At 38.2% G+C, this 72,089-nt stretch overlaps 2 protein-coding genes across 6 annotated transcripts; one reads left to right on the plus strand and one right to left on the minus strand.

Annotated features, from left to right (window-relative positions):
- The first annotated feature begins 19,159 nt into the window (after positions 1-19,159).
- On the plus strand, positions 19,160-37,939 carry Iap (inhibitor of apoptosis protein). Of its 5 annotated transcripts, none has more exons than XM_028300972.1 (4): positions 19,160-19,229; positions 28,569-28,598; positions 29,303-29,412; positions 34,712-37,939. In XM_028300972.1, the coding sequence occupies exons 3-4, from the start codon at positions 29,349-29,351 to the stop codon at positions 35,722-35,724; spliced, it is 1,077 nt and encodes a 358-aa protein (XP_028156773.1). In that variant the 5' UTR covers positions 19,160-19,229; positions 28,569-28,598; positions 29,303-29,348; the 3' UTR covers positions 35,725-37,939. The 5 variants fall into 5 exon arrangements, with proteins under 5 accessions (XP_028156773.1, XP_028156779.1, XP_028156769.1 ...); XM_028300978.1 differs by lacking the exon at positions 19,160-19,229 and adding an exon at positions 23,043-23,137; XM_028300968.1 differs by lacking the exons at positions 19,160-19,229; positions 28,569-28,598 and adding an exon at positions 28,896-28,989.
- Positions 37,940-39,853: 1,914 nt separating this feature from the next.
- Positions 39,854-55,714, minus strand: spel1 (DNA mismatch repair protein spel1). The gene is made up of 15 exons (XM_028300955.1): positions 55,611-55,714; positions 53,488-53,679; positions 52,597-52,749; positions 51,604-51,839; positions 51,153-51,311; positions 50,415-50,622; positions 48,691-48,850; positions 48,580-48,627; positions 47,000-47,207; positions 46,543-46,727; positions 45,664-45,882; positions 43,524-43,756; positions 41,443-41,534; positions 40,858-41,083; positions 39,854-40,126 (listed from the first exon to the last, which is right to left on the minus strand). Exons 1-15 carry the CDS (start codon positions 55,689-55,691, stop codon positions 39,896-39,898), a joined length of 2,631 nt encoding a protein of 876 aa, XP_028156756.1. The 5' UTR covers positions 55,692-55,714; the 3' UTR covers positions 39,854-39,895.
- Positions 55,715-72,089: the final 16,375 nt, after the last annotated feature.

Here is a 72,089-nt window from a genome sequence, read left to right on the forward strand (position 1 = left end):
TAAACATTTAAACCAATTAAAGATTTATGAATATCGTAATCAGCATCAGAAATAATGAGCATGGTAATATGGAAAACCCAACATTGTCTCGAGATATGCCAAATTAGACCCGCATTAAAACAAACTGGTGGGATTTGATAATATAATTTATTTCCCAACAGAGGTTATTCCTCCTTCCAAACAAAGCCCTGAGTCAGCGTTGGCTGCGTAAATATTTTTATTTCGGCCGCGTTTTGCCTCTTTGTTTTGCAAATGACTTGCTTCCAAGTGTTTGTACACTGAAGAAGTGTTTTGAGCAAGCCCATGTGCTCCTTTGCTTTGACAAGCTGCATATCATTGTCCGCTTCAACCAACGCATAACTTACCGATGAGCAACCGCAATCGGCGACTGAAAATACTCTGCCAAGTCGATTCATCAAGATAATTCTGAAAATATAAAAAGAGCAAGACCTTGCTTAGACCTTTTTGGAGAAAGAGTCAAGCAATTTAACGATTACAATATTAATCGGTCTCAATAGTGACAATAATGATTGTTTCGGGACCAGTAGTAAATAAATCAGTGCCGTATTATTCCCGGTTTATTTATAACTGTGATCGTGGAATGCTAATTGATTCATGGGTAAATTGAGGTTTCATAGGACGCCCACCTTACAAAAAGCAGCATTCCTCCGTCGCCATTAGGTAAGCAACATCAGCTGGTGGCGGGCTTGGCCGGCCCTATAAACTTTTTGTAGATCTTCACCGATGCATAACAACGTAATTTAAATCAATTAATGTTAACATCAAAGCTGGTGGAGCGGAGATGGATAGTTGTCATCTATCAATCAATAAAGAAACCGGTTCTTTATCTTTAAAACGACAGAAATTTTATTTTCGAAACAGTGCAACTTTATGGGCTTTTTTCGTCAAAATACTTTCCGTTTATTGCTTTCTAGGGAATTCTTGAACTTAAATTACCTACTTATTCTGAGACTTTGAATGAAACTTAAAATCGTTTTTAGCTGGTTGGTGGTCAAACACAAACATTTTGCTTTTAACTGGCATTCACAAGTATCCCTTTCTGCTCAACGAGCATTAAAATTCAGAATATGAATTGCATGAGCACGTTCGACCTTTTGTCCGTAGTTCATGCGTTTAAGCAACTACGAATGCGTACACGCATATTTGCGAGAAACATAATTTTGCCTTTCATTGCGGTCGTTTTGCCAAATTCTCCGACCAGTTCGCAGAACAGAAAGTGCAGTTTGTGCATAATTCTGAAATAAGTGTGGACGTCGAATATGGATGAAGTACAAGACTTCTGTCTGGAAGGTGTACATTTTTAAGAGGAAAATACCGAAAGCTTATTAGCGGTACGTGCAGAACATGTTACCGCGGTCGTTATCGCGGATTTAGCATAAAAACTGTAATATAAAGAGCCGCCGAGCGGTGATCCCGCGCGATTGGGACAAGGGCCACATGCAATAAGTACTTATTTGTGGATCGGAGACCGCTGGGGATGACGCACAAGTGTTTACCACCCGGGCCGGGAGAGGAGATACTTATAAAGCATCACACGCGAGGCTATCGTAGCGAACTGCAGCTCAACGGTCAACGTTCCAGTCGATATTTGTACTCACAATGCAATAGTTTGTTTGATAACAAACTATTGTTCTAGCGTCCTCGTACTTATATCAACAAAGGCAGCCACATATCTAATACTCGTTACTTGCAAGATATCGACCTTATCAAAATACTAGGTTTAATTGCTTGATAACCGCACATAGCTGGACGCTGACTTTTGCATTGTTTCTTTGTAAAATAATTTTCAATTATTCTTAGAATTTTGTAATTCCACTTATTTGTTGGACATTACATGGAAAACAGGATTTTCCTGTAGTGACAGCGACATAACGCTGAGAAATAAAACAAAATTATGGTGATGAACGAGCATGACCGAGTGTCGCGCTCACAGACCCTCGCTTCTTTGACTTAAGAAGGGCAATAAATTGGTGCCATTATGTACGTTACACTAGTTAAGTTTTATACCATAAAAGGCTCAAAGCATTCATATTTTGAAAAACTAAGGTTCTTCGAAATCCTGCTTGAATTGGAACACGCTGCTAATTCTCCTATTAAATTAATTAATAAAGTTCGTGTAGTTTCCATTGGTTTAATAGTATTTGCACTACTTATTTTAAACTTCTTTGTTACACTCGTGACTTCAAAATCTAGCGTGGTCACGAAATAATCAGCAATGTGTGCTAACAATGGAGGTTACTGAGTATCGCTAGTGATGAAGAAAAGTAGGACATCTTAAATTATACTGAGTGCCGATGTTTATTTGGATCTTAACTCAGATAGAGTGTATCCTAATTTTATTAAATTCATGTTTAAAAGAGTTTAAACTATACCTACTTCAGCGAGTAGTGCTTCGGTTAATAAAAAAAGTTTAAAGATTACCTTCTTGAAATATTATTTGTATTCTGTTGGCAACACTATAAGGTAGGTCCTACATCTCCAGTCTGCACACATCATTTCGCGTTTTGTTGATTACAACATGTGTTTACTCTCGCATCGCGAACGACCTCTCTTGATGGATTGATGAAAGCATCTTTGAAATGGAAGGATGACTCAACCATTCGTACGAACCACTAATCAGAATCTATAACTATAAGTACGGCTGCGAAGGTACCTAGTAGCTCTACAGCATCACTGTAACTAACTACATCTTGGATTGTTTACTGTTTACTCTTGCTAAATCTGTACAGAATCGATTGGCCGCATTTTATCACGCGCAGCTCAATTTCAACCCGTTACTATTTAACACAATGTGTACATAAATACTGTTATGTTTATGGCGTAGGCTATTTCCTATAAATGCCGTCGATAGCTGGTTGAAACCGCAGGCTTTGAAAAAGGCGATTTGTTTTATGTATGCAGATTTAAAATCTGCGAGATGGTTATGGTTGGTCGCTGCCATGGTAAAATATTTGATCATGGGACCGTTAGACGGTTGTGGCACGGCCGCCATTCTGATCTGTCGGCCTATCGTCGGCACCTTTGTGCATTGACCCGTACATGGCTTCGAGCACCAAAGACTTCCTGCTCGCTTGCACTATAATACAGGGTCATTCGCAAAAACTAATAGCGAGATCCATGCTTCTTAGTTGAAAACTGACGGAAATCCGTCGGAAAAATTGCCAAAATCTGAAACGAATAGAATACAAGACATAAAAATATTCAAAACCTATCACAATCACCTATTGTGATTGTGATAGGTATGTCATTGTTAGCTTAACGTCTGTATTTGCAAAGGAGGTACGGGTAGAAAACTAAGTCCGATAAAATAATCGGGAACTTGTTAGTGAGGCTTATGTTGCACATTCAGAAGCTGAAGAAAGATAACTAATAGGTCATTTATTTTCTTTTCCGATGTAGTATAAGACTAGAATGAAAGCAAATTCAGCAGAACATTGCTTTCAAATCACCGTACAAGTTGCTAACATCCTGTATATTGCATCTATTTACTTTGAGTCTAGTTGAACGCTTGCCGGAGGCGGTTGGCATCTCTATGACTCAGATTTGCGGATGCAATAATAATTATGTAAATTAATTAGCAACTTCTGTCGCCATTTTAAATCGTGACGTACCTAAGTATTTAAGCTGAATTTCAGTAGTAACTATATAGAAGAGTTTTTTAATCGTATTGGTTATCTTTAAATTTTACAAGTACCTAAGTCATAATATTTAGAATTTAGACTTATAACAAAATTCCATTTTAATGTTTTATGCCGAGGACTATCAAACGAAATTCCTGGTCGTGTATACCGCTTAGGAATGCGGTTGGTTGGCAAGGATGTGCTATAGACTCATACTTCATGATGGTCTAAGTTACGAGGGATTTACTGGGTTTTAATTATTAACAGTCCGATTTTGGCGCCAAAAAGTTTCCAGAATGTTATCGATTTAAAATGAATCGAGAAGTTTACTCCACAAAAGTCTCTTTATCACATGGTTATCAATCAAGTAACTGATGACCAATTGACAATGCTACAAATACAAAACCTACCAAAGTCACCCAAAAGTTGCAGCATGCACTAAAACCAAAGACGAAAAATAAATGTAAAAATGGTTTTAAGGAAAATTCTTACTAATTGCATTTATTCGTAAGCCTGGCTGTGCTTTGACGCTCTTGTTTAAATGATATGCAAATATAACACGTCTGTTGGCAACTGCCCGTAATGATTGCAGGGCTCAATTTGGTCAAGTTGGCACTCGGCAGTTGGCAGTAGTTGCACTTGCCGCGTGCCTTTGCGATCGTCCTGGCCTTAATAAGACCATAAACGGTGAAGCGTAGGGCTGATTCCTATAGCCGCAACCGCAACCCATAAAAGATGATGATTGTGATAGTCGTTTTTAGCAGCATTATGCATGAATTTTCGTCGCATAATGGTCATGTGGGTTTTCCATTCTAACAGTCATTAAGCAAGAATTTAGTTACCTACATAGGTACGAAAATAATGCCCAGCATGGAGCTTATAAATCCCTCTATNCCTCTAAAAAAGAAAAGAAAAACTGCAAAACTGGCATTTGTATATAGTCTTCTTAGCAGGAAAACAGAAGAGAAATAAAACTGTAAGCACAAGAAATTAATTAAGCGTTAAACTTCTCATTTCAACCATCGCGGTTCCCAGAAGTTCCAATTCCACTCAAGATTTTGAATGTCATTCGCGGTGAATGGTCCATGCAGTGACTCACGAGGCTTAATGTTACAGGTGGCGGCCTAAACAGGCTATTATTAGACAAGCTAAAGTATTTATAGTATCCGCCGCACATAATATTCCACGGATCTGCTAGTATACTAGAATTAAAGTAAGTTATCTGCGCGTACCAGGCATTAAAAGGTTATTAAGATTGCTGTCACAACTTCTGCTTTAAGCTCTATTTACTGTACTAGCGGGTGGAAATTCAGTACCATTTAAAAATGGTGCCTTTTATATTTTATCAGATTGAAATTCACTTTTTAGTATGTACATGGCTCATTCACAAGCTTTCACTTCCATAAAAGGTATCATCTTAAAAAGGAATTTTTCAACCTCAGCATTTACGTAAATTACGCAAACAACATCGTCTTTAGTTAAGTTTAGTTAATGTTGAAGAAAGAGTTTTATTACTAACTAGCTTTCCGCCCGCGGCTTCGCCCGCGTGGAATTTTGTCTGTCACAGAAAAACTTTATCGCGCGCGTCCCTGTTTCAAAAACCGGGATAAAAACTATCCTATGTTCTTTCCCGGGACTCAAACTATCTCTATGCCAAATTTCATCAAAATCGGTTGCGAGGTTTAAGCGGGAAAGCGTAACAGACAGACAGACAGACAGAGTTACTTTCGCATTTATAATATTAATACTAGTTGGGATAAAGCCTGCAAATAATTTCTGCCTAGTTAGCTGCAGAACATTTCAACAGATGAATCCAGCACACGTCACTATCAACGTCTCTAAAATTCAATTTCCCTAATTTTCCTATCTTGACTTTCACGTCGCGTTAACTTACTCCGATGCACCTGTTGCTGCACCTAAAAGAATCAAGTGACGAAATATTAATTATGTCATCAATTATGTATTTTTTTTGTCATAATCTTAGTTATTCCCGTCTAGATAAATGGACAGCCCTGCAGGATCAGTTTAGCCGCATCGCTGGCACTGGGAACGCTCCGCTCTCACGATTCGCACAGGCCTCAAAAGGGAACTCCGGTTTTTCTCAGCATTCTATAGGGCCAGCTGGCAGACCTAAGATGATCACTTTCTTGAAAACACTCTTTGGACGTCTATTAACAGATCTTGCGTAGCCACCTGTTAGTTTAAATTCCGTTAAATCATACCTTTTCATAACTATGACGTAATGTTCATTTGTGTATAAATATTTCTGACTAAGTTGTAGATGATTTTTGATTTGTTTTTCGTCATTATTATTCATGCTAGTTCTAGCTAGCATTCCAAAAATAGTTCTCATTGACTTTTAAAAACATTTATTGTTTCCCAACTATTCACCTGTGATAAAGGACGACAATTGCAATTAGCATTCCAAGCATGTTTCTTGATAAGTTGGGCGAGATAAGAAACAAGATATAATTTTTAACATTGTGTATTACCTACACACACAGCCGACGGCTGGCCTGTCAGTCGTGTTCTTTGTTTGCCAAATGTTTGTATGTGGACAGCTATTTGAAATTCAACACTTAACGGTCAGGCAGCGCTGAGTATGCAGGGGCAATCACCTAATAAAGGCGTTCAGCATTGGAGATGATGCGTCGAATCTCGTCAAATAGTGTTTTTGACCACGAGCCAGCACAAGTGCCGGTGATTTGTCACTGAAACGGTTTGGAGGCTTTCGCGAGCGGCCCGCTCAGTTCGGTCCCGTTATCAGTGCGGAATGGGAACGTCCGCTCCATCGGTACATCACTAGCATCGACTAAGCACGTTCGCATCGATTTGGCCATAACTGTAATCGATATTTATCGAAACATTGCAGCATTGCCGTACAGTATAAGCAATAAGAAGTTTTTGAAATCGGAAACTATGGTGAAGTGATTAACGCAACAGAAACGGATCAAAGAAAAAAAAGTACCTAAGAGATTTTATGTAAATCCTTGACCAGTTTCTTACAATGAGTTAAGAACGAAATTGAACGAACAATGGAAAAGAAGTACTTAATAAATAAAATAGAGATCGATAAAAATTATCAAGGTATTGAAAAGACTGAAGTTAGCAGCTAATTGCTAACAGTATAAGTAGCAAGAGTTACTTAACCATGGCCGGAATCAATCATGCTGAACGTGAAAAGAATATAAACACTCGTCTATAAAAACAATAAGAATAGGGCTACTCACAGATACAAAAGAAGTTAAATAAGAATTTATAATATGTTGTAACAGGTTAATTAATATTTCAAGAAATGAGCTGTGAAGTCACGCAAGCAAAACAATGGCTAGCCATGGGTGACAATGGATCGGTCGTGCTCACGCGCATGCTAGCATGCGGCCTGAGCATGCGGCGCATCTATCAACCAGCCCTCATTAATAGCTTATAATTAATGTGCATACACGAAGAGTATAAGAAGAGAGCTATCGATATTATTATTGTTTAAATATTTTACTTGTTAACTTGGAAGTTGTTTTGGAGATTAATTATACAATTTAAGATGAGCATTCGTTTAAAAAGCAGCGTCAATAAATTTACAATTTGTATTCAAAAGTCATTTATTTTATTTACACACCCGTTTCATGACGCAAGTACTTTTATAATTTCGTACTTATTCTTATTCACAACGAGATTTTACAAAAGGGTGATCCAGATTTTTTACAGTTTTCAACAACCATTCGCACCGAGTTATTATTCAAATTTCTCAATTCAGAGGCCATCTGCGTAGCTGTTGCTCTAAAAAGGGCTCTTACAAATACATTGAATTAAATATGAAAGAAAACTGGTCCGAATACATTAATACTTAATTCGGTACGGGCCCAACATTAGGGTAAATTATAATGGGTGGCAAAATTGTAAATTGGGTTACGATCCCCTCTTATTGCACAATGATAGAGAAACTTGTAGCGACAAGATGGAGACTTATCAAAAGGAATAAGAATATTTTCACCATTCAGATCAAAAGACCAACCCGTTATAAATGTCCTTGGAAATACAGACTTTGGTACATCAGGGTAAAAAAGGGACCTTATGTAGCTGAATAACTAGTTACGATTTTCTAAAAACAGTGATAGATGGATGTGTTGGCGTTGTACATAAAGTAGGTACATACTCATAAAGTATAAAAGCAGCATTGGGTTGTTAGTTACAGATCTTTTACGGTCCAGACACCATAACCTTGACTTAGCCGGGGGTCGAACCCACATGCGCGGAACAATTTATTACTCAGACGTTATTACCATTAAACAACTTAGGAGACCGCAAGCCAGTGGTTATAAAAATATTATCCCACAGAAACAATAAAACGTACTAGGCTAAAACAATGGTTACAGAAAAAATAAAACAAAAAACGTCGAAAACCTTTGTCTGAAGAAGACTGTGTACTAGTCCTTATTTTATAGGATTGTAAAATTTCTTTGCAGAAATGAAAAAAATAAGGGATCACCTTCAATCTGATGCGTTTAGGTGACTTCGAGTAGGTGTAACAGTCAACGTATTAATTAGTATTTAGTAGACCTTTACAATTCAGTATTTTTCGCATATTCTTATAGGATCTCAAAGAAATAAATCAGAACCTTATAAGAACTTTAAAAAAAAGTTTTTAAACAAGTTGTGAGCGATGACTAACATTATTCCATCATTTATGTCTCAGTTGCTATTTTTAGGTCATGTTTTGCTACTAATTCAAAACAAATGGATTCTCATCCTCTAATAAGATAATATTACGATGACGTCCATAGAGTTCTTGAAACTCGTTCAAGACGTAAAAAATCCGCGGTTGCGGTCTAATGATCTCACGTGCGGTTCTCTTGTCCTTCGGTCTTGGATTACTTGGATCTACCTGTGCCTTCAATAAAACCTTTTCGTAATCTTCTCATGCTGGGTTTGGGACAATCGTAAGGCCCTCCATCAGTGTCAATATTTCCTTTTTTAATGCGGCCTGTACACAATAATGAGAACTGGTGATCTCATGGCTCGTCACTCAGTGGAGTCATACGACGAAAATAGCCAGAACCGTTGCTGCACCCTGATCGGGCGCAGTCCCGAGTGGGTAGAATATAGGCCATCGAGTAATAGCTGTTTGGGAACAAATATGGTCGAATGTGGGTTAATCGGCTGAGCTAAGTAATTGTTTTCACAGAAATTGGCCTCGACATTCATAGTCACACTGCTTTCGCATATCAAATTTTGGTCATAGTCATGAAATGGGGTAAACACTATTAACGACATCCTTTAGCAGTTTAGTCAATTCAAAATGTGAAGGTAGACGTAAAATTATGAACTCGTTTTCCTCAATTGGATTAGAAACTATCAAAAGCCAAACCAGGAACTTATGAGTCACATCGTCTATGCTTTCATAGTTTCACGACCATTTTGAAGGTTACTGACCGCTATAGAGAGTTGGTTGTGAATCTTTTTGGCATGACTTCGGACGTCGAAGGAGGACACCCCGTTACATTACACTGCTCTAACCACTTGGCACAGTTTTGTTTTTATAGGTGGCAAACAAGATCAATAGAAAGCAAAGTCAAAGGAGATAGATAATTCACATATTGAGAACAAATGAATTGAGGCACAAACGGTTTTTTGTAAAATGAAATTTTGAGGTTAATTGCTTAATGTAACAAAGGGCACAAAATGGCAGCATAATATTCCGTTAATTTGTAAACTGTTATCATCAGAAGCATGAGGGTGGTCGTTCCACCACATGCCATATTCCGTTACCACCGTGATAGTGCTTGTCCGATAACAAGCGATTGTGTGACAAAAATATTCCATTAGCACCACATGGTAACTAACTGTATTTAATTTATTTGGTGTATGGTTTTGTTTATTATGAAAACTCCATTCAAAATCATTGAAACATTCCTATAGATGGCACTAAGTTAAACTGAATTAGAGGCAGACAAAAAACCTGAATAAACATTAATAACTGACTCCTCTAAGAAACAACAACAGAATTGTCAGGAGACTCTTACTTAACGATTAACGACGAACTTAGAATAGAAATCGACGTAGAAGTCGAACCCAAAACTTCACATAAAGTTCATTGATTCCATTTTATACTTATCTCTGAAGGGAATTAAGACAATGATCAGAGTTATAGATGGTTGCCAGAAACACGTGGGCGGGGATCAAGGATCGCGCTCTGACTCACGTCACGTACCTAATACTAAAGTTGGTATTCTGGCACTCTACATTTAAGATGTAGCATCATGTTGAAACAAAATAGACATTACGTTAGTTGTCGATGTGATGCGTATTCTCTAAAGTCCTGCAAAAGATTTAGTCTTAGATGAAAGACCAAAATTAACGGAAGTAATTTAACCTCCAATTTATTAGGCGTCCTGTGTTAAAAATTGACATTTCTTCAAAGTGTAACCGCTTCCAGTTTTCGAAGTATAAGGGTACTAAAGATGTCGGACAAAATATTATTAATCTTTCTAATGGACTACTCAGCTACAGGATGTTTCATTCCAGATGGTTAGTTTTTTACAGTCGTAGCCAGTTTGATTTCTCGTTATGATAAAACAAGGTAAAGTACTCCAACTGGAACTTCAAGATGAGGTCGTCATCATGATATGCAAAACCAGTAACATTCATAAAAAGTGGTTTCAGATGGAAATACGGACTTGGTACCTGAGCCTGAGTGCCACCGAGTAATGCACTCTCTTCCTCGTTTAGCCAGTAATTGTAAACTTAATTTACTCGTAGGAAATCTCGAAGTAGCCACCTTTATGATTTCCTGTTATTATTGTAGTCGACGGCAATTCAATTAAAGGAACAAAGAAACGTTCGCTGCTCGCAACACGGGGAAGTAATATGTTTTATGATATAATAAAGTACATTGGTTTAGAAGCAGCTTCTTTTTCTACGATTATAATCACTATTGACGTCAGCAAACTTCTTAAAAGTCATTTTATCTTGTATCAAATTGTATAATAGTACATGACATTACGTTCTTGCTTACTCTACAAAATTGCTTTGTCACGCTTATGATTTTAAATAGCTTACAAACGTTTGTTAACCTCTCACAACCCACAGTAGCCCGTTCTTTGTGACTTGGAACTTAATCTCCAAGGTCCTTGCTTCCAATTGAATTACTTCAAGGCGAGGACAGAGTAAAAACTGGATCTTCTTGAGTACAGTACACCGGCGCGCGCGCTCCAAAAAGTCGGTGCATTGTTGATTGGAATCAAGTTGCGGTCGCGTCCAATGGGAAAAGTCTCACAGCGAGTGGAGGTGAAACGGTGCAAATTCACATGGAGTCGACATCATAATAATATAGCTATACACCATTCGAAATTCGTTGCCAAATTAATCGTAGTACCAACAATAATGTAACAAGACATCAAGTCTTAGTAGAGTCCCACCCAATGGCAAAATTTTATCTGTTGCTTTTCACAGGTTCAGGGTGAGTATTGGTCACATTGATCCTTTGATCCTACGATCGAACAATTTCCTTTAGATTGATGATGTCCAGTTTATTCGTCCAAGTGTCCAGTTCTTCTTGTTAAAGTGAAGCACACTATCACTTCAACTTAAACTATCTGTGGTTGAACTTGCAACTTATTTATTTGAAGATATCAACCATGTCCACTGATAGTTGGCTGTATGTGCGGCGGTAGTCGCGACCCAGTGCGGCGGCGTGTTCCCGTGAGAACTTGCGCGGGCGCAGCGCCTCGCTCCACCGCGCCTAGTGTTGCCAAGCGGTCGGGATAAACCTGGACATGGTACGTTTCCTAAACCAGTAGTAGTATTATTTCTAGGGAAGCATCGAATATTGAGCAGGTAACTATTTGAATTTGAAGAACCTGACAGTCTGCGCAGTGTTGCCACCAGGCTCGGATAAACCTGGCCTAGTTTTTCGAAAGGCTTAGACCGGGCCACGCAAGCAGGTACTAATGCCCGTTTTCACCATCAATCCCTAATTTTTAAGAGACCCCTATGAAAACAAAATTCCTGTTATGTGTTACCATAGGGGTCACTTAAAAATTAGGGATTGATAGTGAAAACAGGCTTAGTTTCTTATGTCTGCGGAAATCAATTGAAATGTGATAATCACAATTTTGAACTTCTTGTTGAATAAGTCAACGCAATTCGAAAAATGCTTAAAAAGCTTGATTTTACAGCTTTAGGAGTAAAAATTATGTAAAATCAAGCTTTTAAGTCAACCCAAAGCAATCTGTAGGTACGCTTTTAAGCCTGATTTTACAGCTATAAGCTTGTCCGACTTTAGACTTATATGCCTGGTGACCCTACACCATGCTCGGAGAAAGGTCATACCGCGATACTTTGCGGAACGTGACATTTCGCCTAATTATACACATTAAAATACACTTTGAAGTTTAATTAACACCCACCGCATACCTTAAAACAGGACTGAGCCAAACAAATGAACTTAGCCGATAACTTTTACAAGTACCGTTGTATTCCAAAATCATGTAAAAATAATCGCAAACAAAATTCCGTAAATGAAACCACTATCTCGGTTTAATGCTTGTTTCTTCATAAACCCAAAATTTTATTTTTAGTAAGTTGGTCTTTATTTAGCTCTGACGCGCCCCCGTATTATGAAACTTTTAAAGAGTTTAGGCTTTGATATGAATCACCAACTAAGTAACTGCAGCAATAACCTTTAGTGGCCATTCGTGTGGGTTGTTTCATTACAAACAAATTAACATTGGCTATCGGTTCTAATTAACGTATATTCCTAAATGGTTCTCTAATTTGATGACGTAGGACATACCCTAGTTAATACCAATCAGGTTAAACCGGTTTTTTATCACGTACATGTTATCCTTTTTATATGCACCTAATCAGTAATTCCCCTTGAATGGATATCGATAGCGACCACGTTTCGGATCCATATGTCAACACTGGCAACACACACTGCTCGATAATTTAATTTTAATCCTGTTATAATTATCACTAAATTTTTCCCGCGATAGCTGCAGTGTATGGAGTTGTCAGAAGTCGAAAACTAGGTAAGTGGCACTAAAAATAGATGATGACAGCTGATATCATTACCTTCGTGCCAGACTGTTTGCCGCCATCTTATGTAGTTCACCCGAAATCCCTCCTCCCTCAAAGCACGATCGTTCGTTCCAGCCAAATGACGTCCACTGCTGGTCAAAGGCCTCCCCCAAGGATTTTCACGATCCTGCGCTAATCGTATCCAGCTATTTCCCGCAACCTTCACCAGGTCGTTGGTCCAAGTGGGGCCTGCCCACACTACGTCTTGCAGCTAGTGGTCGCCACTCGAATTTGTGAATTTCCTGAACAGTTGCGATATTTCCAGAATTATTGTAATACGAGTAAACAAACACACAAACAATTATTAAGTAACAGATAATGAATAAGTGCATTGTTTATCAATGATAATAATATATCAGTAAGGTTCATATCCAATAATTATTTGAATAATGAGATATTTATTTTAAGATTATCTCTAGATCTATTTATGGATTTACTTATTTATTTCTTTTGTTTATTTATGAAAAGGTGTACTATGTCTTAGGTCTAAAATTCATCTTTGGTTCAGCTCAGCTGCTTAGGAGGCGTGAAAATGTGACGAACATGATTTTTCATTTGTTTTTTTAGTAGATGAACGAAGGTTTGAACTAAAACCTATCAATAGTAGGTATTATTTAGTGCAGTGGAATGTTTTGCAACCCGGCCGGCTTGCTCATCAATTAACTAATTTACCTCTAATGAGGTTGAACGCGTAAGGTAATTTAGGACGAGTCTTTGTCCCTTAATCGCTTGAAGGACGGCGGGTCCACATTCCGTTCCCGGTTTAAAGAATTAACCTCTTTTTGAAAAATAAATGATTGCTAGCTGGTAACAAGAACCCCGACTTTTAACAAAGACAAGTTTTGTAATGTTATAGTAAAGCACCCCTAAAGTTCATACTTTGGGACTCTTTTTCATTTAACTAAAAAAAATTATAGCTACCATTATCCTAAAACTTTTTTTATGGTTACTAATACCACAGAATAATAATAAGTACTACGTACAGAAGTTTTACTTCGCGAAGGTATTTTAAAAAATGTATGCTCAATGTCATTAACAATATCGTGTAATTGGCACTGCGCCGAAGCTATAGGGCTGACTTCGGTAAAATGATGTGACGTGAGGTGCCAAACTGCGGAACATGGCGGAGAAAATACATGATTTAGCATGAATTATCATGAATAATATTTACCTCTCAGTGTCTTGAGGCAACTTAAAAAAGTACATTCTGTGTTTTTATTATTATTTAGGCAGTTAAATACTGCACAGTATTTAGTACACCATTTTCTTTAATTTCTTCCATCATACACAAGAATACGCGTGCGTGAGTCAATGTTCGCTCGTATGTGAGGCCTTGTCGAATAGTATCCTGTAGGTGGGCCATCGTGCGTGTTTTGTTTTCGATGTAAACTCGCGGAGATGAACAGGCCTGCTAATACCACAGAATAATAATAAGTACTACGCTAATACTTATAATGATTACTTTTCTTCAAACTTTTTTTTATGGTAAGCCCGGTCCGTGAGCACGTAGAATTTTGTCCAATGACCCCTAGCTACCCATCCTTATCGCTCGTGCGTAATTATATTGCTGTCGCGACTGTGCGACGGACACCCGCAGTGAGTGTGCGAGCGCGATAGCAACATAATTAAACGCGCGAGCGATAAGGATGAGTAGCTTGGGGTCATTGGACAAAATTCTACGTGCTCACGGACCAGACTATAATACTGATTACTTTTTCCTTGTTTTACGTGTAGGTAGACCCAATCGTACTACCAATAAGTACCTACCTAGTAATTTTCCTTCTTGCTATATTTTCATGATTCTAGGTCTATTGGAAGACATTTCACCTACAGGGCAAACTTAAAGTTTTAATTTTTCGTTTTTAATGGAAGCAATAAATTATATTGAAGTGTTTTCTAACTTATGTTGATTTAGAAGCTCGATTTTACAACTTCAAGGAATTAAATATTTTTATGGTTACTGATACTGAAACTTCTGGTTAACTACTTATTGATGGTTTTAAAGAAAAACTGATTTTAACTCATTATAAAACAAAATCCTTTGTCTTTATTTCTATTTAATTAAAGGCAACTGCAACGTGTCTCTAAGAGTACCTAAGTAATGGTAATTCTTGTGAAAACATCGTTTCTTGCACAATTCCCAGCAACACCGTGTGAAAACAGTAAACAATAAAGAAGACACGGTTTTCAAAGAAGTGCTTCATTGAAGACTAATCTGTAACCAACTAAGAAGACCCTTGCTTCTTAACAAAGAAGATTAAAACGTGCTCAGTCGTGGTATTATCAGAGGTCTCGATTTTCTGGTCGAGCCACATACTGCATCCATTGAAGTCCCTTCACACGGTGTGACAAAAACTAATACAAAAACCGTTATGCCCCCGAAAAAAATGTTCCCATAACCCATGAATGTGTCTCATTGAGAAATCTGCTCTACATGTGTGTGGCGGGACGGGTTGATAAACATTTTGGTTGATAATGGAACATACTCATTTTAAAATAACGAGTCTGTACTTTGGAATCAGTTTATCTTATTTTTTTTTCATAAATAGGTAGGTAATACCTAATAACAAATGGCCAATCACATTCGCCAGTATTTTTATTCTTCTCTCTGTAGTATTTTTTTTTGACATTTTAGCAAATAATAAAACTAATTTACAACGAAATAAAAAACTTCTTAGAAGAAGTAGTCTTCTAAATAAGATAACTGGAATATCTTATCTAAACAGTAAAAACTTAGCGATATCATAGAAAACGACACATGTTGTGCATATGCACTGCGTGGGACCATTCACTGAATGGACCAGAGACCATGGGATCGGAGCCCATCACCATTCTCACGGTTCGTGGATATGTAAAAAAACACTAATAACAACTAAAAGTACAAAATTGACTAACTTCTTGACTTGCTATTCTAAATAAGTAGGATAATGAAAATAATATAGAAAAAGATTAGGTAAGTATGATTATGCAATGAGTAATATAAATATTTCTCTTATTGCAATAGATAAAAGTATGATTAATACTTACTGTGTATCACCACATGGGTAGTTCTTTGAAACCAGAATGAATACTTTATTATTGCCTTTTTATGATGAAAGTACCTAAGATATTACTTAATATACCTAATGAGTAGAGATTGCAAAATCCGGATTTTTCTTAAATCCGGTTTTCCGGATTTGTGTTACGTACAAATCCGGATTATCCGGATTTTTCGAATATTGGGTAAATGTTTTAAACCATCAATTTAATTTTAATAAAACGTAGTTTTTTTTCAAAAAGATGTAAGTATTGGAAGAAAAGCGTTTTATTTTATTATCGCGCATGGAATTTATTCCTCTTATTTTAGGTTTGCGCTACAAATTTCGAAATTATTTGAACCTTGCATTATTTTTTTTCGTTTTAGTACAACTGCATTTCAGAATAAAAACTTGCTTGTACCTATAAAATATTTTTTTATTCTTTTTCTTGTCGTATCGATAAAAAACCTATACAGCGACCAGCCCAAAACTCCGCCACAAGAGTGGCGTTGTCAGTAGCCTTCATTAAATCTTCCTGCTTGCAGTTGTTTGGGCAGGCAGGGTACGACATCATGTGCTTCGTCGACTGGGGAACAAAACCACACTTGCACTCCAAGTTGAACAGATTGTCCTTACTACGGCAGACCTGTCCGAAGTCTATAAAGATTTCCAGGTAGGCCAGGGGAGCTAATTTTTTTATTATAATTTTATTTTACACTTTTAAGTTGTATTTCAATCTCAGGGCCCTGGTCATTATTTACGACCAAAGTGCTCGGGAAGACGAATCCAACGAACTCAAACTCTATAAGTTTCTGCCGTTTCGGTTAGGAGTTCCTATGGCCACCTCCTGACTTCATCATCAGGACCCTGAACATCATCTAGCACTTTTGCTTGAAAAGACAAATCCAACAAACCCAAATTTGATGAGTTTCCACCGTTTCGTTTANTTTGGGGTAAAAATATTCGAAAAAACCGGATTTCAAAGTCAAAATCCGGATTTTTTTATAGGCTCAAAATCCGGATTTTTCAGATATTTTCGAATTTCGAATAATCCGGATTGCAATCTCTACTAATGAGTCATTTAGTAAATCTTTCCCAGTTTCTAAGATAAATAATACTCAGTATAAGTGATTGTTTGTTATGAAGAAACCAACTTATCTTAAAGATGAACTCATTAATTAACTAGGGCCATTCTGCATATCTTGTTCGTAAACATAATTATTTATTTACAGTCTACAAATACAAATGATCTTACAATTATTATTACTTGTTGATGTTATCCTTATTTAGTTATTTTTTGTATTTTCAAGGGCATGGAAGAATGTTTTTTTCCAAAGTGATTTAATTTGCGAGATTCGAATCTACGACCAGAATCTGATTTATTACGCGAGTCTTCAATCGGTGCACAAAATCAGTTAATATTACGAGCTACATTTAGGTACCTATTTATTAGAATAGTTTATAATTTTTACAATTATTTGTCAGAAAAGAATTAGTATATGACAGCTGGTAGAGATGTAGCTGCTGGTATCATATTGTATATACGAGTTATAACACTGTGTGAGCAATTGAGCACCGGACACCATAATTTTCCTCCAGAAGTCCTCCAGATCGTCCTCGAGGTTTTTTCTCGAGAGCGTAACAGTAGAACAGCCTTGGTTATCTCGCTAGGAATGTGGATTGTGGGTTCGACCAATGGCTGGGTGCTATCAGCCTGTCTGGGCGGCATTCCTGCGCCCGCGCCACGTCCGGCCGAGGAATGTCTGTCCAGCCAGCAACCCGAGCGCGGAAGGAGCTGCGGAAGCGGTCCATGAATTTACGACACACCAAAACGCCTCCAGACTCACCCTATTCAAAACCCAAACTAAACCTTACCACCAATCAATAAAAACCATTTTCGAAACCATCTGCAGCGGACTTATGCATAACTACGTCGACGTGAAACTGTATATCTGTTGCAACGCAAACGTCGCAAGTCGAGAATAATCCAGAAAATTGAGACGACTCTATTTCAGGGGTGTAAAGTCTAAAATCGGAAAGGGATGTCGATGTTCCACATCGCAAACGTTCGCGGGTGTTCCAAGCTGTAGCGCGCAACCGTCGCGGTCGACTGCTGTAGCGTACATCCTGTACATGGTATAATTTTCCAAGTATTTTACTCCATCGACAAAACCCTTTAATTCGCAGCCAACGCCATAGTGGTACGGCTTGTCGATACAACACAAGATAAAATACCAAACAACAATCCCTCTATCACAGATCTATATTTCATAGCGTTGCCTTTGTCATCTCAGTAGGTAGGGTTCTAGGGTTTATCAGGACTTGTCTGATGGCTGATGTCATTTGAACTACGAGTATGACTAAATAGAGTAATAACTAAAAAGTATGTCACAATAACGTGTAACTGGTTTTTTTGTTACCAGAACTTCCCTATCCTACAGTAAGATAGGGATTAGGGTAGAGAACAATCTGTTTGATCTCAAAATGAACAGTTAGCAGTAACATAAGATGTTCAATTTTTTTTTAAACCGGGCCCAATTCAACCCAATAGTTTTCAATTAAAATTTTCAATTGTCTTTAAATTTCTCGAACAATTTACTGAAGGAAAGTTAAAATACCAGTGTGCGTATAAAATTTTCGACACAGGGTTTTGTCAGAGACCTCCCGTGGGGACATTCTCATGGTAGTTCGTCTTTATTTGTAAACTGATGATGGCGTCACAAATTGTCTGCTTATTGATCAAACAATTGAACGGCCCGCATGCCGTGTCAATTGTAAACTGTTATTGGAAATCAATTGACACTGAGTAAATTGACTTGCGAGTTCCATGAATGATGCAGCTCACAGTCTTGCATAAATATTTGTTCAGGCGGGCTGTTTGCCATTACGTCAGTTTCAGCCAAGACGCCTACCGAGTACCGACACAATGATTTACTTACATCAGTTTTTATCATACTACATACCTATTTAGGCATTAGAATTTACAACAATTTGTAATAGCGGGATAGGCATAAAATATTTTGCGTAATTTATTTTATTAAATAACAAAAAAAAGTCCATAAATCCAAAATAATTTTGAGGTAAGCAATATAAGTTTGATGTTAAAACAGATTTTGAACCAAGTGCTTAAATCTATTAAGGTTGGGATTACTTTTATCAGCAGACAAAATGATGCAATTTCATCCACACGCAAAGCTATGTACACTATGTTACATGAAAAATATTTGTACAAGGTTTAGTGAGTAAGTGGAAAATTTGCGTCCCACCAATGTACACAACGGTTGATTCATTCTATTTACAACCATACTGCGTTCAGTTAAGGTGGAGCTGAACTATTTAGCGTGGTTCATACAGGCACTGCGAACTAAGTAGTTAGTGAAAGTGAGGTTGGCGCTTTCTATCCGTCCATTCGCCAAACGCTTCGAAAGTTGCTGCGAAACGCTACCCACTGCATGAATCGATCCCCACTTGTGACAACCCAGCCTTGTTTAAGGTAGGTAACTCACGCATAGATAATGTAACTATTTGTCTAACACGGTACATTATAAGAATCGTATTTAGTAAAGGAAAGCTACGCAGGAACTACTTTGTAAATTAATTTTCAAACATTGTCTTTTAAATTCTTACTGTTCATAATAATATCTGCGGCAGAGTAAGAAGCAAGAGTTGCTTGCTCTCTTATTCTTGGGAATTAAGTTTCAAAACTTCAAGTCTCCTATCACCATTGGTCATTGAGAGCTGGTCCACTATGTTACAGTATATAGTAATCCTTTTACAGCGTTATCGTTTGGTGAAACATCAACAAAATTACAGTCATGTCCCGCCTGCTGTTGTGACGCATTGTAAAGTAATACTTTGGTCTGACTCTGGATAGTTTTATTAGTCATTTTTTATGTATTTTCCATTTGATAAACCGGACAATAATACATTTGTTGGTAACCTTTCACCTTTGGTAACTATCTACATATCTAGTCTAGTCACTCCGTCAGTCTTTCACAACTCGTAAATTCTCATGAAGTAGATAAGTATTAATTCCTTTTACAGTCTTAAAGGAAGGCATCCATTAACTATTTATATTACAAGGATATGGGTAAGTTAGCAATCTAGTAGGTAACTTGATCTAGATGGCTATGACTAAACGACATCATAAAATTAGGCATCATAATTATTAATTATAGCAATGAGTGACCATTTATTCTCTAAAATGAATATCCGTGGCAGTATAGCTTTAATAATATTCTTTGTCATTTTATCCCTGGCCTCATTGGCACCCCCTATCTATGTAACTTTCTTTACCGAAGACCTACGTTGTGAAGAAAACACGCTTTCCCACTTCTATTCGTTTGACGGGAACGGTTCGAAATTGTTAAAGGACGATCTTCTGAATCCTCCTTTTAGTTAAAAGAAATGTGCAGAATAACATACAGGGATCAAAACGATGGTGTGTAAATGGAATTGGGCAAAATTAAATACTTTAAAAAATCCAATGTTTTTCCACGAGCAATGGCAATGATGATTGAACTAGGCTGAGTCTATAAATCTAGATCGTGAAGAATTACTACTACTCTTGATGGTACGTTTACCCCAGTAACTCTAGCTTTCAAAGAACATCATTCATCAGCGGAGCACCACAATAAAAACCTCAGTATCATAATGTATGTACCGTATACAGACTTGCGAAGCCATTCTTCGACAGACAATGTCCATTGTGCACTCCAGAAGGGACGTGTAACAAAATCCTTGCGCGTCGTGTCGTTTGCTAATGCTATGCGTGAGTTGATCCTGCGCAGAAACACGCCTACATTCTCGCACAAAGTGTGGTTTAAAAACCCGTAGATCTACTAAAAGACTAGAAAAATTAAGAAATAGTTGACAAGCGTTTTGCAAACGACAGTACAAGCGATCGGAGAAACTTGATACCGCGAGTGATTGGACAAACAGAAAACGAGGTTGTCGGTCTGCCTGCAGATCACATGGCCAGGCAATTTACGAAACGTGCTGCAAACAATAATGCAGAAGCCATATAAATAGGATGTTATTGTACGAAAAGCACTGCCTTGGAGCTTGGAAGAATCTTATCCTGTAGTTACAAGGAAAATATAATTAAGTAGGTATATAGGTACCTACTTCATACGAAATTGTAAGCCTACCTACGTTATGAAACGACCTTTGCAGAACCGTTGTCAGTCACCGTTTGTTAATAACAACTTCAGTACCTATAAATTACACATTTGACCGAATTCCTTGGCAAATAAGAAACTTTGAAATTTTTAAGTGATATTTTACATTTAAGTAAAATATGGGGGAGGCATAGCAGCTATGTTCGGCAGTGGACGTCCTATGGCTGAAAATGATGATTATGAAGTAAAATATGACCAGTTAAGTCGAGAATTTCAAGAATCGGAACTTGAAGACAACCAAATCTTCATTGCTTGATAAGAGAATTTACGAATTAATTATGTACATAAATGTTTTGTAAATAGACATTCATAACATTGTTTTTTCAAAGAGGACTGCATTAAATAAATTAAACATTGGAAACTTTACGACGCTATTATTGTAGTAGCTCAGAAGAAACCTTATATTCAAAGGGTAAGTAAACCAAGGAGTTCTTTGTCTTACGTTTAAGGAGACGTCAGCGATGCGAACAAACGAGACGTGACCGTTTTTGTCTGCTGTTTCTTATTAGTTTCTAACGTCGTCTCGTCATCGCATCGTTACGAACAAAGACGTGATCTNGAGTCGTTTCCCCAATTGCTTTATCTGAAGCAGCTGTGTATTGTACAGAAGCACATCAAATTGAAGATTGAGGTATCTTATGTCCTTTTAATAGCGGCGCTTTTTCAACATAAATGTGCTGTATTTTGTACTTGTAAATTGTAATAATAAGCATGACGTCACCACGAAATTTGGCAATGGCGGCGCGATGACCTCCAGTCCCCCAATTGCGTAGCGTGACTTCTCGCTGAAACTGCGCAGTCGGATTAACAAAAGTATAGCGCCATAGATGGACCACGTGGACGGTTCAAGAATTCGGACAAAAGCTTTTCAATTGGGGTGAATTTAACGTTAGGTATGTTTTTATGGGGTTTAGCATTGAGTAGCGTTTTAGTTTCACTGTTATGGTTTGCATCTTCTCGTATCTATTCATGAAAATTCATTACGAGTATTCTAGTAATACCAAAGTACAGAATCTACTCTGTAGAATAACCAAGGCTAGAACAATTAAGGCTATCTAACAAAAACAGTGGTGAGCGTGGGAGAAGTATTGTTATGCTAATTAAATATCTATCCGTGTGAAGAACTACAAGTGGGTAGGTACTTCTAGGACGCACTAAGTACAATAGAATGATAGTCCTACAACCTACTCGTACCTAGGAGTATCTTCTAGCTCACGCAATCTTAAAAGACTAAGCATGACAAGCTATTTTATTTTCATAATAATATTAGAGAATCTTCTATACAATTTTAGATTAGAAGTTCATCTATTGTACGAACTGATTACTTTAATGCCACTAACACTCCTCTCAGATTAGTCCGGAATCCGGCTAGTATACGAGTTAGGTTAGGTTAGGTTACAATTAAAAATATTTCTTTATTGCACGCAAATCCCTTGCGCAGTTTTATTATAAAATTAATTATGGAATTTTTATCATAATTTTATTTTTGTTTTTATTTCTTTCAAAAATATGAACTTCTTTAACTTCATCAATCATACTGTATGGTAATGAAACTCTAGTCCCAAACTAAGATTAGTGCAGTGAAGATAGAAGTGCCTATACAAAGGTACTACAGACTCAGTTGCAGGATCTACTTATTGAACTCAATTATCCGCTCACATCCGCGTGTCGGACTTTATCGTGATAATCTACCTCCAACTTATAGGGAAGGGATCGTTGAGTCAGAGCCATGCCCCACATACCATAGCACCATCCGTTCGATTCTGACGTTTACACCAAAATAGACCCAAACTCTGGGTGATAGACACCCAATTCGAATGTCGGAAATCTTCCAAAGAGCCGTTGTTTCATAGTTCTCGCGATCTGTAATGTCTAGCAGATGCTTTATGGTTCTTGCAATAGTTAAAATTGGTGATGGTTGCATCAAATATTTTGGAAATGAGGGTAGACGCAACAAAAATTGGCAGTAGGTATGCGTTGCTATGTTCAGACGGCTTCTGTCATCTGTCACAGTTTTATCTTGTCGTGTCGTTGTCATAAATGAAATTGTCATATTTATGTGTAATTTTTGCAACGTAAAGAAAAGCTGTTTTGATAATTTTGAGATTTATGAGATACAGTCTAATCTTTTTAAGTTATAACTAGTGCTTTAGAGCATTTCCTGATGAATCTGTGAGTCGTCATGAAACTGATTATAACCCTTCACACGGTGAATACAGAAGTAAGTACCAATAGAACAACTTTATCACTACAATGGATTTGCGGGGAGAATTCAAGTAAGCCTAGGCGCAGACCACCGAATTTTAGTTGGCCGATAAATTATTGGACCCGATTCTAATTTGTGTGAAGAATCTGTCGATACCAAATCGGTGTAATATGCACACTTTCATACATCCCCATATTGGTCAACAGCCCGACCCAACTATCGGTCAACTAAAAGTCGGTGGTAATGCGCCTAGACTAAAGGCCACCATCTACAGTTGTTACGGCGTAATAAAATAAATGAAATTGCTGTCTGGAAACTTTTCTTGTTGCCATGCAGCATGCTTGCAGTACAAAATGTGGAATGTTTGTAAAGGGCGCCAACGACACAATGGGTGTTATTAGACGCGACCTTCAGGGCCCAGGAATCTTCTGTTGTTTCAAAAGTGCTATTTTCTAAGAATCGTGCTGCACGCGTGCACCACGCACTTTTTTTTATAAAATGATGAAGCAGATACGAATCCGTATCAAACTGTTTGATACTTTAACCAATTTTATTGTGGATCTTTATCGTCTAGAAATGAATGTGGCATAAAATATGTAGGTAATTTAAGTTTATTATAACAGTAGTCAGCACGCACAAAATTTACACAATTTAAATTCAATAGTTTATGAAGTTCTGAAGGTTCCTCTACGTACAGGATTTTCTTTAAACACGCCTAGTTTGCTAAAATAAATAAGAAAAATTAGGTTTAGATGCTTTCATAATTTTAATAACTTCATAACAAACAAATGTATCACTCAAAAAAGACATATTGTTTAGTTCGTAGTTCGTAGTTACTACACTACGGTAGGTACATTGCGCTCGTAGTACTTAGACTACGAAATACTAATACTACCTACGCTACGCCATTGAATTTACATTTTATTTTAATTTTACTATTTTTATTTTTAAGTTTAAAAAAATATAACAACGTTCAAATATCAATTCCAAACCGTCGCACTATAAATTCCAATGCCTTCTTAGCGCCAGCCTACCTGGGTGTAAAAAAACCATTCTGGCTGTAGGCCCGAGTCGGCTCTTTTGAGATAATTTATAAGGCTGTACCTTTCTTAGAATTACGAAATCTCGCCGAGATATTCCGAGCCCAACTCGCAGCTTCAGGGAATGGAATGTAACGGATTTGGATAGGAAAAAATAGTGCATTGTGTCTTGTACTATTGTGATACGTTTTCGTAACGTTTTCTAATTTAAAAATGAATAAATTCCATGACACGCATGCGACGGTATTCTCAGTTACTTAATTGAACAGATGACTGTTGGGAAATTAGACTACTAAAATATTTTATTTGAAATAAGTACTTATTATGAGTTAGTTATTGCACCCATCTGCACCGCCCTAATAACGTCTGTTGAAGTAATGTTAGTACAATAAATCTACTTTAAAATAATTTTAAATGGATATGTGATAAGAAAATTAAAATAACCTAATTGCAATAAGATTACCTACTGAGTAAATTATTTAGGGTTCGGACAGAAAGTTGAAAAACATAAATGATTTTATCATACTTTACAGCAGTTCATGTAGGTACCTATCTACCAGACCCAGACCGGTTGGCCGGCGATTGACCTTTGAAAATATTTTTCCTTTGGCAATCGACCTGAAAAAAAAGCATGAAACTCCCAAGGGCAATGTAAAAACCACCGCTTCTTTTCATCTCGAAGAATCGACTAAAATACGAATAAAAGTTCCAAAAAGGCTGTATGCTAGCGCTGTGCTTTCCTATAGGAGTAGCACCGCCCATAAAGTTTAAAAATCGGGATTTGGTTCTTATGGTATGGGCATAAGAGCTGTGGAAAGGCGAATGTGGTGGTTAACTGCAAGTGGTCCAGTCTCTCATCGAAGTTCTGGGAAAAGCAGGCCGGCCGCATACCACGCCGCGCGCTGCGATTGGGCCGTCCGCAGCTTGCACCGGCGGCGTCAAAGAGCGCGCGCCACAGAACCGTCTCGTTGGATGCACTTTCTTTGCATCAGTTGGTGCCTATCTCCAGATCTGTAAGACAAAAAATAGCGGTGCACTCATCTGCGCTCATATTTCGAACTATCTCTAAATTAGCTTAGATACGCGCGTTTTGTAGTAGCCTCGTAGCTACGGCCTACGAGAAACTTTTGGACGTAAGCAATTCTTGAATAAACTTAATTTAGTTCCTCGTACAGTATAGATTTCTGTAAAATTACACCCGCATTTTTGATTGTAGAATAGGTACCCTGGTTTGCTTTACAACAGCACAGTAAATAGACAGGTAAGTAATCATGGAAGTCAACCATACTACAGACAGAAATACAGAAACATCTGCTACAACTCTTCTTCGAGTCAATAAATTCAAAAATACCTACTTACTTTTGAATTTATTGACTCGAAGAAGTCGTTATACAGGGTGTTTGGCGCATCGTGTGCCAAAATGATTTGGCGGATAGAATGGGTCATTTCTAGAGAATACAATCCCGGGATCCCGATTCCCGGGATCCCGGGATCCCGACCCTTTTCTGATCCCGAAAATCCCGGGACTGTATTTGGCTAATCCCGGTATTTTCGGGATCAGTGATGTTCTTGATACGGCAATTGCCGTAATATACGGCATTCAGGCATCTTAGGCACCATAAATACGGTATACGGCAGCTCTTTCATTACCGTATCAAAATATACGGCAATTGATTAATGTAGAGTTTTTCATGAGTTTTAGTAAACAAAAAAAAATATTTCGTCTAATGGAACGCACCAAATTGTAAATCATAGATGAAGTAGAAGCGCCATGAAAAGAAACGTCAACAGAATTCAACCAAATGCAACCTTATCCCGAGATATTAATGTCTAAAATCGTTAGTTCCTCATTTTGGTAGATTTTTCACTTTTATTCGGGTAGGTTCTAGGACTAAACTATTCAAAACCTTTAAAAGTGAAGAATAAAATAAGTAAGTTTAAAAGTAGTTTACGTACTTATAGTACATAATACATCAACATTTTTTTTTAATTTTAACCTTCCAAGTAAGCATGTTGTACAATACGGCAATTTTTCTAAGTTTTCCTTAAAAATCCGGCAATTTTAGAATTAGAATACGGCAACCCTAAATTTGTCAGGAACAACACTGTTCGGGATTGATATAAACAAGTCTATTTTGCATTCTACGATCCGTTGCGCCTTGACTATGACCTTGCCTAGATTCTACCTTAGCTTAAAATTATACAGGCGTGTGTATTGTGTGGCTGGCATACATTTAGTATGGAGGCTGGCATACATTTAGTATTGAATTTTCGGATAGATCCAGTTAATTCTGTAACCTATTACTGATATCGTTTGAAAAAGCTCGTGAAGCACTTTTAGAATCAGTAACCAGTTTTTCGATATCTTGTATAGTTTAGAAATAATCGAGTGAGATCACTTATCGTTTCCACCCTGTATAACGATAAAAACAAATCTAAGGTACGATACGGATACGGACTATACAGGTTCGGCCCTAGTAATATCTTTTTCGTAGACCTTAGACAGGATCACAACTTGAGCTAATGCCACAAACCTCCCAACCCCAATTGACTCTAAAGGAAAAGTTGCAGCTTAAAATTGATAAGAGTATGAAATGCCCAGATCCTGAAGTACAACTACAAAGTGAATCGGGCTTGACAAATAGTATCAGACGTGAAATGAGCCTGTTTGAAAATGGCGGAGTTCGTGGATGGATATCACTTAGAATTAGCATATAAGTATCTATTCTTTACCTCCAACGAGTGTAGAACCCGAGCGAGTGTTTTCAGCTGCTGCTTTTGTTGGAAATAAATTACGAAGCAGGCTATATTGGATGCTTTGATATTTCTAAGATTCTATTTCCGAAATTCTAAATAGTGCTTTTGATTTGTATATTTTTTTTATTTTATTTTGGTATTATTGCAACTAACAATATTTAAAACATCTTTTGAGAAAGTATACCACATAAGGCTGATCCCGGGATAGTCCCGGGATCCCGGGATTACCTATCAAAAATCCCGTAATCCCGGGATTGAAAAACATGCTCGGGATTGTATTCTCTAGTCATTTCCTATATTTTCNCTGAGAATGGCCGATTTCGAACTATCTCTAAATTAGCTTAGATACGCGCGTTTTGTAGTAGCCTCGTAGCTACGGCCTACGAGAAACTTTTGGACGTAAGCAATTCTTGAAAAAACTGAATTTAGTTCCTCGTAAAGTACTTAATCTTATAGATTTTTGTAAAATTGCACCCGCATTCTTGATTGTAGAATGCCCTGGTTTGCTTTACAACAGCACAGTAAATAGACAGGTAATCATGGAAGTCAACCATACTACAGACAGAAAATATGCAGAAACATCTGCTACAACTCTTCGAGTCAATAAATTCAAGAATACCTACTTACTTACTATTGCATTGATTGGAACATAGCAACGGATTCAAATTTTTGAACCAAAGGTGGTTTCATCCGCTTACCCTTGGGCTGCGGTTATCATCTGTTCTGTTAAAATACCATACTCTGTGGCATTGTTAAAAGTCACGATGTGAGCGCTGCAGGCTCCGCTCGGCGAGCGGAGTTCATTCATTAAAATACATGCATTTATTACTTGGCTCTTGCGTCGGGCTGGGTGAGCGCCGCCCTATCCTATTACAATACCAATTCATAAATTAGGAAGGACACTTTATTCATGCACGTTTAAGTAATTGTGCGATGTTTTTTTTTCATATATTTACTTTTCTTGAAATTAAAATTGTTAATTTTGCCATTTTCATATTATTTTTTTTAAATATTTAATTTATTATGTAGTTCGAGGAAGGTTGGGCACTTCATATTTAGTGACTTCCTTAGAATCAGATAATGTTCTATCTTTTAATCTAAAGATAATTCACTTACAGACAGAAAGACCTCTTGAGACTTGAGAGACAAACTGCACTGAGCAGGCAGTGTCTGGTAGTCTGTCCTCCTATACATAGTTGTTCAATTAACAAATAAAATAAAAAATGATTTTATGATGCTTACTTCTTCGGCAAAGTAGGAAATAACAGCTTGGTTGTAACTTATCAAAATTATTTTGACTGAAATGGTTGATTGCGGTGCAGATCTCTTTGAATTAAGTTCAGTGAGGGGGTGAAACCGGGGCGAAGCGCAAGGGATGAGGTCGACAGCTGTTTAGCACGTGGAGGGGCAGATGCGCCGCCCGCGCACGGGCAAGCTGCGCGTGCACCTGCGCAACGCCAAACTTTATTTTTTTAATATTACCTCCATCATGGCCACACAAGACATGATCACCATCTGCCTTATATTTTTTACATTTCCTGTATTTATAAAAGATTCCAAAGAAATCGTTTATAAATAGGTACTCTTGATGGAACTGGATGCTAAGAATGTGTAAATTTACAAGTAACAGCTTTTCTCTGTGCTTCCAGGTCGTTGCCGTTTGATACATCCATACAATAGTAAGTATCTAGGTAGGTACCTACCTACTTATTGCTTAATTTGTCCTTAGTAATTATCAGTAGGGATAAGCATAGGCACCTAATTCAGATGTTATTATCAAAGTAAATAGATAAGTTGATAAAATCACTCTGGCTTTTGAGGTAGCTTGCTAGCACATCATTCACTTCGTGCGAACATTAGGATTATTCAGGGTTATTGTTTGTTAATAAAAATTATTAATGAGAGGACGCACATGTGCTAATTTATGTGTCGCGTCAGATTTATCAGTTGAGTAGCGCTTTATTTACATTTTATGTAGGTAAGTATAGCTCTACTTACTATCTGTAAATATCTATCTAGACAGACTGTTTCATTGCTTCAATACTGCTCCGCGCGAGTTCACAGCTACACGTATTAATAACTTTATCAATAAATTAATAATGTATTATTATTTCTATTTGCATTTTACATATTTCTTGGCTTTCGCGGTTTGCGTTTAACCAAAACGGAGTGAACTAGAAAATTGGCTTAATGTTGTGTTTGTGTTACCTTGTTCCTGTGCCGTGTTTTATTCAGTCAGTGAAAAAAAAGAAAGTCAAAAAATTATAATTTTCCACCTTAGTTTTCCACCCACAGATATGTGTTTCCACCATTTTCAACGAATGAACGAGGTTGGCCTACATAAATTTTGAGAAAAACTAATTAATAATTAATTTTATTTCAGATACAAAATGGGTGTATCAAGCTTCATATGTGGATAATTTTGTCGAATGGAGGGAAAAAGTTCTACGCTCAAAAATGAAACGGAAAATGCAGATCCCGGCCACTCGTCACGTAAGAAAATGTTTCTATATAATTTACTACAACGTACTTAGTATGGAATATAAAAAATATCTATAAAAATAATATATTCTTTAAAAATTTCGAAATAATCACGTGAGTGAGCTTATGCTTAGTACATTTTTAGGGGCGACAAAAAAGGGGTATTATTTTACACACACAACTGCGAACAGCTGATACAAGAACTACCATCGGGTATCCCTATAAACTCATATTTCGTAAGACACTAGAATGAAAATCGTATAACGTACTATCGTAGTATGTAGTAAGCGTAAAATTTTTAGCGCAGGCGCTAGAGAAGTGTTGCTATACGAGCAGAGTGCGTAGGTACTAATTGTGTAAAAAAATACATCAAAATTACCAAGTCCTAATGTAAAGTATATTTTTCTTAATTATTAATATTTGAATTGAATCAAAAGAATTTGAGGGACATTAGAATTGTTTTTGTTTCATAACTATACCCTGGGCCTATCCCCATACAAAATGCCACGCAATTTACTATATAGGTACAAAATTGAAAATGTATAATGTATTTTTTTGGCTACAACAACACTATGCGGTAAATAAAATAAATCGGTATACCTTGATTGATAGGTACTTGTGCTTGTAGCTAGTTAGTTAAAAACAATTCCTATAATTAAGATAAAAATCTCGACGTCACAGCTTTTATCAGTGTCGTAGGTAGATCACGATATCAAAGCGAACACGTAATAAAAAAAGATAAACAGTGTAGTATTTATGAGCATGCGACTGGCAACCCAGTCAGATAGCGCCGTCGCGTTCACTCACTCGCTCGGTTCGAAATCGTTTGTTCTGCCACTGTTCGTTCGTGGCTCGCTTTAGTTAGTCAGTCGTCACGTGACGTAATAGTCGGATTGTGTCGTCGTTGACTTGACTCAGTGNACAGACTTGACTCAGTGTTTCTGTTTGTAGACGTAGCACAGAACGTTAGTTGCGAGTTTCGCGCTCATGACGGAGTGTTGTGTTGTGTTCCAAGTTCCTGAATACAAATAAGAGTGAAGTGAGAACCAGACATAGAAATAACTATAGTGTCATTGGATTGGATGTGGTTCATTATTCTTCAGTGAATAAAGAAGTTTGCAATATAATGGAATCATTAATAGGTAAACCTCTTGTTTTCTTTTCCATATGTTTAGCGATGCCGACGTCAAGATAGGGATGTGGGACGAGTCTAATCTAAAGTGTCGATACGTCATGTTTATCGTATCGATATTTTTTCATGATTAATGTAATATTATGTCTTGTGGGTAGATGATTTTTCATAAATAAAAGCAGGTAATTAGATATTAAAAATGCCATTATTTTGTAGGAATACTTCAATAATATTTTGGATTTTAATAATGAAATCATACAAAAGATCTAGTATACTATAAGATCTATGTACTTTTATATTCACATGGTTAAATTGAAGCATACTACCTAATAATTTTCATAATTACATACAGTAGAACGCCGACTATCCGAATTAATTGGGACCGGGGCTGATTCGGATAATCGAAAATTCGGATAATCGAACATAGGAAAAAACGAACTGTCACACATAGAATAAACTTTAATAAGTTTAAAAAACAGATATATTTCTACTGAGCGTTATTGTAGAACTGCTACAATAACGTTCAGTTGAAATATATCAGAGTTTCATCAAAACAAATCAAAAATTACTAGGTTTTAATTTTTTATTTTACGCTTAGGACTGATTCGGATAATTGGCGATTCGGTTAATCGGCGTTCGGATAATCGGCGTTCTACTGTATGATATTTTCTTGATTAGGTGTTTTGATCAGGCGTTAGTATTTTCATTGCATGGTAAGTTACTTGTTTTTAAATATTTTAAGGCACATGCAGTGACTTGGAAACATTTCACACTTCTGGTCTTAAACAAACCAGTCAAACATTTGAATGTTAGGGAAAACATTCAATACAACACAAACAGTTTTTATAGCGATGACTGCTAATTTGGCCTTGGTATATTTCAAACCCACAAGCGCCTCTAGCTAGTTTGGAGTTTTGACCTTTGCTAGATGTAGCAACTAGTCAAGGTCCAAAAAAACTTGTGTGTATTGAGTATCGAACATATTAATAATGAAATATTAACCATAACAACATGTTTTATCTTTATTTACATTGTTATGGCAGACCCATTATAGGGCTGATAATGTGAATAATTAATTTTAATGGTGATTCAACTCATTATGTTCTTTTCCTGCAATAATCATTGCAGAGTTTGTAATAACCTACCGAGAACTGTATAGCTTTGTGAGGATGTTGCATTAGTTGAGGACTGCTAGCGCCATCTATCGATTGGCAGGCAACTGAAACAGCACAAAGTGTTTACATTTAATTAATTATTTTTATCATCATTTGGTTTCTTCTCATACGATTCTGATGTTGGGTAGCACTACAGTAACCTTAGCTACATGGCCAGCTTTAAATGCAGAATATTATTTTTTAAAGTAGGTGCCCTGTGATTTTGTTACCTATTCTTTTTTTTTCTTGTCAATGTCAAAAACATCTTGCGCCACAGACCAGCAAACTAGCTTGTCATAACGCAGTCCGATTTAGACATTTGCAATAAATTCAAGTAACTACTCATAATGTTCCATTTATTCATGTTATTTAAATAACAATAAATGTAGAATACTCGTCGCCAATTGTACGACACGATATTTCTTATCATGGCATTATTTATTATTATCTATTTTATGGGATATAGATAAGAATATACTCATTCAATACCTATTCGCGTACCAATATCACGACGATTTGGTCACGAGAAAAAATAATAAGAATAATATCGTGCCATTAATTCTAGTAGGGTTTTAGTATGCAGGGATATTATTCCACACGCTAAGGGTAGATACCTATGTTAAACTTTTACGGCTCATGCTATCAGTGTGCTGTTTAATTAATGGGCAAGATAAAAGGCCGACAGAAAAAACTTTCGTCCGTCTATTATCAGCCCTTTTCGGTATGAATGCGCTCCATCTGGCGGATGCCTGCTTCCGTTGACACCGTTTCCGGGCTGTACACATTAAGTTTATTTTTTCAGCCTTCATTATGAGTGAACCCACAGTTTGTTTATGTTAAACCAACAAGCACTAAATTCATTCAGAGATTCTTTGTTACTGGGTCGCGTTGGGTTGTCTTGTAAACTTCCCCTCCAAAGAAAACTTACGAAGTTCAATAAGGCATTAGTTCCAGTAAATTGTCTGTTTCAGCCTCATTATTTCACACAGGCAGCAGTCTAGCGCGTAGGCGCTACAGGCGAGGCATTGGAATTCGAAAGCCGAGACCACCCATAAGTATGAGAACACCGCTCCTTCCCCTTCCCACGCTGCTTGCACTCGTGGCGCCGCCTCTTGCCGCTCTCTTAAAGCACTTTGCTGAATTTCATTTGCCCTTTGTGGTAAAAAAACCCATAACGATAAAAAAATGTTTTTGTTTCAACATAGTTCGTAAAGACCCTTATCTCTAGATGAATAAACCCCTTATCGTAGATAAGCGCCCGATTTATCTAAGTAACTTTTGGGAAGTCATTAATCGAAAATGTTCTAATTTTCATTTGAAACAAACTTTCCCATTGGCTTCCAATCCCATCAAATTCTGACGCTTTAAACTAGAAATAAATAATGCCCAAATGTAATGACCATGTACTTACTAGCCCGCATTCCATGCAACTACTTTCGTCTACTTTTTATTTGGTCTTAGGCCCGCCCAGCAGTACCGCCACATTCCATAGGCCCTTTTTTACGCTGTGTGGTCGCGGTTTCCGCTGAAGACGGCAACGTCGCGTCTCAGATATGAATGAAATCCGGTCGGTGGTGAGCGGTGTGGCAACGTCGCCTCAGACGCTTGCCTGATTGAGAACTACATCTCTCCCGCGTCGCCCCTTAGCCCTCTTAGCTCATTTATAGAATATTCATACATGTATAGTCGACTACCCGTATCGCGGTGGTCTATACTTAATTTAAACACTCTGTCAACACGTGATGTCTATTAAATTTTCATAGTTTTTATAAAAAATATTTTACCCTTACCTTTAGTCTGGTTTCTTGAGGTAAATGACATTCATGCATCGCTAAGTGTCATTTAGGCTATCATGGATGTGTAAAATGTGGTAGGCCTAAAATATACTTACCAATGATAAGTTTGTACAAAATGTAATAATAATCAGGGTCGCAACGTCACAGCTGGGCACCCCACATAGGCAATTTTCAACCCTCTTTAAAACTACGCACGCATGCGCAGTGGGGTAGTCATTGCAGTCACCGCCAGCCAGACGATACAACAAACGAGTAGCCAGCGATGCTTGAATCCAGTCGAACGCCATTTATACATTCTGTAAAATATAAAGTTTTTTTTCAAGTAGTGAGTTCGTCGCCATGTGCAGTTGTGCTACCTAAATTAAGTGTGCTACCTTCATCAAAATGCCTCTACTAGTTGATCGCAGTAACATAAGTGGTAAATATCGATCGGTTTGTTTATCAGAGGCCATTACCCCAGAATGTACGAGTAGCATTGTGTGTGTAGGCCTATTCCAATTACAATTCCTGACTGCTGCAAACAATTTATGCCTTTCTAATCACACATTTTGATCAGTGTAGATATACCACAAGTGAGATCTAATTACTTCATTTATTAAAACGTTCAAAAATACATTCCGAATTAGCATACCTATACTTGTTTTCTTCTTAATTGTAATTAAACGTGGTGTTTCGATTCAAACGATTTCAGTAATATCATCTTATCTAAATTGCAGAAACCTGAAATTCAAAATCATGAGTTTGCAAAAATCGTGTGCGGACAGAAACAGGGTGGGAGATAAAAAAAAATTGATTGTGGCCGAGTGCATGCGCACTGCTGAGTTCACGTAGAGGGGCAGGGAGGGCGCGGGACGAACCGGTGGGAATGGAATGCCATGACGCAGCCAGGCCGACCGGCCGAGGACTTGTTGTTATGTGAAACTGTTTTTGAACGCACACTCGCTCGTTTCTATGTTCTGCAGCTATAGAAACTTGCAATTTTATACCTCTACCCACAAATGCGATTGCTGGTGTATTATCATCACAGCATTTGACACCTAAACTGTAAACAGAGCGGCATTTCATAATTTGATACCCAATAACTTATTATATATGCTCTTAGATTTTGTACTATGCATAACTTATTGACTACGTCTTCATAAATATATTTAGAATTTAGATCCTCACTCGCCTCATGTCAGTTATATTCCAAATGACAAAAACTAACAAAATTATTTCTTTCTTTGCAGTGGCAAACAACAGTGCAACCTCACCATTGGCGACGCAAGTGATGACACAACTGTTCCTGAACAAAAATATACCGCCGCCACCATCCCCTGTTCCTTCCGACGACAAGACTGATAATCGCGATACGTTTTTATTCTCCGATGCCGATTTACGCCATGAAGATGAGCGACTGAAGACCTTTGATAAATGGCCCCTTACTTTTTTGTCACCTGATCAGCTTGCGCGCAATGGTTTCTACTACCTTGGACGCGGCGATGAGGTACGATGTGCTTTTTGTAAGGTGGAAATTATGCGATGGGAAGTGGGAGATGATCCCGCAATAGATCATAAGCGTTGGTCCCCGTCATGTCCGCTGGTGAGGAAACAAAGTGCCTCCAGCAATGGTACTGTCGACTCAGCCCCGACCTCCGGTCGAGACGAGTGTGGAGTGCACATACCGCCAGCCTCCAACGCGTCCGTTCGCATGCCCGGCCCTGTTCACCCTCACTACGCATCCGAATCGGCACGCCTACGCAGCTTCCAAGACTGGCCTAGATGCATGCGACAGAAACCAGAGGACTTAGCAGCGGCTGGTTTCTTTTACACCGGTCAAGGCGATAAAACTAAATGTTTCTATTGTGATGGCGGTCTAAAGGACTGGGAAAATGACGACGTACCATGGGAACAGCATGCAAGATGGTTCGACCGATGCGCCTACGTCCAGCTCGTGAAAGGTCGAGAATACGTTCAAAAGGTTTTAACCGAAGCCTGTCTCATACCCGCCCCGAAAGAAGAGCCTGCACCAGTGGAAGCTACCACAATAGAGAAACCTGCAGTGATAGAAAAAGAAAAAGAAGATGATAATAATACGATAGACGACTCTAAAGTATGTAAGATATGTTATGTTGAAGAGCGTAATGTTGTCTTTGTCCCGTGCGGCCACGTAGTAGCGTGTGCGAAATGCGCGCTGTCGACCAACAAGTGCCCCATGTGCAGAAGGACGTTCCGGGATGCAGTGCGTCTATATTTTTCGTGATGAGAAAAACCAGACTGTGACCGTATGCGACTATAGCCGTATGCTAGTCACTGAAAGCCCTGATACGTGCTGAAACCACTTGTCTGCGGGGCTACTCCGTGAGGCGGGGTCCATCTATGTGCTTTGGGCGAGAGCGAGACTGGGTCCAAAACACGGAAATTAACGCGATGCGGAGTAGGCCTGCTACAGTGTTCAACCTATGTAAAGCTTATTACAAATCAATAACATTTGACCAAAAATACCTGTGTCAAAATATCCGTATGTTATAAGAAATTAGAAATGACAGATTGACCTTTCATAACATTGAAGCTCATTTAATTTTAAAGCATACATAGTTCACCAAAAAGATGATTTGTAATGTGCACCAGGGCAGCGCTTAAAATTGATAAAATGGTCGCAAAAATAAGAAACTTTAATTGTAACAATTTTAAATTATTTATCGCTTAAAAATTCTAATGACATACATGTATATATAAAATATTATGTAATAATGTAAATATTTTAGCATATCCAATTAATTTGTCTTATCGACGTAATACAAAGCCATAGGTTGTTGTTTTAAATGGAGTAAATCTAAGATTTATTCCTTAAGGTATTTTCAGTTACTTTCATTGTTATTTTGCTAATATTTAGATTTTTTAATTTATTATTACATATATTATGTACTAGAAAATACCATTCCACTTGATCAAGAAACACGAAATCCTACTTACTGCAACATTCTTTAAACCATCCATGTGTACATGTGTAAGCTTTAAAAGTTGAAATAAAGAGATATGTAAGGTTACTAAGGTGAAATAAAAAAATAAATTATTATGGCTAGTAACATAAGGGTGTAGAATATCGTGCGGATTTCATCGTGGACGCGGTATTGTCCCGCATACGTGACATCTGCAAGTGCCCTTTTCATACAAGTACTATATTTCTTGTAATGCGTGGAATACGCACGCGGGACAATAAATACCTACTTGTATGAAAAAAAGGACACTTGGGTGTCACGTATGCGGGGAAATCCCGCGTCCGCGATAAAATCCGCACGATATTAAAAACACCCTAATATGTAGGATCAAAAAATTACAAGAAATAAATCATTGTCATTGAGAAGACCAATCTTTGTATGCAGAAATGCATTAAATTTTTCCACATTTTTACAATGGCAATTATTTGTACAGTGAATTTCTCAACTGTTTCCACTTTTTATTAGTGTTTATTAATCTACATGGGTTAATACATTAAAAATGAAAATGAAATTAATGTATCATGAATACTGATTTCGGAGTAAACTATGAAATTTGGGTCTTTTATGGAATGACCATTAAGACATTTTCATAGTAAAAATTTTGATTAAATATTAACATTTTGGGAATTAGTTACATAAATAAAGATTTATGTATGAATAGTAATATCGTTAGTTTTTAATCAAATAATGTATTAATAAAGAGATGCAAACATTAATAAAAATGGCGTATAATGGTTATTTTCAATAACTATATTGAAAATACTTGTATTGTAAAAATGTGAAAAACCGTGTATTTATAAAACTGTGTTTTTCTGGATGACAATGATTTCTAAGATTTTTTTAAATTTACATTATCATTATGTTACCTATATAATATAGTGATTATTATTTTTTATTTTATCCTAGTATACCTTGAAAGTTCTTCATTTTCAACTTATCAAGCTTGTCATGGGAATATTTTAAAGAAAAAATACTTAAATCTTTAAAATATTGAGAAAGAATCCTGATTGGTTAAAATAATACAAATTAATATCAATGCATCTTAATTTACTTCATTTTCAACACAAATATTTTAGGTAAGTAAGTAGTTTTTCAGAAAATTGTGAATGACTAATTTCAATACATATAGGCAATATTTTCGTGATATCAGATAAAAGTAGATACATGGGGAAGAAATTGCATTTAGAATATCTATAAAATTTCCGAGTCATATTTATTTTATTGTTTTCCATGGTCATTTTAATAAAATTGTAATCATGTATGTGTATGTATTTAAGTATGTAGTATTTTTATCCGTTATCTAGTCACCACAGTGCAGGCTTTGCTTAGTTTTGGGGCTAGGTAATTGGTATATTTGTGGAAATCATTTATTTATTTAAGTATTTTATTCATAAACAGCCTGTTCATATCATGTAACATAAGACAAATAATGACACCATCATCATCACCTAATGTATTATTTTAAACCGAAATTAATTAATAAAAGAATGTATATGTAAATTAAAGTCCCTTTAAATATTCAAATTGTTGATGTTAAATAATAAAACAATTAATTTAAATTTGATTTTTATTGCATTAACCTTTACTAAGGCAATACCTTTATTTTACATTGGGAAATGCTGCGTAGTGCATACCCACTGGCTGATGGGTTAATTATGTGGGACTCTCCCCGCCAGAAGGGCGGGGCCTACCCATTAAAACCAGATAATGTCGGACGATGAAGGTCCACACCAGCGCGAATTATCCTAACTTGGACTTCTCACAGTATGGCTCTCCGACTTTGAGGGGTCGACCAATACCCTCCTCCGGTTGTTTTTATAGGTTTTCTCCTCGCGGCCCTGGTTAAATAGGATGCCCGGCCTGTGATAACGGGTTACTCCATGCCGCTGCTCAGTAGACTGCTATACAGGGTGGAAACGTTAAGTGACCTCACTCGATTATTTCTAAACTATACAAGATATCGAAAAATTGATTACTGATTCTGAAAGTGCTTTAGAAGCTCTTTCAAACGGTAGCAATAATAGGTTACAAAATAAACTGGATCTATCCGAAAATTCAATGTTTCCAGCTTCCATACATTTAGTAAAACCACATAATATTAAAAACTATACAAGATATTCAAATACTGATTACTGATCCTAAAAGTGCTTCACGAGCTCTATCCAAAGGTACCAATAAAATGTTACAAAATAAACAGGATCCATTCAAAAAGTCAATGTTTCCTGCTTCCATACATTTAGTACAGCCACAGTCATGGCACTCATGTCTTGTTAATATTATAGCAAGTAAAGCCTAAAACCAATGTTTTCCAAGAACAATTTTAAAAAGAATGCAATTTACGAGTTAATTTTAAGTGTTTATTATTTAATAAAAAAAAATACTTTTGTTATTGTTTGGCTGGCATACATTTAGTATGGAGGCTGAAAACATGAAATTTTCGGATAGATCCAGTTAATTCTGTAACCTAATATTGGTACCGTTGGATAGAGCTTGTGAAGTACTTTCAGGATTAGTAAACAGTTTTTCGATATCTTGTTTAGTTTAGAAATAATCGAATGAGATCACTTATCGTTTCCACCCTGTATAAGTACCAAGTGCAGCCTTCCAAAAGAATTGAGCCCGGGCAACCGGACTATTAGGCCTTTATAGGGCCTTATTTGGACTATTGGGTCTAGTGGCCAACTTTTTGAGTTTACTCCAATAACTATTTGCTTAGCCGATAGAGGAAAAATATCCTCTTGTAGATTAAATACATACTATTCGCGTTAGTGGTCATTGACCTTTTTTCTCTCATTTTAACAGTCCCTTTGTAAGTGACGGGTAGGTACGAAAGCTACGTGTGCAGTCGACCTAACTTCGGCTATATTCTGAGCAACAAGATAATGTTATCGATTAGATATAGGATGATACGTGACATTATCAAAAATCGATATAATGCCACGATAAGATTTGGTATCGCGTCCTTTATGTAAGCCCGGCAGAAGGATGTTTAGTATAGAGGTGTTTTAAATGTTAATAAGAATAGACTCATTATGTGACTAGCAGTTATTTAAAAACCCATGATTTATATTACCAACCAACCCCTCTTCCCATGGGTGTCGCAAAAAGGCGACTACGCCGACTACTGGATACAATATGCGAACAACCAGTCTGGTCAGGGCAGGTAGGCCCAATTTACTATTTGTCTCTGATAAATTAATTAGCAAGGATCGAACTCTGCTGGAGAGGAGAGCTGGCGATTCGGGTGTGCTCCGGCAGTGAAAATGTCAATAGCAATTCACGAAAACCAACGTTGCGGGTCAAATCCTGTGAGGCGCTTACTGTTTTGGCATTTTATTCTTAAAATTAAATGATGGTTGGGTTAGTAAGCAATTGAAAGCAAAATGCGGGTTTAGTTACACAATTGATTTTATTTTAATGCTTACATAATAATTACGCCATTATGGACTGGACATACTTGTTGTTTTGTTGCATCAAGTCGTGCTTCAGTTTCCCTATCGCTTCTGCAAGGGTGTCGTCTGACGGCGTCGACTCTTCTAAACGTTTGCATTTCTTCAAAAAATCTTGTATGAGATTCTGACCTTCTGAAACCTCTTGGGATTTAATAGAAGTTTCAGCTTCAAACATGTTCGTTTCGAGCTGAGCTTGCTTCTCTTCAGCATACTGAAACAAAAGAGAAAGATGTTTAGGTGTGTAATGATTTATGGAGATGTACAGTACAGTCGACAGCACATTGAGACGTCGACGACGGAAAGTCGCTCTTATCACAACTATATAACATGCTACATTGTTTATGTTGATGTGCTGTCTTAATACAAAACTACACTAGCAGCTGCTGATCAGCGACGGCTGACGGCGGTCTCGGCCTGCGAGAGTTACTGATGACCGATTGCAGCGGTATAGTCCGTTACCTCAATGACAGAGTCCGGGAGGTCAGCAAGCCTAGCCACGTGGAGTCCCAACGAGTGCGTAGCGGGCCCCGGCACTATCTTGTGCAGCAGGATCAGTGGCTGATGACTGATTATTTCGGTATAGTCCGTTACCTCGATGTTAGAGTCCGGGAGGTCAGCAAGCCTAGCCACGTGGAGTCCCAGCGAGTGTGTAGCGGGCCCCGGCGCTATCTTGTGCAGCAGGATCAGTTGCTGATCAGCTACGGCGGCGTCAGCATGCTAATTTCTGGTGACTATTGGTTGTTCTCGTCAGCTGGTGACTATTAGTTGTTGCTGTATTACCTCAATGATCGAGTCCGGGAGGTCAGCAAGCCTAGCCACGTGGAGTCCCAACGAGTGCGTAGCGGGCCCCGGAGCTATCTTGTGCAGTAGGATCAGTTGCTGATTAGCTACGGCGGCCTTGGCGTGCGAATTTCTGGTGACTGTGTTGTTCCCGTCAATTACCTCGATGATAGAGTCCGGGAGGTCAGCAAGCCTAGCCACGTGGAGTCCCAGCGAGTGCGTAGCGGGCCCCGGCGCTATCTTGTGCAGCAGGATCAGTTGCTGATCAGCTACGGCGGCCTCGGCGTGCGAATTGACGACGCGGCCGGGCAGCGCCGCGGGGAGGCGCGTCAGCTCGTGGTAGTGGGTCGCGAACAGGCAGAAGCATTGGCACTTTGTGGCTAGCTCCCTGGAACGTGGATTGGATTATACAAGGTGGACCTACTACGACCTCATAAAGGAATCAGGAAGGCGCTGGATGCAGGCCGCCACCAACCGGCCATATTGGAAATCATTGGGGGAGGCCAGCTGTGGACGTCCTATGGCTGAAATGATGATGATAAGACTGATCAGTAAGACCAACAAAAATATTTAAGTCATGTCTTTAGAGCACGATACGAGGAAAAATACGAGGGGCTATTGGTTGTTAAAAACGTCAATCCTTAACATTCGCCTTTATGACTGTAACCTAAATATTATAAAGAGGTAGTTTGTAAGAAAAATCATGCAGGCATCCGCGAGCAAAGTTTTTTATATTTATAAACTTACTCTGCTATAGCCCAGGCAATTCCACAGCCCTCGTAGGTAGATGTGCCACGGCCTAGTTCGTCGACGAGGACCAAGGAATTCGGCGTCGCTGTCTGTAATTTACGTACTTATTTTAATTATTTATTATAAGGACCGTTCATTGTGGAAAACCTTGGGGGAGGCCTTTGTCCAGCAGTGGACGTCATTTGGCTGAAAACGAATTATAATGATATGTCGAGACTTTCTACAAAATGATGATATACTTTAATTTTTTGTTTGAAGCAGAAATACAGTTAACGATATTCAATTCAGTGTAAATTTCTGGCTCAGGACTTACGCTTTCCAAACGACGCCGCGACGGTGGGAACAGATCCGCGTAAGTTTTACGCTAGTAGCAAACCTCCGCGAAACTATGACAGCGGCAGCAACGTAGCGAAGTAAATGCAGAGATGTATATTGAAACAGTTTGGCTGACACGGCTTTGCGGCAGAGGTGTGCCACAGGGGAAGTGTAGGCCCTACTAAGCAGCGATCATTTGCTGGATGTAGTGTAGTAAAGCGGGCGGCGCAGGACCGGTTGTTGTGGACATTTTTGGAGGAGGCCTTTGTCCAGCAGCGGACGTTATTTGTTGAAACGAACGAAATGTAGCTACACCTCAGGACGCACGCGGGTCTAGGGTTACCATATGACAGGCTTTTGCCGCATTTGACAGGCATTTTAAGGTTTAGACAGGCTTGCGGCCGGCATTGGTCTGAGGCAGGCATTTTTAATGTCGCGGGAATAAAGAAAGAAATCGGCTTACAATGAGGGCTATCGTTTTAGCGCTCACCAGTTGGCGCCACTGTAGAGTAAGGTCCTGTCACTTGCTAGTCGCGAAGACAGTGGCGCCAACTTGTGAGCGCTAAAGTGGTAGGAGGACTATCGCATTTGCATTCATCAAGATGGCGCCACTGTAGAGTAAGGTCCTGTCAATCGCCAGGGGTGCCAACTGTTAAGTATAAAAAGATAGCCCTCATTGAATCAGTAAAAGCAATATTGATTACTCAAGAAAATTACAATACTGTATCTTGTGAAGATTTTTACGTTTATGTATTAGAAAAGAGAGAACTATTTAAAAAAAATGTCCTCTGACAAATATCAGTAATAAATATGCTTCTTCATTATTATCTGTTGGCTTTTACTTATTACCTACAGCGATTTACTTTAATCAGGCATTTTTCAGAAAAATCTGGCATTTAGGCACTATAGACAGGCATCCCTCTATTTACATATGGTAACCCTACGCGGGTCACAGTGCGTCACTCACCCGCAGGATGGCGGCGGACTCGATCATCTCCAGCATGAAGGTGCTCTGCCCCTTGTCCTCCCTGTCGGCGGCGCCCACGCGGGCCGCGAGTGCCCTCAGGCGCGGGATCGTGGCGGCGGCGGCCGGCAGGAGGCATCCCGCGTGCGCCATGAGGATGCGGGTCACTGTGCGTCACTCACGCGGGTCACCGTGCGTCACTCACGCGGGTTACTATGGGTCACTCACGCGGGTCACCGTGCGTCACTCACCCGCAGGATGGCGGCGGACTCGATCATCTCCAGCATGAAGGTGCTCTGCCCCTTGTCCTCCCTGTCGGCGGCGCCCACGCGGGCCGCGAGTGCCCTCAGGCGCGGGATCGTGGCGGCGGCGGCCGGTAGGAGGCAGCCCGCGTGCGCCATGAGGATGCAGACGAGTTACCGTGCATCATTGTCGCGGAGTCACCGTGCATCACTCAGTCAGTTCACCGTGCGTCACTCACGCGGGTTACTATGGGTCACTCACGCGGGTCACCCTGCATCACTCACGCGGGTCACCGTGCGAAACTCACGCGGGTCACCGTGCGTCACTCACGCGGGTCACCGTGCGTCACTCACGCGGGTCACAGTGCGTCACTCACGCGGCTCACCGTGCACCATTCACGCGGGTCACAGTGCGTCACTCGCGTGGGGCACCGTGCGTCACTCGCGCGGGTCACTTTGGGGCACTCACGCGGGTCACCTTGGGTCACTCACGCGGGTCACCGTGCATCACTCACGCGGGTCACCGTGCGTCACTCAGTTCACCGTGCGTCGCTCACCCGCAGTATGGCGGCGGACTCGATCATCTCCAGCATGAAGGTGCTCTGCCCCTTGTCCTCCCTGTCGGCGGCGCCCACGCGGGCCGCGAGTGCCCTCAGGCGCGGGATCGTGGCGGCGGCGGCCGGCAGGAGGCATCCCGCGTGCGCCATGAGGATGGAAACGCCGCAGGAGCGCATCCAGGTCGACTTGCCGCCCATGTTGGCTCCTGTCACTATGTGCATTATGCACTCGCCTGCAATAATAATAATAATAAAGAAGCTCTCGCTAGATGGTTGGCTCAAGGGTCAGATTCAAAAGGCGGTGATCCTCAGCACGGCACGCATTGTCCGGAGGTTCCTCAGCCTGTGACCCTGACCACCGGTAGCCTGGGCCCTGCTCCGCTGCCAGCGGGTTAACTATTTTTAAGATTTTTGTTTTTATAATGTATTTTTATTTTTTTTTGATAATAATTACATTGTAAAAAGAAAAAAATAAAAATAAGAAAGTAAGATGAATAAAGGAATAATAATAAGATTTATTTATTTCTCACACAAAAATACAGGAGACAATATACAATATTTAAAGAAAACTCATTAATGATTGTGTGAGACCGGAGCCTGAGCTAGGTAAATGAATACCTGTGTTACAGGTCACCGGGCCCCCACCACCACGGATTTGAGCAAGTATAGCTAGCAAAGGCGAGAACATTTTAAAATACTAATAGATTAAACAATTTCTACAAGAGAAATGATAAATCTAACCAAAAAAAAATCTATATTAAAAATTATATTAATTTAAATTGTATTATCAGATATAAATTAAATTGAATTGAAATATTAAACAAAATTGAAATAATATAAATTAAATTGAGTTGATATAAATAAAATAGAATTGATATAAAATTAAATTGAATTGGTATATATATAATAATAATACAATACCCGGCGATAAATATTGCACATCGACCTTTAGAAAGAGACATTCGGCTAATTTCGGTTTCGTAGAGCGTTATCACTGTCGCACTTGAACAATGACTGACAATGACGTTTTGTCAAAGTGTAAACAAACTTTATTTTAAATGTGTGCAATTGATTTAGGCGTAGTCACACGTTACATATATAGATGACCCACGCTGAACTGTCCCGCCAAACTCAATGACAGGGGGGCGCTACCATCGTTCAACTATATGGTTTCCAACATGGCAAAAATCTGAACCAGCGATCCGGTATTGACGGTGGCGCCCCACTGTCAATGTCATCGACAGGACAGTCCAGTATTTTGGAACTATACATACCTACCCACCGTAGCACTTTGACAACGTGTGACTGCGGTTTTCCAAACATGAAAATTACTATGCAACTACATTAGCAACTTTGTTCAGTTCAGTATTCTGAAAATCTTGTTTCATACTTTTTCAGCGTCGTTTTTTGTCGTAGTTGGGTTTTAGTTTTTTTACTTTTTATTATGTGAATTAAATTGCTATAAACTTTTTATAGTAGTGAACGAAAAGTGGTTCACAATGTGTTAAGTGTTTGTCGAAGAGAAATACTAAGAGTTCGGACAATATTTTCATTGAATAATGTTTTGTCAATGACGTTTTGTCAATCGTATAGGTAGTGTGCGACAGAGATAACGCTCTACGAGCCGAAATTAACCAACTCTCTTTCCAAAGGTCGTTGTGCAATATTTATTGCCGGGAACTGTACAGTTGTGTTACTTTTTTTTTGTTTGATTGCAAAGTTATAACCTACCGTTACGTTAAATTATAATCTCACGCGTTAAGAGTGAGTATTATTATTATTATTTATTATATTATAAATTGACGGATATCACAATTTTACAGTGACATACATGAACATAAAGAACTTTTGAAGGGTCACACATCTTCCTTTTCCGACTTTGTAGGCTGCCGTGTCAAAGATTAATGTTATTTAGCTATTTAATACGATTTACAATAGGGGAGTCTCAAAGCGCTTTTGACGAAATATTGCAAGATGCGCCCTGATCGATAGACCAACGACGTCAAAAATTGAATGGTTGAAAAGTGAGAGATCAAGAATATTATGAAGGCTCAAACCTCACTAGTTTAATCATTAAAACTGGGTGGAAATACAATAGCATTCCGTTCTACACTATGTTATCTACTAAGAAACTACATACCTCGTTTAAAGACCACGTCATTGGGAATATAAGACACTCCCTCCTGCACTTCAAGGCACGGATGTCTGACATCCTTCAGCACCAGTTCGTCCAGGCTCTCTGTTAGCACCGGCCGGCAGTACGGGTAGGGCGCGGTTGATGCGGCCACGGCGAACGATACCAACACGTCTAAACGGGCCAGGATGTGGGATAAACAGAACAGGCATTCGGAATAGCCAGCTGGAAAAATAAATATTTGTTGATGTAGGTAGTAAGATAGAACTTATTGCACACCAGACTTTTACGATCACAATATAATACAAAAAATAAACGACCAAGTGCGAGTCAGACTCGCACATTGAGTACGAAGCAATAACAAAGCTACGAAATGGGCAAATGGGTTAACAATGTTGCTCGTCTAAAACAGTTGTCTAATTGCACCATCTTACTTTGACAAACGTCAAAAATCTTTCAACTCCATACAAAAAGCACCGGTAATCGACATAGTTACCGTTCAAGTTCGGTGGTGCAACTCAGCCTATCTGAGGTGGAATTGTGTAAAGCAATCGTAATCATTTGACAGTTCATAACGTACGATAGTCAGTTAAACAAAGCGTTTGACAGAATAATCGTACGTTATGAACTGTCAAATGATTACGATTGCTTTACACAATTCCACCTCTGTTTAGACAAGGGTACTGGTACAGTGATGTCGAGAGCAGATCAATCCACTACAAAATCATACATTTTCTCAGTTGATTTAAAATTCATTTGGTATTTCATAATTTACAATGAGACGACTTTGTCGACTGTATATTTTCATGGATTTCTATTGTTTCGAATTAGTTGGCAAATGAAGACTATGAACGTTGTTATGTAATTTGTCATTTATTTATTTACCTGCAATCCCGACGATTTCTGTAACTACCTTATCTTGTTCTTTTTCATATGAAGACTTTGTATGAACATATTCTTCAGAGATGTTCTCCAAATTATTGGTCTTAAACCTGACTCCTCCTTTCACAGCGTCGATGATTGTGTACTTTTTGTTACCACGAAGTGTTTGTTCTTCTTTTAGTGTCACTCTGAAATGTCATTAATTAATTTGATTTCATGAAACATTTTAATTAAATGTTGGTAAACTAAGTTCTAAGAATGGTGTATTATTTTTGCATAATTTTTAAGGTTTCCTTCAATCTTTGCCTTTTTTTTGCCCTTGCACAATGTAATGATGTAATTCAATGTAACAAATAAATGTAAAAAGACAGCTTGTAAGCCAAATGTTTGTACTAATGCTTCCAAAATAGCCTCCTTTATTCATAACATGTAAGTTAAATATGAGCAAAAACTATCTCACCTAAAGCAGAACCCTCCCTGTGGGTTCGTTTCTAGTTTTACTGTCTTGCCAGCGTCTAAGCAAAGGTCCCTCGCCGCTTTGTTCAATTCCTTGTCAGCTGAAGACTGAAGCTGTTCTAACTGTTCGCTGAGACTTTGTAGATTTTCATCGAATGATGGTTTCACCAGGAAATCACCTGAAACACAAGGTTTTAACGATATTTCTATTACTACGATGAATGAAAGCAATACGGATAAGGAGTTGCGGATATCGTTCTTTCGTTCGTTTTAGCCGAACCATTGCTGGACAAAGGCCTCCCCAAGGATTTCCACAAAGACAGGTCCTGCGTCGCTAGTCGCGAATATATCTGGTATTTACTTTCCGAAAGCAAAGGGAACCAACACATTATGTACACACGGCCACACTGTTAACTATCCATTTCCGTTTTTGCTCTCGCTCTAATCAAATGATGATTCTTTGCGATAGAACGAGATGACATGACTGGCAATGGGCAGTTAACACTGTTGCCGATAGTACACACGGCCATAGTGTTAACTATCTATTTCCGTTTTTGCTCTCGCTTTCATCAAATGGCGATTCCTTGCGATAGAACGAGATGACATGACTGGCAATGGGCAGTTAACATTGTTGCCGATAGTACACACGGCCATAGTGTTAACTATCTATTTCCGTTTTTGCTCTCGCTTTCATCAAATGGCGATTCCTTGCGATAGAACGAGATGACATGACTGGCAATGGGCAGTTAACACTGTTGCCGATAGTACACACGGCCATAGTGTTAACTATCTATTTCCGTTTTTGCTCTCGCTTTCATCAAATGGCGATTCCTTGCGATAGAACGAGATGACATGACTGGCAATGGGCAGTTAACATTGTTGCCGATAGTACACACGGCCATAGTGTTAACTATCTATTTCCGTTTTTGCTCTCGCTTTCATCAAATGGCGATTCCTTGCGATAGAACGAGATGACATGACTGGCAATGGGCAGTTAACACTGTTGCCGATAGTACACACGGCCATAGTGTTAACTATCTATTTCCGTTTTTGCTCTCGCTTTCATCAAATGGCGATTCCTTGCGATAGAACGAGATGACATGACTGGCAATGGGCAGTTAACATTGTTGCCGATAGTACACACGGCCATAGTGTTAACTATCTATTTCCGTTTTTGCTCTCGCTTTCATCAAATGGCGATTCCTTGCGATAGAACGAGATGACATGACTGGCAATGGGCAGTTAACACTGTTGCCGATAGTACACACGGCCATAGTGTTAACTATCTATTTCCGTTTTTGCTCTCGCTTTCATCAAATGGCGATTCCTTGCGATAGAACGAGATGACATGACTGGCAATGGGCAGTTAACACTGTTGCCGATAGTACACACGGCCACAGAGTTAACTATCTATTTCCGTTTTTGCTCTCGCTCTAATCAAATGGTGATTCTTTGCGATAGAACGAGATGACATGATTGGTAATGGGCAGTTAACACTGTTGCCGATAGTACATACCTACATAATATGATTTAGGGTTGATTGATTGATTTATTTCTTTCTTTGTTTTTTCAATCAGAAAGAACTGGCATTCGTGAATTCTTTACACTCCAGCGTCATATTAACCAAGACTTCTTCAAAATATGTAACATTAAGAAGGAAGATAGATTTAAAAATGCAATTAATTTTAAGCTAACCTCTTTCAACTGCTTCCATGTCCATAGTAGCCTCGATCATCTGCTGGTATTTGTTGAGGTCGTCGTTCAGTTCTGATATGGGCTCGGACAGTGAAGAGTGTACCGTCGAGTTGTCTGCCTCCGCCAGGCATTGTAGAAGTGCCGGCAGCCTGTTTATGGCCTGTGAAATGAGATGGTGAATTTTAGCTTTTGTTTTACTTCGAAAAATGCCTAAATTGTGCAGTCTCAACCTTGTATTTTTTGCCTTTTTTTTGTGCAGTTTCAACCTTGTATGTTTTACTTTGACAAATGCCTAAATTGTGCAGTTTCAACCTTGTGTAGCGTGTAATAAAGGGCTATAATAAACAAATTGACGTGTAATAAACAAATCAGTTAGTGCAACTTGAAACGAATTGATAAAGTAATTGACTGAACTCTGTTTCAGTAAAATAACACTCATAGACAACAACTAGTTCAAATAGGCGACAAAATACATTTCAAGAAGAGAGTCCAGGATACTAATTAATTAAATAATTACTAATTACGGATAAGCTTTCTCTCGCAAATTAGGTTCAACATCTTATTGCTGGTAGTTTTAAAAAGACAAATAGCTCAACTGACCTGATAGATCCTATAGCAGTCGTGCAGATTGGCCTTCTTCCTCGAGAGCCGCCTGGCCAGCGCTTGCAGGTCCGGGATTCTTTTTAGATGGTCCTCACACAGCTGCAAGCGGAGCTGAGAACTGCGCACTAGCTTTTCCACTACCTATACTATGTGAAGTCTGCTGGTAGTTATACAAAAGTAAATAGCTCAACAAACCTGATAGATCCTATAGCAGTCGTGCAGATTGGCCTTCTTCCTCGAGAGCCGCCTGGCCAGCGCTTGCAGGTCCGGGATCCTTCGCAGGTGGTCTTCATACAGCTGCAAGCGGAGCTGAGAGCTACGTACTAGCAGTTCTATACTATTTGTAGTATTAACAAGAAAAATAGCTCAACTGACCTGATAGATCCTATAGCAGTCGTGCAGATTGGCCTTCTTCCTAGAGAGCCGCCTGGCCAGCGCTTGCAGGTCCGGGATCCTTCGCAGGTGGTCTTCATACAGCTGCAAGCGGAGCTGAGAGCTACGTACTAGCAGTTCTATACTATTTGTAGTATTAACAAGAAAAATAGCTCAACTGACCTGATAGATCCTATAGCAGTCGTGCAGATTGGCCTTCTTCCTCGAGAGCCGCCTGGCCAGCGCTTGCAGGTCCGGGATTCTTTTCAGATGGTCCTCATACAGCTGCAAGCGGAGCTGAGAACTGCGCACTAGCAGTTCTATACTATTTGTAGTATTAACAAGAAAAATAGCTCAACTGACCTGATAGATTCTATAGCAGTCGTGCAGATTGGCCTTCTTCCGCGAGAGCCGCCTGGCCAGCGCTTGCAGGTCCGGGATCCTTCGCAGGTGGTCTTCATACAGCTGCAAGCGGAGCTGAGAACTACGCACTAGCAGTTCCACTATGTCAAGGCTCTCGTTGATCAGGGGGCGTAGTGTGAGTTTACGTCAAACGCATTCGATATCGACTGCGTAAAAAAGTGACATTAAATGTAAGACGGATTGCATAGCGCCCCTAGCGGAAACTTTCAAGAACTAAAATCTTCATACATTTCTTGAACGCATTTGATATCGAATGCGTTTGATGTAAACACTACGCCCTCTGGTTTAGACGCTCTGGTAGATTTAAAAAAAATAGCTCCACCGACCTGATAGATCCTATAGCAGTCGTGCAGATTGGCCTTCTTCCTCGAGAGCCGCCTGGCCAGCGCTTGCAGGTCCGGGATCCTTCGCAGGTGGTCTTCATACAGCTGCAAGCGGAGCTGAGAACTACGCACTAGCAGTTCCACTATGTCAAGACGCTCGTTGATCAGGTTTATATCGCGGAGCGGCTGGCGCAGCCATTGGGCGAGGAGTCTGTAGAATCAGAAAAAATAAGTATCTTTTTATGTATGACACAATAGGTGGCGGTGCTTGTTGGCCGTCAGCATAATCAGGCTACATAATTTTGCTCTAAAATAGTACTTATTACTACTATGTAAGATCCCAGCGTTTAGCAAGCTTTTCCCGCTAAGTCCTGCACCTTTCCAGCAGTCCCAGAAGGTTCCAAGAGATCTTTCAACGACACACTTATTTATATCGTTTCAAGATCTCTATATCACAAGCACTATATTATTATATTTCTATAAAATAGCACACATCACAAGTACATAAGATCCTCCTGTTCGCTGTGTCGCTGACACCTTTGTAACGGCTCCACCAACGTTGCATTATTAAACCTTAACCGTGGATTCACTCATGTAGATGGTGACCGAGTCTTCAGCGATACTATGATCAAGCCTAAACTGTGACGTGGTCACATTCATCTGCGTAGCAGCGCATGCTCATATAATATTTATCTTTGTTCTAAAATAGCGCTTATCACAACTACATAAGTGTGTATTTACCGCTTCCCCTGCTGAGTTCTGCACCTATCTAACAGTCCCAGCAGGCTTCGGGACGGCGCGTGGGACGTATCGCCCAACTCTGGGAATACGTTGAGAGCGGACAACGCGGCCGCATCTAAGTGCAGGAAGCAATCCGCTTGGATTGTGGTCAGGCGGAACCTAGAAAAGAGATGTCGTTTTGGAGCACAGTACTGATTATTTGTTATAACTAAATCTTAACTTTTCTAAGGTCGTCAACTGATCAGTTTATGACAAAATATCAATTGACTTCTATTTAGGGCTCAAAATCAATCAAGTTCATTATCTATTAGGTGGTGCTGGCCACATTAATTAGGACTTATAACAGTAGTGTAACCAAAAAGTCCTTATCGGGAAATGGTCAGTGATTTACGAAAAGGTAGATAATAAGTAAAAAAAGCTTTTTATGGTTACAAAATAACATGCGAATCACCTTGCGAAATTAGTGCTGTCATTCAACAGTGCAATATATTTTATCGCAGCTGCCAAACAGGTCATGGCAGTCTCTTTCCTCGTTTCTGGGAAGGCATTACAGTCCTGCTGCTGGTCATCTTTGAATTTTAATAATCGGTTCAGGTCTTGGTGCAGGCCTTCAGTTGAAAATTCACTCTTCTTCAGTTTTGTTACGGTTACATTTGCTCTGGCCATCACTTGCTTCAACATTTTGTACTAGAAAAGAAAAGTAATTTAATTGTTAAACTACCACGTATTTACGCTCACCAGTTGGCCACTGGAAGAAGATTCTGCCTGTCACTCGCTAGAAGGTTTGATAGTGGCGTCAGCTATTGAGAGTTTGTATGAGAGCTGTAATCTATTCGTATTTTCACTCACTAGTTGGCGCCACTGATATGTAGGGGAAATGTATTTTATTTTTATTTTATTTTATTTTATTGTTAGGAAAACAAACAGCATTCTATAACACATATAGAGTTACCAATTAAACTTCACATTTGCCAAAATAGTTTTCACAAATAGTTTATACATAGGTATCGTTTTTAAAAATTGAGTAAACAGAAACAGAAAAAGAAAACAAATTTTTTAGATTCTTAACATAGAATATACTATGACTTGGCAATTAATTTAAACTCGAAATATCACATCGTTGTTAAAACAATAAATAGTTAGGTAATTACTGTTTTAACAACGACCTAAATTTGTTTGGTTTTAGGCTGAAAATATCTAAGTGACAGTATTTGGAGTTCTTCATTATTTAGCCCGAAAATCGCTAGATGGATACTTAAGAAATTACATACTATGAATGTCTGCAACTTCGGGTATAAAATTCTACCTTATTATCACACAAACATTTACACTCAGCAAGATTTGGACTTGAGTTACCGTTTTACTCCGATATCGTTGTAGATTTAATGTTTTTATAGCAGTAATAGAAAATCCATTGAAAAAATATAATAAAAATATATCTTACGTCGTCATTTTCTGCCTGCGGCACCAGGCATTCTGAAGGGGCCATCTGGACAGTAATTGTCTCCAATTCCGTCAGTAAATCGTCATCTGTGAACTCCGTAACTGACATTTGGTAGTCGCCAGCTGTAACGCACGCCACACCAAGGAGACGACCCTGGAAATAAAAAAATAAATTAAAAAAACTTCTACTGATTTGAACCTTATTTTTATACAAGTTAAGTTCAAAATTAGGTGGCATCAATTATATCTACCACTAGGTTTACCTAAATAACTAAATGCCATATGCAGGAGAATACATTTTTTGCCAAATGAATGCAATATCTAGATGAATCATTATTATGAGCTAGCTTTCACAGTGATAGACTAGATTAATAATGAAGAACGTGATAAAGTTCATCTACATGTTTTAACGCGTGTTAATGGTTATTGACACGTGACTACAGATCCATAAATATGAGTGGTGTGGTGTGCATACTTCAGTACATTATAATTACTGATTATTTTGATATAAGCTGGAATTGATTACTTATAAGCCTGCGTCATTGAGTAGTGTTGTGTATGTTATGAAGCAAGGAATTCAAGTAAAAAATATGTCCTTTTATTTTATTAGTAATAGTTAGTAGTTGGATAAAAATAACTCATTAATTGGATTTCGTCACTCGAGTTATAACTCAGGATATTGTGCAGTGTGCACAAATAGTTTTGTGTATGTTTTTCTACTTACTATACGCTAGGAATGTTTACTTAGTAGTACTACCAGTACTACTAGTGATGTATAGGAAAGCGACCACTGGTTTGTACTTTATGTTTGCCTTGACTGAAACGCAAAAATCTCTACAGTAAGTACACTTAAACAACCTACACAGATTATACAAATCATTTCGTCACTTACTTTGCTCACAGCATCCGTCTTTATATTAACAGCCATGAGGCAGGGCGTATTCTCGTCTGATCCTCCCAGTCCTTCCCCTAGAACCTCCTCCAACTGAGAGAGACATCCAGGAGAGCCTTTGTATTTCAGCACCCAATCGCTGTTCTTCACTGAACCCTCTGCCACGTATATCTCCACTCGGTAACGCCTTACCTGGATTTAGAAATGAATATCATGAAACTTTATGTAACTTATTTTGATTATTAATACTCTACTACTGGTTATAACAGTCATGTATGTATTTTGAAAATGTTGTTTTTCTTGTTTTTGTTTTGCTACTAGAGCAATAACTACAATTATAATAAAGGTGAATATTTTTAATGTACTCGTAATAATATCAACTCTGCTTCTTTTCTGATACATTTTACAAGAAAAATGTTATCAAGTTTGAGAATGGTTTGATTGTAAAATACATAATACAAAATTCTCGGTTATGTGAGCATATTGCATCAATCAATTCCACTAATCAAATGTACTTAACTACGTCTACTCTATAAACGGCAATGTTTTTATTTTGATATCAAGGCGAGTTGGGTGAACTTGAGTGCGATAGTAAATTAATCTTACAATATTATTATGTTGTTTATGAATGTCTGAAAATTTCTTAGAAGAATACGTCTTATATTTTACGAGTCGGTAGAAGGTAAGTACCTTTATCTCTCACATATTATTTTATTAAGCCAAACATGAAAGTTAAAAATTGAGAAGACTATATTTACTACCTTACTACTTTAACCCTTTAAATCTTAAAAAAAATATCTAAGACTCAAATATCGTCGTGCTTTCCGGCTACCAATTTGGCACCTATAAAATGTCGAATCTCTACCGTGAATTTTAGATAAGTATCTATAGTACCTATTACAAAATTAATCTATTTTTAATAGAGGCTGCAATGATGTCTTGTAATACGTTATAAAACAAACTTGTTGGTACGGAAACAGCCTTAACACTGAGAGCATTTTCAATGTCTTCAGATATTGTTTAATCGTATTTACCACTAACGAGCATTATGATAACACGGTGACCTATAAATAAAGAGGTCATTGAGAGTATTGTGCATGATATAAATAAATGATGTTAGCATTAATTTTAATCCATATAGACTGAGATTGACAAAAATTATGGATAAACTTTGAAAGTTGGAGTACAAAACGAGCAGAGAGCAGAGAAAAAAGGTTCGGCTTTCGGCAGACGGTGTCCATGTCCAGTAAATATTACTGACGAATTTATCAACAAGATAGTCTCCGGTTCTCCGATTAGATATCCGGTATTGCCATCGTCAAGTTAGATGGCAAAGTAAGCTGACCAGTCCAGTTTTTCAATTTTAAGTTCAGGCTACCATTTTTGTTAGGTAATAAATAAAATTGCATACTCATTGAACCCATTCCTCCTTCTTCCTTGCATTTTGTGGAGCTTTCCCCGCCAGAATGCCAGAGCTTGTGTAATACCTGACTGTACCCTAACTACTAAGTTCCGTCTTATTAAGTTTAGTACCTACATAATGACACTACTAACTAGTGTTAGTAGTGTCATTTAGCCTCCTAAATGCATTTAATTTTAGCTCAGATTTATCTATTCCTCTAACCACAAGTCGACGAAGGCGTTCGTCATTCGTATAAATTAGGAAAACAAAGTTAATTATCAGCAATATTTTTATGAGAATTTTGTCTGAACTATATTTTTTTCCTGTTCATCTAACCGAATCTGTGTCATGGACATTTTTATTTTTTTAAATTTGAATACTAAGAATTTATGGATTGAGTACGACAGTTTTAGTATAGTCTAAGATAGGTATCATCAATATAGCAGTGAGGTTAAGCATTTTAATTTCGTAAAAAAAAAACTAATTTATTATTGATATAGTTAATATCTACTACTATAGCAATAAAACCAAGAAGACTCACTAGCAACATTTTTTTGATAAGAATCTCGATGTTTCCTTAGGAGAGCACCAGGTAATCAAACCGGTTTGGCTCGATGCCCCTTCTTGATGTTCGATATGGAAGAGAACACTTCCCTGGCTGCTGAGTTATTTATTCACTGCTGAGCTATTGATTTCCTACTCACCAGCTAAGATGTCTCACCAGCAACAATTTCTTGATGAGAATCTCGAAGTTTCCTTTCGAGAGTACCAGGTAATCCAACCGGTTGGGTTCGATGCCCATCTTCTTGATTTCGATATGGACGAGGACACTTCCCTCCTGGCTGCTGAGTTATTTATTTACTGCTGAGCTATTTATTTCCTACTCACCAGCAACAATTTCTTGATGAGAATCTCGAAGTTTCCTTTCGAGAGCACCAGGTAATCCAACCGGTTGGGTTCGATGCCCATTTTCTTGATGTTCGATATGGAAGAGAACACCTCCCTGGCTGAAGTGTGGGCATCCACGCCGTGGACGCTGTAGTAGTCATTGCGGTCGAAGATGCGAACTGTTGTCGGTGGTTTCTGGGGAAATCAAATCATTTGTTTACTTATGCTCGGACGGTCATGGGTGGCGCGACCTGTCATTTGCCTATGATTGCGCCGGCGATGGCGACCTGCACGTGTTGGTGTGGTTGAAGCTTTAGGAAATGAATCGATAATAATATAAATGCGAAATATTCTTATGCTTATGCTCAGAGTGTAATGTAATGTATAGAGGACTCTAGTTCGATCTCATTGACTGCAGGACTAACAGTGGCGGATTTACAAATTTGCCGCTAGAAGGCCATTCAATTTTTGCCGCCCCTACCTACTGACTTTTGAAATTCAATAGGTACGTTAGTTTAATCCCGTTATTAGTATGATTGTGAACTTAATGATATTTCTGTCAGTTACTAGATTATTATTGCAACCCGCTATGTAATCAAGAGTTTAATGTTGACCTAAAAATAGCAGTATGTACTAATCCTAAGGTGGGCAAAGGCATGACTTAAAAATACCTACACTATATGAACACAGACAAAATAATGTGTGGTCAGTAAACATTGTTTTTGGTAAATATTTTTTACTAGCTTTCCGCCCGCGGCTTCGCCCGCGTGGAATTTTGTCTGTCACAGAAAAACTTTATCGCGCGCGTCCCTGTTTCAAAAACCGGGATAAAAACTATCCTATGTTCTTTCCCGGGACTCAAACTATCTCTATGCCAAATTTCATCAAAATCGGTTGCGAGGTTTAAGCGGGAAAGCGTAACAGACAGACAGACAGAGAGAGAGACAGAGTTACTTTCGCATTTATAATATTATTAGTTGGGAAGTTGGGATGGGATTAGTTGGGATTGGACTTAACAGTTTAAAAACAATACAAAGAATTTATCTATACTAATATTATAAAGCTGAAGAGTTTGTTTGTTTGTTTGTTTGTTTGTTTGTTTGTTTGNATTTGATAAGGGTCGAATAACTGCACGTACTTATTCTGAAGGGGATTTGGTACTCGTCAAAATTCAAAGTCAAAGTAATGATGGCAAAAGTCGAAAATTATTGCCTGTTTTTAAAGGACCTTTTAAAGTAAAAAAGGTCATGGGAAACGATCGATATGAGGTGACGGATATAAAAGGTACTGAAAGAAGCCTTAAAAAGTACACTGGCATAACAGCCGTCGAAAACATGAAACCATGGATAAATATCAATAATTGGAGTGATTAGCACTACTTATCTATTAATAATAACCCGTGTTGGCAAGGTAATAACAAATTTTCTTGTATGAAATTATAGATCGTAAAGTATTATTTAAAAAAAAAACAGTTTATATACACATTTATTTATTTGAAAGAAGGTTTTACATAATACATTATTATTATTTACACAATAATGAAATTTATTTACATTTTGTAACTTGATTGATTCGTATTCACAATATAAATTAAGGTTGCGGGTCAAGATAAAATGCTTTAGATTGGTGACTTACACATTGTTGGTAATTTTTCACATGCGAGATTCACAAATAAGATCTGGAGCGAACTTGGTACGCTCAAGTGTGGCATATGTCCCTTTGAGTGCAAGTAGCTCTGTGATTAGCGGGAAAAGACTGACTTGGTCTCTTAAATGTGGTAAAGTCCCTTTAAGTGCGAGCAGTCTAAATAAATGCATGTGCATGAGATTGGTAATGTGTAAGTCAGCAATAATTGACAAGTTGACCGCATAACCTTAATGTAATTAAAATAATATATTCTAATATTCAATTTTGCTTCAGCATTTTATCTAGACCTGAAGTGCCTGGGGCAGGCACCGCGCAGAATGGCCGTGTTGGCAATCGCAATTATTTATTGCGATATCCGGTGGGAAGTGACGTCATTGCCGCCGAAAAATCAAGACGCAGCCGGAAGTTGTCGTAACTCGCTGTAGATGGCGCCACCCGGCGTAGATGGCGTGACTCGTCGTAGATGGCGCCACTGCGGCGCTCGGGCGAGTTAATAAAAGAAGCTACGCAGTCGTCGGAGCGCCACTACGTTTTCGTAATTCGAAGTGTAAACTTGAATAGTCGGACGGAGTTATTTTGATTATATTTTGAGTGTAACTTTTGTAATTATTTTAAAGTTAAATATATTTAGTTCAGTGAAGGCGTTGTTTCACTTTTCGTTAACACATACATACGAATTACCAGTAGATAAAGATGGTATGTCATACATAAGTACCTCCTACTAGGTGGACCGACGATCTGGTAAAGGTTGCGGGAAGAGCCTGGATGCGGGCAGCGCAGGACCGTGCATTGTGGAAAACCTTGGAGGAGGCCTTTGTCCAGCAGTGGACGTCATTTGGCTGAAACGATTAGTACCTAATTGGATTCAATGTGGTAACTCTAAATTGAACCACCACCAAAATAGATGGACTAAAGACATATTATACACTTCAAATTTCATCCCGATAAAAAAGTTGTGTGATTATTTCGAACAGGTTAAAAATCTCTAGAGCCTACCAAAGTATTCGATAAGGATTACTTACCTAAGCTATAAATAAATCAAGTAACAAAATCGTGCAACAAACCTTTCGAATAATCCATGTGTACAACAAGTATGCCCCAAGCGGTCGGCACTGTATCCACTATACTAGGACGGCTTCGTTCGTTCCTCTCGAACGGGAAAACTAACGTGGGCTTTCCAAACTGTGATCACGTCGCAAAAAATAGAAAAGAATTATGCAAAATCCCGTCATAGTGAGCACCTATGTTCGAGCATTCTAAAAGGAACCCCCATGCATAATTTGAGACTCCTAGCTCTTGTAGTTTCTGATATTTCATGATGAGTGAGTCAGTCCTTCACCAGATCGTCGGTCTACCTAGTAGGAGGCCCGTTCATGACGTACGTCTTCCAGCCCGTGGTCGCCACTCAATATCTTTTCTGCCCCAACGGGAAGAAACAAACGAACGAGTCAGTCAGAGACATTTCGCTTTTGATATAGATACATTTTGAGGCGATAATAACCCAACGGTGTTGGACGGTTGTTGGACTGACTTCCTCGTGATCCGAGACACGCTGGTTAGAGCTCCTTTGCCGCTGAACTATTGTGGTGATAGTGAACCCAATGTAGTGCCACAGTTTTCTTCTTCTTCGTCAAACACTCTAGTCAAAGTGGTCGTGGTTGCGCTGATGAGGTACACGATGGGGTGTTCGATGTCATCTCCGAGGGTAGCTTTCCTGGCGATGTGCTTCTATTTCTAACGGTTAGAGGCGTCGCGAGTACCCTGGACTATGGTGGACTGCGATCGACCGCGTGCTCTCTTGCCTTCCACCTGGTTCTGAACTACCAGTCTCACAATCGAGTTCTCATTGACCAAAGAACTTCAGTGCCACAGTAATTTCACAATAATTGTGGGAAATTATTTCCCAGGTTTCATAAAAGCCATTTTCGTGCTGTGTGACCGTGACGTAGTAAGTAGTGGAAACATTGTCGTAAGGTCAGGCAGATATCAAAGCCATAACCCACTTATGTCGCAGAGCCTTTGATCCCGGGCAGATTAACGTGCTTAGTCTTGGTCAACCCGGCTTCTTGATCCATGTTGCCATTAGAATGGGTCGGTAAATTGATAGGAAAAAACAATATTATCTAAGCGAATAAACTTACAAACTTGTTAAAGGTGAAATAGAAAAAGAAAGTTCCTACAGGAGGACTTTAGATTAATAAAGCTTGAAGGATTGATTAGATAATTATTTATGCAACACGAGAGAAGTTTGTATGGGGACCTATTAGGTGTATAATCTTATCGTATAAGATCGTATCGTATTGTATAATTTCTGTTTTTTTAAGCTGTTTTGCAAAATTTCTCGCATATTTCACTAGATGGTGTGACCAAATAATAAACTAGTCTTTAATATTCTATGTAATAGAACTAAAGGAACTCCTTGTAAGAATACCTGAAACATAATTTTAATTTGTACTAAAACACCCACACAGTCCAAGAAACTTTTTATAACATAGCGTTTAAGGTAAAAAAGTACCTACACAATTAATAAGCGTAGGACGCATTTAACAAGTAAAAAATTAAATAGGTCCTTCTAAATTAACATTCATGTTTTTTATTAAAACTTTTTGATACGACATGCTGGAAAATTGTGATAAAGTGTTTTTAACAATGGCACATGAAGTCAAAATTGTGGCATCTTGAACTGTAAATAATAGAGGCGATTTTTCAACAAAAAATACAAGTTTATGTGCTAGTTTGGATTCTTCGACTGAAATAAAGTGTGGGCGTTCTCCTTTAAAATGAAACTTTTTCGTAACAATATTTTTACAATGTTTCGATGGCGAAACCAAACATAAAAAATAAAATTCACATACACGTGTAATATTTTTACTTTGCTGAAAACATGCTTCCATATTTCGATACGAAAATTGGCTTGAAAGAATATCATCGACTTCCATACAATTTTTCCGGGTTCAATCCTGATAGATTGGATTGCGAACTATGCCAGTACCTAAAAGTTCGCTATTGGATACCTGAACATGAAAGGGATTCCATATTTGCAATCCTTTCGTGACTATAATAATGTACAATCAGCGTCAAATATGTAGTTCGTGACACCCAAAGTGACCAAGAAGTTGACAACACAATCTTTTTTTAATTGTAACAAATACCTATTGCGAACTTTGTGGCTACTTTCGTTTGCTCCAACAGAGCGAGCCACAGTCTGGGGCGGAGCCGCGAAAGAATGTTTAGGCCGTCTAGCTCGGACAATAACTCGCAGTTCAGTCCCAAAGACTTTGGGAGGACACCGTCAGGTTTTAGTGAGTAGGCCCTGCCCATTTGGCAGGGAGAGCCTCATATAACCAACTGGTTCCCCCGGGCCAGTGGGTATACAATTTCATGCATTTCCTGACGAAAAAAATCAAGGGTGTCACGAACTAAGTATTTGACGCTGACTGTACCAAATTCTATATTTTTTTCGAGCAATATCTTTTATTTTTTTTGTTCAGTTATTGTTTTTTTCTTTCTTTTTATACATAAAAGCTTAGTTTAGGCTTAGTTCCTTAAAAAAATCTTAATAATTTACAAACAATTAAAACGTCACAATAATTGTTAGCTTAAAGTAATTACTGACATCTTTACTTAAGCTGATTTAATATTGTATTAAAACATGACCCTAAACATTGTGTAAGTCTACGCAAATTCTGAAACCCCAAAGGGCACAATTTGTGTCAAGTGCTTGTAATTTAAATTGCTCACTTTCCTTCCTATGAACTTCGCGTATCTCTGTCCCCTTCCGATAGGCGAAATTTATGCCTAGGGTTAATTATGCCAGCAGTAGTTTTATGAGTTTGTTGGGAGTCTACAAATTAAGTGAGATGGATAATTCTGTCGGAACTGAGTTGCCTTGGGGAAACAGAGTTATTTCTAATTGTTGGACCAACTTGAATTGAAGCATCGTGGATAGTAAGGGGCTGATTTGCATTGTTTTGGAGTTGAATATAACCTTTAACTTTCAATTAACCTATTGACACAAAAATAATTATATCATTTAAATATAGTGGTTCATAATCATCATCATTCAGCCATAAGACGTCCACTGCCGAAAATGAGCGTTGTGATAAAAACTAAAACCATCGGATAAATCTGTATTGTCAAAACATTTAACACTAGGGGCCCTATTCCAGAAAGAAAGAAGTCTAGTTGAACTCTAGTTTAAGTTGTCATTTAGTATGGAAATGTCATTTTAAACAAAATGTTCAACGTTTGTTAAACTTTTTTGTATTAAGGCCCTAATTGATTCTTTTTAGATAAAATATCATAGATAATGTGAATTTTTTTCATGCATAACAAGGCAGGTATTCGATAAAACGTGACAAAACATTTCATAGTAAAACCTGTGAAAGTAATCAATAAATATTGTTTACTCGAATTGTTTATTTATAGAGAAACCCCGATAAGTCTTTTTTGCCCTTCATTTTTAGTTTTTGTCCTGTTATTTATTAAAGATTTCTACGAAATGTTATTGGTTTAGGAGTGGGATATGAACTAAGTTTTCAACTTCAAGCGAATGAAATACAGAGGTCTATGTTTATTCTTAGTTCTACTTTGGACTTGGAAAAACGTCTATATAAAAGCGAAAGGTCACTGATTGAATGACTCACTCATCACGAAATCTCAAAAACTACAGGAGTCTCAAATTTTGCATGGGGATTCCTTTTAGAACGTGGGTGATCAATAAGAACGGATTTTACAGAACAGACGGTGAAACGCAACTGCAACGAAACTGCAACTGCTAGTTACTTTTGAGTTGCTTCTAAATGAAAGTTGCAGTTTCGTTGCAGTTGCGTTTCACCGTCTGTTCTGGGCCTAAGGCCCAACTTTCTGATGATTCTGATGAATGAAACTGAAACTGAAAGTTTCAAACTGGTCGCGTCATGTGTGGTCTCTCAACGGACGCTATGACAGAAACTTAGATGCAACTCAAAAGTAACTAGCAGTTGCAGTTTCGTTGCAATTGCGTTTCATCGTCTGTTCTGGGCCTAAGAGAGTAAAACGGGATCCACGCGTACGAAGTCTCGGGCGGCCGCTAATACTTACCTAGTCCAAAAATAAAATAAACGTCTGGCCAAACTAAGAACCCCCTCTTCTGAGGTCGTTTAAAAATAGTTTGCGATATGACGTACGCCGTTAAGTTCCGTAACAAGCTCAGACTGGGCGCATCCTTTGATAAAAAATACCCTAATGAGAGTCGCAATTTTGATCTTCACTAAGACCCTTTTAATAAGTAGCTTATCTTTACATAAAATAAAACTGTAGCTGAATCTTGTCTGTCGGATATTTTTTCGGAATACCTTATTCTAAAAGTTTATTTTAGAAGAAAATAAAATTACACAACGACTGGAGCTTAAAAGCTCAAAAAGTAACAATGATAATAAGTAATTATCAACTGGCTTTTGCCCGCGGTTTCGCCTGCGTGAAATTCAGTTTGTCACGGATTGTAATTTTTTCTGATACTCGTATTAGGACAAAAATACTGTAAGTTCTCTTCAAGATGCGTTCAGTAGTTTTTGCGTGAAAGAGTAACACCCATACAACGCACTTGTAACTAGCCTGGGGCTGGTCTATGGGCGGCGGTAAACACTTACCATCAGGTGATCTCAATACTCAATACTCAATATGTTTATTGCTTCCTTAAGTACATTTAGGTGTTACATATATTTGGAGATCATTAAGGACCCTGTTGGGCGCTGCAAACTTAAAATCTAAGGAGAGGAGGCTTCTTTTTATAGATAGAAAGTTATAGTTTAGTTAGGTACATCGTTAATTAATTTTATCGTCTAGATATTCTTTTATGGTGTAATCTGTTGACTCGTTTGCCGCCTGTCCCATAAAAATACTATACATATACGAGTTTATAATATTATCAGGATAAGATATTGCAGATCCTTCAATTTTCAAAAGACTTTGAACATGAGCATAATGTATTTTCCTGAAAGGAAATATTGCAAGAAACCTGTAATAAATGGCTGTTACATCAACGAATTGTTCGTTCAAGGGACGTGTCCTTTTGTTACTCTGTGACGTCATCACTCAAGAGGCACGATGCCACGTCATATTTCACATGTCGCATCAGCGCATTAATGTTGCCGTGTTTTTACCATGACCTGTGAAACGTGACAAAAATATGTCTTTAAGGCAAAAACTTCAGTTTTTTTTTTCAGTTAAGTTTTTATTATTTTAGCCTATGGCATTTAACTGCTGAATGTCAGCATCCACAAAGAAGCATCACAGCCGCTACCGGGTATTTCCATGTTTTTTCTGATACAGAAGAGAAAAAAAGTGTATCAATTTTTACGTGAAATATGCTGATGATTTTCAAACCACAAGTCGTTGTTTCCATGAAAAAATATAAATGTGAAAATGGGAGCTCCAATAGTAAAAATTAGAGATGAAACGGATATCCGGCCTAAATTTACTATCCGGCCGGATACCGGATAGTAGCTCACTATCCGGCCGGATACCGGATATTAAAAAACTACGACAATTTCCTATTAATAAAATGAAATGCATAAATCTTTGAGGTAAACATTATTAAAATGGCATAAAATAATGACGGCTTTTATTTAAAGTCCAAAAAGTTACAAAAAGCCATATTAAGGCCTTTCAAAAAACTAATTTCTTTTTCTGGGCTATTCACTCTAATGACGAATAAGTACATAAATAGTAAATATCTGTTGTCGAAATATTGCCAAATAAAATTGGCGATCTTTTTTCACTTTGATCACTAATGGTCTGATGTCATGATGCATTTCAGTCACACACTTACGATGGCAACCGAAATCGCCCGAATTGATCTGCCCCCTAGCTAGACAAGTGGCAAAATCTGACATTCTGTTCGGACTGATTCGATTTTCGAAAAGTGTGACTAGTCTAGTCTACTAATAGACCCACTGATTGCGTTCGGAGCACCTGTGCGGCGCTAAACTCGTCACGACATGCAACGAGACAATGGGCCAACTATCCGGCCGCCGGATATCCGGCTATCCGGCCTAGCAGCTGGCCGGATATCCGGTATCCGGTATCCGGCCAAACAACTATCCGTTTTATCTCTAGTAAAAATATGCATTGCAAAAATGTTGATTTAACAAAATGAAGTTTTGCGCAGGTTATTCTCATAAATTAAGTTGCTGAGTTATGTATTTTTTACCAGTGAATCTATTTTTTGGAACGAAAGAAACATTGAATTTGTCAACATTAATAACAATAACTTGCAAATAGTACTATGAATTTTAATTAACGAAGTTTATGATAACTTTTATTCTGTAAAAATACTCACTCAGTCTTTAACTTTACTCGGACTTTTCTTCCTTTAGTCTGAACTGGCTGCTAAGTTTCAGCTCGGGAGTAAGTTTACACCCTGTTCGTGAGTTTCTGGAATATCAACATTCGAATTGTAACACTAGACAAGTCTAACCAAGCACAAAGTACCAAGGTACAGTCGTCGGCACATCCTGTGACACCTTGTGTAGTTATATTAAGAGCGAATTTACATCATAAATGTATGGTCTGGTGTACCGTAGCTGTACTTTCTCTGATTCAGCTGACATTTCTTCGAGTATCAATGTTGTTTGCGGAAACATTTTGAACAGAAGATGTTGGCTATACAACCAAAAGTTGTTTTCATCATTTGTGAAATATTCTGTTGTCTTGTCACTGAGATTTTATTTGACGACGAAAGCCCCTGGATGTGGGCAGAGACCAATCGTTGAGGAAATCTCTAGGGGACGCCTTTGTCCAGCAGCGGATGGCATGGAAACGAACGAAGGTTTATTTACTGCACATCGAAGTAATGCAATATCTACTTCTTCATTTTTTTATTAATAAAAAAAAGAAAATATCATAATATCATAATATATAATGTAGTCAAACGCCCGTATTCACAAACGATGAGCGGCAAATCGAACGCACAGCATTGAATAGAGCTCTGTGATTGGTTCGTATGTCACCCTGTGCGTCCACGCGCACTGTGAGACCTCATAGTAATGTTTGCGAATACGGGCGAAAGATGTGTGAATACATAAAGTCAGTTTAGCATAAAAATATTGTAGATTACATAAAACATGACAGATGAACCGCCAGCTTTACGTAATTGATTGCTTTCACGGGCTTAATTGTTTGTATCATGGCTGACCGTTTTGAATAATCAATCGTCTATCGCTATAGTCTGTCCTACAAACCACAACGCCTACTCAGTCCAAGCGTTACCAAGCACTTTGTGTATTTGCGTTCAGTGACGTCAGTAATCACAACCTTTTGTACTGTGTCTGACAAGCCTTTGTGATTCCAAATTAAATCGATGCAGGGTGTAGCTGAACTGAACCCCTTTTCGTGGAATGTATTTATGTAAGACGTTTTGACGTTGGTATGCCATAATAAATAGGTAGACGGAAAGAGAATTTACGTAAATCCAAAATACAGGGTTTTCCAATAAGAGGTGTTTGTTATATTGATATTCAAAGATTTTTTTTTTTAATATAAATGATCGGATTTTTATTTCGTTACAAAATTGTCGTTAATAGTAGAAAATAACATCAGGCAAATTACCACCACGACCACGTTTACAGGACCATATCCTTTTCATGAAATTTTCCACAACCATAGATATTTTTGGGGGAGATTTAAAATCTATTGTTTTTATAATTTTCGGCCAGCATAAGCTAACCCTTATCTACCGTCCATCATTCAAGAAAAATATCGGATTACTCATTCATGAACGAACGAACGATGTCTAGAATAATACATCCAAGTATATATTACGATGTTTTGTCCATTTGATTTGATTGATTTTCCAATTCACATCTGCATTTGACAAGCATTGTTCACCGTAGCTTTTGTACCGTTGTTTTAGTTAGACAATGAGGGTTAATTGTAGATTAGAGATACAATACTATGCTTAGCCGATCGTTGATTTCACCAAATGTCCACTGATGGGCAAAGATTTCTAAGGAATCTCACAGATCGTCCGTCCACCAAGTAGTAGCCCAGGTTTTATTCGTAATAATATTGGTTTTGAAATGCAAGATCACAGTTGATTTTTCAATTCGTCGGAAACTCGCTAAATCGTCCTTCGCCACTATGTACCTATAGGGCCCTTTCTTGGACACATTGACAGTTTCAGTATGGAAAGTAAGTCAAAATGTCAAATTTATTTTTTAGTTAAAGATATCTGACGATTGAAAATATCAATGGCATTATCAAGTAGGCCTACTTCTTATTATTTTTAGCAGGTTGCAAACTGATCCTACTAATTCAACATCTAAAAGTTGTTTGTTTCCTAACAAGAATTTATTATACAAATTAGGAAACAATACTGAGATTCGTAATAATACTTACAGAAACGTATTATTTTCAGTTAGATGTCCTGTAATTACATTTTTTACGACCTTTGACCGGAGCAAAATGAAATGAGCGCACAATTGATGGAGACCTTCGTAATTTTGTCCTTTTCAGAGATTAATTGGGTTACATACTAATTAAGTACCTAGTGGTCTTCTTTAATCTCTCCGTCCATTAATTGCATAGGACTCTAATGTATCATTTTATATGTTAGAAGAGAAAATTTTAATGGTATAACAGTAATTTATAATTATTTTCAGTTCTGTTGAAAATGTTCCAACAAAATATTTCAAACTTTAGGATTCCTTAGCGTATGTTTAACCAAGGTAGGTAGGAATGTTATTAAATAGTTTTTGTTTTAACCTCGGATATGAAAAATCAATAACGCAGTTATGATGTAAAACTTAATAAAATTCTTGTTTTTAGCTTTACGCGAGTATGTATGTTGCTTTGAAAAATATGTTATTTACATGTACTATCTATCGGCAACAGTGTTAAAACTGTCCATTGCTACATTGCGAGTCATGTCATCTCGTTCTATCGCAAAAAAATCACCATTTGATTAGAGCGAGAGCAAAAATGGAAATGGATTAACAGTGTGGCCGTGTGCTACATACATGCATTAGTAAATGTTTCAATAACATATCTTTGTCGTTATAAATAAATTCGTAGTATTTCACAATTTGACATTGTGTCTCAGTTTAATTAAAATAATTGACTCTTGGTCAACATAAATTAAGAGGACCGACGACCTCATAAAGGTAGCAGTAAGGATGCAGGCCACTACCAAACGGACGATGTGGAAATCATTGAAGTAGGCCTAAGTTCAGCAGTAGACGTCCTGTAATTGCTGAAACGATGATATTTTATCAAAATACTTCATTCAAAAACAACATTCCGGTATCTTAGGCTGGTTTTAGTGTCACGCGGACTGTCAGTGCGGATCGCTCCGCACAGCCGATCTGTATGAACTGCTAGGGAACGAGCGGTTCCTCCGGACCGCATTACTCTAAAACAACGCTCCCTAGAAGTTCATACAGATTGGCCGTGCGGAGCGGGTTATATTCTAAATGGTAAACCAATAAAGGATGACTTTCTCAACCTTTTAAATGTTGCTTACTTATTTATTTTTAATACATGGACTTTTACATGTAAATGTAATCAGGCACTTTGTCGTAGTTAATGGGCAAAGCGTTTTCGTGCCTATTTATGTCATTTGCTAAAGTACCCCTATTTTCGTGTCTTGATAATGTTAAGCAGAACCTACTTGGGTTTTTTCTTGATTTATGTTCTTTTTTTGGATCTTCTTAACAATAAAAAAAAATAACAAGGAATGGTTTGGAAGTAGTCAATATGAAACGAGCTATCAGAAATTCAGAATATTCTCTGAATGTTCTTTAACTTGCACTTCAATTTCCTATAACTAAATATAAATAGCAATAAAAATCGTCAAGATTGGTTTTCAATTTCAGCCACAGGACGTCTAAAGAACATAGGCCTTCCCCAATGATTTACAGATTGACCTGTATCTAGCCACAAAGTGACCAGACGACCTCATAAAGGTTGCAGGACCTCATCAATAAATCCATACCAAGTTAGAATGTGGACAGTCTGCGAAAACTATATTAGTGAAAAGTTACCAATACTGGTCCACAAAAACTAAAGTGCTGGAAAAAATTTAGTGAACAAAGAAACAGAACACCCGAAGAAGTAAATAAAATCAGCCATAATGGGAAGAAATAAGTTTATCTTACACTTACGGAGTTTCCAAGAAAACTTCAAAGTTGTTTACACAGATTACCGAAGATCAAAGTTGAGTATCTTGTTTACTTTTGGAAATTCCCCGTGAAAATCCAAGGGAGGGATAAGGGATACTTAATTTTAAGGACCCGTTCATACGTTCACATAATGCTTATGAAGCAAAAATTCAACAGGTTAAAAAATGAATACCTAATACTCGTAGCCTAGGCGCAGACCACCGACTTTTAGTTCGCCGATAGTTGGGCCCGATTCTAATTTGTAGGTATGAAGAATCGGCCGATACCAAATCGTGTAATGTGCGCACTCTCATTCATACATCTCCATACTAGAGATGAGACGTATTTACTAGAACAGATCCACACACTAGGTATTTTACAGTACTAGGCGGCACCTATTCCATTTTTTAAAATACTTGATCCACCTAGTATTTTATAAATTACACGATTTCCGACCCTACCCTGAAAGTAATAGAGGTTATTATTGNAACAGTACGTTGATTGGATAAGGCGGAATAATGGAACTAAACTACTATAATCTTCTGCCTGTCGCCATTCAATGATTTCTATCAGATCAATGATTTCTCTGCGGGTAATTTGCTATAGGGTCATGTTTCACTGAGACTCCATGTTATAGTTAGTACTTTCATGAAATTAGTTAAATTGTGCCTTAGTAGTAACAAATGTTTCTTTCTTTCTTTCTATTAGCCGAAAAACCCTTCTAAGACCTTCAAAATGAAGCTTTCGGACCATAAAAATATAAATATCAAGAATGCATAAGCTACAAAATACCTTTGTCTCAAAAATCGTCGCTTGCCTCTCTAACTGACGTAACTGACATTGAGCAAAATGTTCAGGCGATTAGACAGATCCTTTCGTCTTGCAAAATTGATTTAGATGGTGTAGAATAGTGTAGATAAGTCAGTTTCGAAAAAAATCTCAGATACATCAGTTAGAGAGGCAAGCGACGAAATGTGGCGCGGCCATAGTGTCCCAGTGAGGCATTGCTGTTAGCTACCTTGGTGTGGCAGGTGCCATAATCCTCTGCACGAAGACGACCCCAAAGCCTAGTGTACACGGGTTCCAATGAAGCCTAGAGCACACCTAGAGCGAGCATAGATTAAGGTAAGTGCAGAAGATCCCCAAAAGTAGGATTACCATAGCTAAGAAATTGTAAAAACTTTTCTGAATGATTCGAGTTTCTGTCCACAAAATCTCACTCTCAGTGCTAATCGGGAATCCGGGATCCAATTAAAAGAAAACTTTTTGATTAGAAAAAAAAAATCGTCCTATTAATACTTATTTTGTAGTCCTGTCATTTTCATTAGCTAAGAAAGAAGGATACCTTCAATAGTGAAGGCATCTCAAAATAAAGTATGGCATTTCATCGCCAGATCGTGAGTCTCCAGCCTTAGATGTATCTTCACGGATGAATGCGCTTTCTCATAACGATATCGTAACTCACTTGATGACGTGTGTTTTCTGAGAATTTACTGATATTGATTTTGTTAATGTTATTACTTATTCATTCAGGTGCTTGTTGATGAAACATTATTTATTTAACTTTGGTGCACAAATTATTACCTAATTTTGTTGCACAGTGTGACACAGATGCAATATGTATCTATTGCATGCCGGCGTGTCGGACCAATTATTGCGATATGTGACTCAAACCTACGAGTATATCCTACTAAATATTATAAATGCGAAAGTTTGGATGTCTGGATGTTTGTTACTCTTTCACACAAAAACTACTGAACGGATTTTGATAAAACTTTACAGTATTATTTTTTATAACCCAGAATAACATATAGGCTATAATTTATGACGATCTGTGACAAACGAAATTTCACGCGGGTGAAGCTGCGGGCAAAAGCTAGTAATAATATGTTTCTAGCTAGGGCCGTACTAAGATGATAATGCAACTTTAAGTAAAATCACCTCATCATCATCATCATCTCAGCCATAAGACGTCCACAGCTGAACATAGGTCTCCCCAATGCTTTCCATGTTGCCCGGTTGGTAGCGGCCTGCGTCCAGCTCCTTCCTGCTACCTATACGCTGTCGTCGGTCCACCTTGTGGGTGGATGTTTTCCGGTACGCAGCGTCATCGGCCGTCAGTTCTGCCACAGAATAAGTAATAGTACAGGTACAGAAGGATTACTCCGCAAGACGATTTAAATAAATGCGAGTCTTGCTACGACGCGATACAGTGGAATTCAGCTCGCACAGCACTACGTACCTACAATTTTATTCACCTACAAGTTTTGTCTCTTTCTATCGCGTGCCTCTGAACTCTTCTTACGCTGTTAGGGTTGCTGTCGAGGTGTCTAGTAAAAAAATAATTAATCTACTTATTTGTTATGAGGTACGTATTGTTAATTGTGAAAAATATAAAACGTTAAAATAGCGGTATCGTTATAGCCAATGAGCTGCTGTCATAGTGACATTGACGTATTGTCAATGTCACTCGAGAATCAAACGTCAGAATAGAGGGACGCGCAGAGACGACCACAGATTAGAGAGTATGTGAGACGACTCCGCGCGCTTTTGTGCTAAGNACGTTGATAGTCCAAAGCCTGTTGAAGTAGGTATGAAGGGAGGAATTATATTATTATTCAATTTCAAATTGCATTATTCATACTACGGTTGTATCTTTTCAAAGAAAATTGTATTTTAAAGTCATATTACTTGTATTGGTCCGCACTAGTCGCGTCAAGTATGCTAAATTACTACGTACTAGGTGGAACAGGTATTTGGATCGAGTATTAATAAATACTTGGAATAGGTGCACCTAGTATCAAATTTACCTAGTATAACCCATCTCTACTCCATACCTACTGATTAAATGATGGTGCAGTCTCAGAAGTTGATGAAAATTTAGATGATGATAACATCGATTATTACCCAAACGTACGGAATTTATTGCATGATCTGGATGAGGAGTCCATAGATCATAATCTACCCTTGGAACATAACGAAGACCCTGGAACATAACGAAGATCTGATCTAATATTATGCTCCTCTTCATAGACTATGGGAGGGTTATGTTCCAGGGTTTCGTTATGTTCCAAGGGTAGATTATGATCTATGGACTCCTCATCCCGATCATGCAATAAATCTCGTACGTTTGGGTAATAATCGATGTTAGCATCATCTAAATTTTCATCATCTTCTGAGACTGCACCATCATTTAAAGCAGCAAGAGCTGCCTCAATTTCCTTTTCAGATAGCGAGCCAAACATGCTGAAAAGAAAAGCCAAATAAACAAACCATAGAACAATTTTATGGCATAAAAACGCATGGTGGAGACATTTGGCTACATACTGTTAATTTTCAAAAATATACTTTTTTTTCGTACTAAGATTTATTTTATTATTTTCCCCCTATCTGTGACTAAAAATCTAATTGAAATATTTTTTTCATAACTAAATAAAAAATCATGCATTTAAGGGTTAACAGCCCGACCCAACTATCGACCAAGTAACAGTCGGCGGTCAGAGTGCCTAGTGTGAGTTTACATCAAA

This window comes from Ostrinia furnacalis, unplaced genomic scaffold (genome assembly GCF_004193835.3).
Source record: "Ostrinia furnacalis isolate ACB-3 unplaced genomic scaffold, ASM419383v2 OfSCF0074, whole genome shotgun sequence".
In the NCBI taxonomy this organism is placed as follows: Eukaryota; Metazoa; Arthropoda; class Insecta; order Lepidoptera; family Crambidae; genus Ostrinia; species Ostrinia furnacalis.

Bases quoted from the DNA above. Each gene is read 5' to 3' on its own strand.
- spel1 (XM_028300955.1), bottom strand. From the start codon at position 55,691: ATGGGCATCGAACCCAACCGGTTGGATTACCTGGTACTCTCGAAAGGA. The intron at 51,840-52,596 runs GTAAGATATATT...TTTCTTTTCTAG, and splicing joins CGCAGGCAGAAAATGACGAC to TACAAAATGTTGAAGCAAGT. The intron at 41,535-43,523 runs GTGAGCGACGCA...CGTAAATTACAG, and splicing joins AGTCCGCCGCCATACTGCGG to ACAGCGACGCCGAATTCCTT.
- Iap (XM_028300972.1), top strand. From the start codon at position 29,349: ATGGAGGGAAAAAGTTCTACGCTCAAAAATGAAACGGAAAATGCAGAT. The intron at 29,413-34,711 runs GTAAGAAAATGT...CTTTCTTTGCAG, and splicing joins AGATCCCGGCCACTCGTCAC to TGGCAAACAACAGTGCAACC.